General features: G+C 36.0%; 2 pseudogenes; one reads left to right on the top strand and one right to left on the bottom strand.

The window, feature by feature from the left end:
* The first annotated feature begins 19,135 nt into the window (after positions 1–19,135).
* On the top strand, positions 19,136–21,115 carry LOC148169330 (uncharacterized; annotated as a pseudogene).
* A 996-nt stretch (positions 21,116–22,111) lies between these two features.
* On the bottom strand, positions 22,112–22,981 carry LOC148169331 (uncharacterized; annotated as a pseudogene).
* Positions 22,982–72,089: the final 49,108 nt, after the last annotated feature.

The following is a 72,089-nucleotide window of genomic DNA, read 5'->3' on the forward strand; positions in this document are numbered from 1 at the left end:
ATTATGGTATTTTTTGCATCTCTTCGAAAGCATAATGCAAAAAAAAATTCAAATTACGTATTTTTAAATTAAAATTGTTAACATAACATAATCTGCAGAAATTGGTAAGCCATGCTGTACTTCTTTACCCTCATTTCAAAGATCATAAAAAAATCAATAAATTAAATTTGAAAAAAAAGTTTTATGAAGTCAGAAACGTATAATAGAAAAAAGAAATTAGAAGCTACAAAAACAAACTTAAAACTTAACTCAAAATTAATTAACAATTTTCACAAATTTTCTCTTCCTTTTTACCTTCTAAAAAATAAAGATTTTACTTCATCACTGCATTTTATAGGTAACGCAGATTCCATTAGTTGTTTTTTATAATTTTTTGTCAATTTTATTTGCTCTCCGTTCATTTTATTAAAAATTGTTTCCAGTGCTGCCATTTGATCAACGAGGTATTCCGGAGGATTCGTTAAACCTCCTTCAGATAATTCCATGGTCCAAGTGTGCCTTTTGTCCACATTTTTGCGCTCTGAAATTCCCATTTTCTTACAGATGTATCCCGTTAGATGTTCTAGTGCATCATAGTTGAGATCCTTTATATCATTTGAAGTAACGTCAGCCGGCAAAGTCTTATTCTCTACTTCGTTTTGTGCCAATGAAGAAAGACATTTCGCACTAAGAAGAATTTCGCCATTGTTGTTTAAGGGGCCGTCTGGAGTTGAATCTTCTTCAACGTTACCACCTTCGGAAAGAGCCCCTTCGTTTTTCCCTAGAAGGTAGTTTCGCAATCTATATTTAAATTCCAAACAATCAGGGTGATCATTAAGCCCTCCTTTTGACCTGATCACGCCAAAAAATTGTTCTAAAACATCTTGATTCAGTCTGTAGGTCAAAATGTATGGAAGTTCAAATTTATCTTTTAAATAATCATAAAGCTGCTCCAATGCATTGTTAGTCTGAATAATACCTTTCTGAAAAGGCATTAAAGAAGATTTGCCCTTTACTTTCATGCTCATCATCATGGCAGACATCTCTCTGAGAATTTTTTTCTGAATCTTCAACTCCAGTCCATAAGCTTTCAGTCTTTTTCGAGTGTCACTTTCCGGAACCCTTGTGTTTAAACAGTCAAACTAATCGTTTACCTATTAAAAACATGTTTATTATTACGTATAATATATACAGGGTGTCCCAGAACTCGCGCCCCAGAGAGCAAGGGAGGGTGCCGACAGCAGTGCAGATGGTAAATTTCGAAACAAAAATTGACTAAGATTAATAGTATTCGAGAACTGATAAAAAGTTATCAACCAATCCTAAAAGCTTATTCGAGAAGTGGAGTAAATGGCCATCCCAATTTCCTAGTCAATTTTTGTTTTGAAATTTACCATCTGTATTGAAAGTTTTGAACATATGTACATACATAATAATTATTATATTTTTTTAAAGTCGTTGATTTGTACCTTACCATTTTAAAAAAGTTGCTACATTCCTTCCAGTTTTCGGTGAAATAGTTGAATAAACCCATAGTCCCACATCTACTGATTGCCACCGAAACAGTGTGCGAAAAAAGTTTTGCTGCAAGTTTAACTTTTTGCCGTTGTGGTCCCTGTACTGTTAAATTATGTGCATTTATTTTATAAGTTATTCGAAGATCTGATGTACTTGTTAAACTGAGAAGTTTAAAAATTAACTCTTTGTTAATTTCTACATTTCCTTCTAAAATAAAACCGTAGTCCAAAAAATTGTTGCGTATCAGTTTCAAAAGATGAGGAACGTCCGCAAAAACAAAAATTTTATGATTCTTGTCAGGATTAAAAAACCAAGGTTTATCTCCAGTTATTTCCAACTCTTTGAATAGCCCCCTTTTGCCTCCTCCTAGGTCAGAAACGATCGCGCACACGTAAAATCCAGCGTCTTCAATGAATCGTATTACGTTGTTTAAAATGTCTTTTTCCATCTTTTGATCAAAATCAAAATATATGGGTTGTTTCCATGACCCAACTAGACCACGCATCATAATGACTTGGGCATATTTGTAAGGCTTTAAAGTCTCATCATTTACCTTATCATATGTATAAACTTCTTTTATTTTCATCTCATCAAAAGATAAAACACAAATTTTATTCTTAGATGAAAGTTCTTTTTTTTAATGATGTTTATGACTTGACTCAAAATACCCGGCATAATTTTTATTTTTTTGGTCCACGATCTGAGAGTCGAAATAGCTGGAAATGGAAATCCTTTTTTTAAAAGAAGTCGATAGGCTCGTGGACCTGCCGAATAAATGACAATCCCTTGCGATATCTCTTCCACAGTCCAGAAAGGTCTTTTTTGAGGGTTTTCAAGCTTGCCTATTTGCTTGGCTGTGAAAATTTGTCTTATAGCTTTGTCTTTTTTCTTAAGTTTTTCATTTTCGCTCTTAAGTAAATCTACTTTAGCTATCAACTCATTTTCGAAGTCTGTGTTCACGCTATCGAAACAAAAAGTAAAGTTTATTTGATTATTTGACAACATGCAAAAACATGCAAACCCAAAAATGATTTCTGAAAAAAACTGATTTTCCTTATTAGGTGAAAGTGTTAATTTACCCGATAGATTTTGAAGTTGAAGGCACATTGTCAACAAACGTTGCCGTCGTGTTATTGTCGATCTTAAGTTCCCTATAAAAATTTGATTAAAGTAAACATAGAAAACAATAAAAAATACAACCAAAAAAGAATTGTTTGATTAATTACTACTTTTCAACAAATAATAGCGTCATATTTTGCATAAATAAAAAAAAAATAAAGTAATTTAAAAAAATTATTAGCGATGAGTTACCAACTTACTCCGTTTCAATTATGTTTTTCACAAATTTCGCTTGATCTCTTTTGCACGCTCTTTCTTCCCGTGCTGTTGAAGGTTTGCGAGATTTTCCTTTGGGAAGAAATAAAGAAGGAACAGCTTCGTCTTTTAATTTTCTTCCCTTCTTTGGTAAATAACCTAACAGTTCGTATTTTAAGTTTCTTTCATAGTCTTCTGTACAGAAATGTTTTGAACATATTCTGGCATTTTCGACATTAAAAGAATCAGACCGACAACACGAAATCACCCACAATTGTCTCGTCACACTGTCTTTGGGAAATCTAAAAAAATTTATATTCTTTTCAGCATAGTTTCCCTGATTGTCACTATTGCAACCAAATATAGAACAACGCATTTTAGTCTTTATTATTATTATTTTATTAACGAAGTAACTTATAATAATGCAGAAAATTTGAAAATCGTTAAACACTGGATTCCAATAAGACAAACACGTGCCTTACATGTGAACGAACGACTCAGTCTACTCTCCGAGTGACGTCACTCCCCACTCCGTAGATGCGCAATATCATACCTTAGATTAGATTATACCATGCATTCTCATGTGTTTAGTGTCGAAAAATCACATGTTGACAACATGGCCGGTCAAGGTAAGGTTTTAATTTCATTAATTTAGCGGTGTTAGGTACAGACAAGATGAAGGGACTTTGTGTTTTCAAAATCTCGCAAATTCCGGCGTTTTCATCAATTTTAAATGTCTGAAACCTTGAAAAATTGGATGTTGCTGAAATGTTAACCGTTTTTAGGACAGATAATACAGCAGCCGGTAAATCAAATCTTAAATAAACATGCTTATGATGTAATAAAACGGAAAACGTAAACTGCAACTTTTCTTAATGATTGTCCCTTAAAAACGCACTAATTGAAAGGACGTGCTGCTGACAGCGATTATTTCGACGGCGAAGTTTGAATTCGAACGTACTGAGACTACGTTTGTTAAACGCCTAGTAGCAAGACGGGGCATGGAGTGCGGGCACTATACAACCTCCCACTCTGGAGGATCAACAAACCGTGCCGGTCCATATAAATACCATTGAAAGCGTTGTTTAGATGCAGTATTTAATTATTTTTGACTGTGTTTTTACTATGGCTGGGTAGAAACCTTTTTTATTGAGTACTGATTGTTTATTTCAGGACACTTTTGGCGTAATTATTGGTGCAAAAACGCCAACGAATGACGACTTTCCAAATTTGATATTTTATAAATCGCAAAAAAAAGTTACAGGCTTTTGTCGCTTGACGATCAAAATTAAAATAAAATTGAAATATCTTCAGATTAGACGAAAAAATAATACAGAGCATTGTACTTTAAATGAATAAGCTTTTATCTTCCTTGATTTTAGAAGAAAAAATTAGAAAATATTAGATTGTCTATGAGTTTTTAAATAAAGTGAACTCTTCCTCCGTGTTGACATCTTCGATTTTTAAGAAAAGTTTGTCAGAATACATTCCTTACAAAATTTCAACTTAAAATTCTTTTTCGATTTTTTTTTTAAATATTAAAATTTTTAAATTCGATCGTTAATTATTGGTAATGAAATATTATTATTTTGTTTATTTCTCCAAAATAAATGATTTTGTTTATTTTTTAGTTCGCATAAAATTATACTTAATGGGAACTCAAAATTTAAAGTTGAAAGTGGTTCAAAATTGTGTAAGAGAGCATGGACAACATGTACTAAAGAATTCATGGCTCATTTTGCTTCACCAATTCTTATTATACAATGTATCACTGCTTACAAGAACTGTATGTGATAAAATAAAAATTGGAAATTTTTCGTTTAAAAACTCCTCATTTGGTATAAACGAATTTAAAATTCTATTCTAAGCTACTTCTCTTAGAATAATACCTAACTTTTAGAGATATTCTTAACGCGAAGTAAATTACAAGAAAATAGCTTTATTCAAAAAATTCTAATAGATTGAATTTGCCATATCTGCTCTTTTTAGTATCGTCATGGATTTTGCAAAGTTGCAAGTTACATATAAGTATTCCTAAAGAAGAACTTTCCGATTTTATCAACCTTTAACTAATATGCCAAAAATTTATAGATACTAGCTTGTATGCTGGCTGAAATTAAACATTTACTATTCACTGATCAAAGTTATCATGAAGGCAATACATTTCAAGAAGTTGCAACCCATCTACAATACAAAAAATTATTCAATACTCCATCTAAACCTCTATTTCAATGGTATTTAAATGGACCGGCACAGTTTGTTGATCCTCCAGAGTGGGAGGTTGCATACTTTTTTTTTTGATGGCGAAATCTGAAGCCGGGTTTACACATTAGCAGAGAATAAATCGAGGGTTTAGTGTCAAACAGAGCTAATTTCAAAAATCGGCTTTTATAGAAATTGAGTCCAAAGATGTCCAGTTCGCAACTGTGTCTTCTCTTCAGTTAACAGTACAATAAACTAATGATTTCTTAAACATAAGAAAGGTTTCCTTAATACAATTTTTTCAAATTGCTTTAAAAAGGTTTGCCGTAAAAATCTAATTTACAAAATAATTTTTTTCGAATTGAATTTGTGCGGAGAGCTTACTAATCTCTTGTATTTCTGAATAAATTAAATTTTAAGTTAAAATTTGATAATACTTTTTTGTTCGATCGTAAATTTTTTTTTTCAGTCGTAAAATCGATTGACCTGTTTAGTTCAACAGCTTTAAACGATAGTAGTAGTAGTAAAACTATTTTATTCCTCAGATGTACAATCAGAGTTTACAATAAGACTAAGATGTTAATTACAATGTGATGAAAACGCCGCTCTAGGTTTCTCTTTTACCAAAAATATTTTTAAAAAAAATATCAAAATTGAAAAAAAATAAGCAATAAAAGTTAATAAAATCTATGTGGATGGTGTCAAATAAAAGAATGCCGTTATTGTAATGTCAAAAAGCAGCAATTAACTGAAAGGATTGGCATTTTTTTTTTAAATTATCAATAACAAAAGACAATAATAATTACAAATCGGAAAAAACAACTACCTAATTTAATTAAAATACTGTTGAAACGCCATCTCCTTTTTTTTATTGCACAATTGACAGCTACGAGAAATGCATTGTGCATTGTAAGGTGTAGCCCTATCTTGTTGAAAGAAAACTTGTTCTTTCTGTTATTTACTGCTTTTTGACATTACAATAACGATATTGTGTTATTTGACACCAAGCACCTAGAATTTATTAACTTTTATTGCCTAATTTTTTTCATTTTTGATATATTTTTTTTAAATATTTTTTATAAAAGTAGAACATATTACACATTTCTGAATCAAGAAAATTAATATCTTCTAAATTATGAAAAAAAATATGGGTGTCAATTTAAAATAAGAAAGTTGAGTATCGCCCAAAAGATACTAAGACATTTAGAAAAATTTTAAAATCATCAGTTTATAGGAAATAAAAAACCATTTAATTTGTTTTGTAAATTTTTGAAATCGGTTCATAAATAAAAATTCTACAACGCCTGCCGTTTTTTAAAAATCACCCTGTATAACCTCAATTTTTTGATGAAAATATGTAACATTACGAGGTGCAAATAAGAGAAAATGTATCGTGTGTCTCGTCAGAATCAAAAATGTATTGAAAACTAATTGAAATTAAATCAAATGACAGATGTCAAACTACTGTCAAATTTTTTCTCGACTTATGTATATTTTGTCAAAGCCTACCCTAAATAAAAATTTTGTGGATTACACTATTATTTAAGAAATAAAAAGCTTTATAATACCGAGTGTAATTTCTTTGGTATTTCGACTTTTTTTCTGGCAGCGTGACTTTTTTTGACAATGCAATTTTTTTTGATAAAGTCACTCTTTTAAGTAAAGTATGTTGGCTTCTCTGCGCATTTACATTAATTACCTAAAATTAAAAAATTTTATCCGCGACAGTTCGGCATATGTTTCGGTTGAGTCCGGTCGCATTATTTCAACCCGGCATGATTCCATTGCTCTCGCCAAAAATCGTCTAGCATAACGTCTGCAGGTCTGGTCGCGAGAGCATGGCGTCCTCATTGTAATCCCGCTCGTTTGTGATCAAGATGGCCTTTAGTGGTGTTTCTAGTCATTTTAAAACTTGAAATGTTGATTTAAATCTCCGTTTATTAATAACTTATTGTGTACAACATAATAAACAATAAAACGTGGCCGTTCGGGTGTGTTTAGTGTTGGAAAACCACGTGTTGAGAACATTGCAGGTTAAGGTAAGAAGTTTTCATTCATATTCATTAATTTGGCGGTGTCAGGTGCAGATGAAATAAAAGGATTGTGTTTTTGGTCAAATCCTGCAGATTCCGGCCTTTTGATCAATTTTTAATATCTGAAATCTGAGGTCACTGTAATGTTTTTAGGATAGCCGGCAAATAAAACCAGAATGCTCTGGGTACGATGTAGTAAATGAAAAACGGAAAGTGTTACTTTTTATAATGATTGTTTATTCAAAACGGACTAATTGAAAGAAGTCCTGTTGGTAATTATACACGGCGAAGTTTAATTCCAAGAAAATGAGATTATGTTTTTCAAATGGTTAGTAGCACGGCGGGGCAATGGAGTGCGGGCACTACCGCCTGTAATGTACGCAACCTCCCACTCTGGAGGATCGACAAACCGTGCCGATCCATTTAAATACCATTGAAAGAGTTGTTTAGATGCAGTATTTAATTATTTTTTGTATTATAGTTGGGTTGCAACTTCTTAAAATGTATTGCCTTAATGATAATTTTGATTAGTGAACGGTAAATGTTAAATTTCAGCCAGAATACAAGCTGGTATCTGTGTCAATTTTTGGCATATTAAGTTAAATTTCGATAAAATCGTAAAGTCCTTGTTTAGGGATATTTTTATGCAACTTGCAATTTTGCAAATTCCATGACGATACGAAATACAGCAGATATGGCAAATTCAATGTATGTATTAGGATTTTTTTCAATAAAGTTATTTTCTTGTAATTTACTTCACGATTGGAATATCTCTAAAAGTTAGGTATTATTCTAAGAGAAGTAGCTTAAAATCGAATTTTAAATGTATTTAAACCAAATGAGGAGTTTTTAAACGAAAAATTTCCAATTTTTATTTTATCACATACATAAGTTCTTTTAAGCAGTAATACATTGAATAATAGGAATTGCCAAACCAAAATCTTTAAATTTTGAGTTTCTATTATGTATAATTTTATGCGAACTAAAAAATAAACAAAACCATTTGTTTAGCAGAAATGAACAAAATAATAATATTTAATTATCAATAACACTATGTAACAACAAAAATTATTATGTTATTTTTTTCACATTTATTGTTAGAGAGTAACGAACTTTTTGACATGTTATCATTGGTTTTGTCGAAATGTCGTTATATTAAGAGAAAAAAAATATTTTCAAAAATTTTTGTTTTCGCTGTTTGCCTCATTGCGAATTTAAAAGTGACCACAAAAGATGACAATGTAAATTATTTGCAGATCTATTTATCTACATAGGGGGATGTTTTCTAAGAATTAAATAAGAAAAACTCAAAATAATTCCTGCGACGAAATTTTGGGAAGCGTATAAAGTCTATTTCGGCATTAAAATCTCCAAATTGACTATGTCAAGGGTTTAATTTTTTTTTTTGTAAAAATCGCTTCTCGAGTCTAAAGACATGGTATCCGAGAGTCTTTGAAGACAATACCTTTTACAAATCCCACTGTCTTTGGAACTTCAAGATCATTTCAGTAACTGCTATTTTGAGTTGTTGCTAATTTTCATTTGCTAACAAAAAGGAAAAGAACAAAGATTGTATTTTGAATTTTTAACATAAAACCGCATTTTATATCAATTGTTTATTGTATTTTAACGCTTTTGTATTATTTTATGAATATAATTGTTAATTTTTCAATGCGAGAAACAAATGAATTTATATTCTTTAAAAGAAAGCCAAATTGCAACTATATACATACGTTTTAAAAAAATCACGCTGTATATTAAACCAAACAAATATGACTTTTCTAAAATTTGGTTACACAATGTAATAAACGATCAAATTTAAAGATTAATATTAAAAAAATTTGTAAGGAATGTATTCTGAGCAACTTTTCTTAAAAATCGAAGATGTCCAACACAAAGGAAAAGTTTACTTTATTCAAAAACTCGTAAAAATCTATCATTTTCAAGTTCTTTCTTCTAAAATTAAGGAAGATAAAATCTTATTCATTTAAAGTACAATGCACTGTGTTATTTTTCGTCTAATCTGCAGATATTTCGATTTTATTTTAATTTTCATCGTCAAGCGACAAACGCCTGTAACATTTTTTTACGATTTTTAAAATATCAAATTTAGAAAGTGGGTATTCGTTGGCGTTTTTGGACCACTAATTAAGCCAAAAGTGTCCTAAAATAAACAAATACTACTCAATGGCAGTATAGATAATACATATTAAAAGGTTTCAACTCAACCATAGTAAAATTACAGTCAAAAATAATTAAATACTGCATTTAAACAACGCTTTCAGTGGTATTTAAACGGACCGACACGGTTTGTTCATCCTTCAGAGTGGGAGGTTGCATACTTTACAGGCGGTAGTAGCACGGCGGGGCAATGAAGTGCGGGCACTACCGCCTATAAAGTACGCAACCTCCCACTCTGGAGGATCAACAAACCGTGTCGGTCCATTTAATTACCATTGAAAGAGTTGTTTAGATGCAGAATTTAACCTTCCAGCAGTCTGCTGGGGTCTGACAGACCCAGAGGTTGAAAAAAAGCGTTGCACTATCTAAACTAATTGACTCAAAATGCCCAAATCTCTTATAGCTGCTTATTTTGAATCATTCTAACTACCGTGTTTTTTATTCCGGCATTGTCGGTGCAAAAATATAAAATATGTAGTAATATATATTGACCGGGCCTCTCAGACCCCACCAGACTGAAGACGCGATATTATTATATTGTTTTCTAACTCTAAATGTATTATTTTTTTGAGACACATGCGAATTTTTTACTAGTGGATTTTTTATAAATTGTAAGCATAAAAAAAATTAACTTTGAACATGAAAAATGTACTTTTTCGTTTTCGGAAAAAAGTGCCGTTTCAAAAATAGAATTTTTTTTTTAATGATGAAAGGAAAATTGATTATCTAAGTGATAATGACTTATACAGTGAATATATATTTGCATAGAATCCATAGAATCCATCATTTTGTGTGTTTGTTTACTTTTAAATTGATATTTATTGATTTGCACGTTTATTATATTTTTACGTTGTAATTAAATATGTTTTTAAATCTACTGAATACAATCTTCCAATTTACAATGTTTTACAACATTTTCAAGCAAATTGCAGTATTGAATTTTATTTTAGGTCTAAAAATTGAGTGGGGTCTAGCAGACTAATACCGTCCGGCTGAACTAGCAAACTACTGGAAGGTTAATTATTTTTTGTATTGTAGTTGGGTTGCAACTTCTTAAAATGTATTGCCTTCATGATAATTTTGATTGGTGAACGGTAAATGTTTAATTTCAGCCAGAATACAAGCTGGTATACTGTATTTCAGAATTATTGACATCTCAGTGTGCCTTGGAAATTCAAATTTATGTTGGCAGAATCTTCTAATATAAGCGTATTTAGTGTTTTTAGTTTTATATTTATCTCTATGTGTATGTAATGTGTGTCACGTCAACTTAGAATCTGATTCATCAGATTCTGAAGAGGAACTGAAATCTGAAGCAGAAGAAATCTGTGTTATGATGGTAGATTCAGAATCTGATTAAAATATCAATCCATTAAAAAACTAATTTACTTCATAACCTCAAAATGTTACATTGACAGTTTTAGAACCAAAATGTCGTTCACATTGTTAGAGGCGTTTTACACAGACATGGCCTACCGAGATGTCAATAGTTCTGAAATATATACTATATTTCTATTCATTTTTGGCATGTTAAGTTAAATTTTGATAAAATAGTAAAGTTCTTTTTAAGGGATATTTACATGCAATTTTGCAAAATCAATGACGATACTAAATAGAGCAGATATGGCAAATTCAATCTACTGGGATTCTTTTTAATAATGCCATTTTCTTGTAATTTACTTCGCGTTAGAAATAGCTGTAAAAGTTAGGTACCATTCTAAGAGAAGTTGCTTAGAATGAAATTTTAAATTCATTTTTACCAAATCACATTCAGTTCTTTTAAGCAGTAAAACATTCTTTGTCTCAAATTTGAGTTATTTTGATTTTGTTTGAAATTTTGTTTTTCATATTGATTACTTTAGTAATTATTGTATTGTCTTCCTCTTTTTTCCCCATTACTCTGGTAACTTTTAAAATTTTGATTGTAATAATTATTACCCCTATTATTTTTGTTGTTATTGCTAAAATATTTACGACTGATTGTTATGATGGTAATGTTCTTTGTTGGAAAATGCATTTCTAAAATATGTGTTTTTATTTGAATATGACGTTTTATATTTTTTCATGTGGAAAACATTTTGCCCTTCTTTTGCACCGACAATTGCTTCTGCTAAAGATTTATACTGACGTGATTTTATGATGGTTCTAAGTTCATTATTGCGAATACCTCTAGTGAAAACATCTATTGCAATTTTTTCATTCTTACCGCGAAAGACTTCTATATGGTTTGGGTTGTCTCTACACTGTGACAAAGTTAAATCTGACATTACTGCTTCTTATAAATCTCCCATATTCTTCAATCGTTTTATTACCTTGTTTTGAATTTTGCAATTTTGCTGCAATTGCCGCTGAAGAATGTTTTGCAAAAATTTCTTTTTTATATCTTTAATTAACAAATTTACATTGTCATATTTTGGGTTAAGGCGAATTTTTTGATGCCGCGATACACATGCTTTCAGTACATAATTGATTAAGGCCGGTTTTGCATCTGCATTTAAGGTCGGCTCATATAATTCTATACCTTCTATTAATTGATGCACGGAATCTTCATCTTCGGTTACTTTAGGTAGCAAGTTTGCTGCAACTTTAAAGTCAAATTTTTTACGTATATTTGTAAGCGCATTATGACCCAAATTATACTCTATTGTTTCTAATCTAATCTCAAAATAATAATATTTCATTATTAATAATTAACGATCAAATTTAAAGAATTTTAAACTTAAATTGTGTAAGGAATGTATTCTGAACAAATTTTCTTAAAGATTGAAGATGTCCAACACCAAGGAAAGGTTCACTTTATTCAAAAGCTCGTGAACAATCTTTTATTTTTAAATTCTTTCTTCTAAAATTAATAATGATAAAAGTTTATTCATTAAAAGTTCAAAGCACTGTATTATTTTTTCGTCTAATCTGCAGATATTTTAATTTTATTTTAACTTTCATCGTCAAGCGACAAACAAAGTCGTCATTCGTTGGCGTTTTTGCACCAATAATTACGCCAAAAGTGTCCTGAAATAAACAAACACTACTTAATGGCAGTCTAGATAACACTTATTAAAAGGTTTCATTATCTAAGACGTCTTGCTCCAAGATCTCTGAGGTGTTAAAAACAGATATGGATTTTCGTAATAGCAACGAAGTTAAAAAAAGATTAATATTAGTTTTATTTAGAGTTTTTGACTGGTTTTCCCGGACTATCAACTCCAATGTTAATTACATTTTCGCTTGGTATTGTTAGTTTTCCCCATTGCTTCATTGCTATTAACAACGATTTCGTTCCACCCTGATTACAACGCAACAAACTTTTACAAAATGTGCACGTGATCTTTGGTTTAATTTGTTTTACCACAAATCCAGCAAATATTCGATCACGTTTTCTTTGTATGCAGATAACATGTCTTTAGGAAAATAATTATAATCTTGGTCCACTACATCAATAGAAAGAAAATCTTCTATTAAGTTGTTTTTATCAGCAATTTTCCTCCCACTTCCAACAAATAAAATATTTGTGGCGTCAAATTCCACACAATTCCCATTTTTACTTGTCCTAATTTGATTATGAACAAGTAATCTCTTGTAGGCGCTTTGAAATTGAATCCACCACGTTGTCTAATTAAGCCGAATGTTATTTCTAAATGATTCTGGCTAAAATTATACATCAAAAGATTTCTTAAATAACCAGTTTCAATCAAATCTTTATAGAAACTTATTATATTGGTTAAATCAACAATCCATCTCAAAAAACTGTTTTTTTTTTGTTAGTATTTATAACCAAATTACCATGAGTATCCTTAGTGTTACTAATATATTCAATAAAAAAATTAATTTTTTCAGATATGTCTTTGAAGTTCGTGGATGGATTACAAAAAGAAAAAAGTTAATTTGAAGTAACAAATAAATTAATTCTCAAAAAATTAAAATTTAATTCGAGATTAAAAAATAGGAACAAGGGAGTAAAAATTGTGGAAGGTACATCCAGGGTGCGGTCACGGTCGACTTACAACATAATTCCCGTATTTGCGCTAGGACTTGGGGAAACTGAAAAATCCAAGTCGGAATCGTCTCGCGGATGTTGCGAAAGTGAGATTGTGTTGAGAAGAAGTGTCAGCTGTTTGACGAGTTTTGGGATGCCGCACAGTCGGAATAGCAAATCTAGCTGGACAAAATCCAAAACGATGTTAAACATCCTGAATTTTTTACTAACTTAAAGTTTTCGTATTTGCTGATAAACAATATCTTTTTTCATGAAAATTTACAATGGCCGACTAAAATGGCGAATATCATACAACGAAAATTCGCGTTTTGTAAATAAAAATTCTAATTTCTATTTTTTTTCAATTCACTTATTTAGAATGAGACAAAAACAACTTGCAAGTCCTGCATGGCTGAAGTTTCAATTGTTCATGAATTTACCGAGATTTTCGAGCAATAGAAATAATTACATTGACTTATTGTCCAATTGAGTAAATAATATAAAACATATCGATCTATTAATTATTTTAGAAATGTTATTATTAAGATAGGTAATTAACTCAAACTGGCAAACATTTATGGCTATAATAATTCCAAAAGAATTACATAAATACAGAAAAAAAAAATAACACTAAGACAAAAATATAGGTATCTCTAAAGATTTTAATACAAATATGCATAACAATTTTTAATCGCTTGACGAGTAACTGAGGTCATCATCATCTGATGTTTCCTCTTCCAAGCTCATAAGATCTGATTTTGGAATAGGTGAAATTATCAATAAATTTAGAACTTCTTGCGGTAATATTATGCTCTTTTTCTCTGGGGATTGTCTTTTTGCCGAAATTAGGGGATCTGAAGTGACCAAAAGCATATGTAAGAGATCCTCATTAGTGCTAATTCTAGAAAATTTTCGTGTGTGATGTTCCCTAAATCTTCTGCAATCTTTGTTGCGTGCTTCTTGGGCTTCTTCACTAAGCTGACCAATTGGCAAAAGAGCAGATTCAACAATTTGGGCTCCATGAATTAGTAATTTGTGAACACTGGCTGGCATGTAGTACCACCCGTATAAATTGACAAACAGTTTTGCTGTATCGATGGCATACTTGTCAAAAGCAGCTACATTAATTTTGCAGCCACTCGAAATTGTTTGTAAAATTACACTAAATCTTATAATCAGTCCTTCATCAAGGCCCGTAATATTGGCCACTAAAGATGGTTTGGCAAAAAATCTACGAGCTGTGTTGCCATCATTCGTGGTTCCCGTACCCTGTTTTACCACATCCACTAACAGTCCCATTTCCTTTCGAAATCTTGCCTGAATTTTCTTTTTTCTTTTTTCCACATTTACTCTAGCATCTGCTCGAATCGTTGGCACCTCTTTTGGAATGACTTTTTAGATCATTCATTTGTTTCGGAGTTGCTCCGCAAATGTAACATCGCTGTGATGACTGATTAGCAATCACACTGCATATCTTCCCGTCCACCATAGTCATCACCATTTGGTATACCAATGAAAAATATTTGCCTTCATGGTGAATTATTGTAGGAACTAAGTTTACAATCTGTTCCTCTACCTTTGCTACCTCAGTTCGTATTAGTTCCGCAGATTCTTTAGCGAAAAGAAATTTTATTGGCCTGCAAAATCTAGTTGACGAAGGAGTTAAGTTCTGCCACAAGATGGTTTCTCCACAGCTTAGTTGCAGTGGAACACAGGAGATCACAAACAAAGATGAATTATCATTAATTTCTTCTTGTTCTTCAATGAACCGTTGTTTGTAGTTGCTCTGTCCTGACGCTCCATCACAACTCCACTTCACAATTAGTTTTATTTCTTGGGATTTTGCTTTATTAGTTCTGTCTAGAATGTCGTGGTTGCTGCGAAATAGACGCTGAACAGTAAGGTTCAGGAGTGATTGAAAACCTATTACCGCCGATATTTCAGTTACTTTTATATTGTCGGGATAACATGATTTCTTTGCAGCCAAAACGTTGTCGTATGCTGGATAGATATTGGCGTTTAGTAACTTCGCTTTATTGCGAATTACAATATACTGGATGTTTTGTCAGCTTTGCATCCACATATAAAGCCAGAGTTTCTTCGCTAGTCATTTTAACCGGTAAATCTGGTCCTTCTGTTTTGAAAGCATTTTTTATTTTTGTAGCTCTTCTAGGAGATGCATTTATTTGCTTGACAATTGATGCTGCATCCCTTTTACCTTTCCCACGTAAACTCATTTGCGTTGCAAATATAAGTTCCTCTGGACTCGATTCTTTTATCACGCTGTTAATTCTTCGATTCTTTGTTGCCAGAAATGATTTTCGCGGACGACCTACGCTTGTTGTCGGTGTAGAAACGACGCCTGAAGAAGTTTCGGGTCTTCTTAACATAGCCGCCGATAAAACATTCCTTGGCAAACTTATTTTGCCATTCAGCCAATTAGAATTTTTGGCCAAAAAAGTCTTTATGCTGAAGTGACTCTGTTGCCACCTTTTTTTCACATGAATGCAGAAACTGTTAACTGCAGTTTTCACAGCAGCAATCACTTCCCCTTCACAATAGCTTAGGTTTAATTTTTTTAAAAGAAACTGGTAAACACTGTCACTTCTGCATCCCACACTTGTTTGTTCTCTCCAAAATTCGAACAACTGTCTTCGAGAGCACATTTCGTCTTATGTCAAAAAATCTTTGTAAACCGGCTAGATCCGGCAGTAATGTTTTGATCGCCAAATGAACAGCAATAATACTAAATTCTGACATAAATTTTACGACAGAGAATGACAGAGAATTTTATTAATCATTGCTCAATGATTTTACATTGACAACGAAAAAATATTGCTTAATTTGGGTTTGATATTGCAATAGTATGGTAACATTTACCAACCAAAAGCAAGACAAAGAAAAGTACGTACCTTTGGAAGAAATCTCTATTATTGAAAGTGTTAATTTTTGGGCGTAAAAACTCTGAACGCTTATGATAACTAAAGCGCACTCAAACGACTAATTTGTCCAAACCTAATCAACGTACTGAAAGGGTCGTTTTCTACCTGTTATGCAAATGAAAGAAAGGATTTAAAGAATACTGCATAGTTCTACGATGATTCATGTAAACAGAAACAATTCAGGCACCAATTTTATGTACTTTGTAATTTTGGGTTTTGTCTGGCTAGATTTGCAACACCGACCACTGTGTGGCGATGGTCGCGCTGTCCATTCTCCGCCGCTTCCTGTTGCCAACCTTGGACGTCGAGACGACCTGGGACGGCGGCCTTTGTCCTGCGCGGCGAGGCGGTCTCGTCTGAAACAGAAAAACAGCCGCCATAAATCGGAAACAAAATGTTCGGAGGTGTAAGCGATAGAATTAGAAGCTGGGAGAAAGACGAGAAAAGTTGTGTTTAATTGGAAAGGATTAGTGGGAGGAGCTTCAGGGTAATTCGATCGCCTTGATTGTTATAGTTCAGCCAAGTTAGTCTGCGCCACCATAAAATCATAAAAATTAGACGGCAACCGCCACCGGACAGTTTGCGGTATTTTGTCATTTATGACCAGATATCTGGCCTGTTTAGGGATGCTATTCTTATCGCAGGGTGCAAACTTAAGCAAATAAATCCTCATTATGTGCACTTGAGAATTTTTTGAAGCTGTCCCGTTGCGGTAGCCCGCAAATTTTTATGCTTTTATGGTAGCTCAGACCAACTTGGCTGAACTATACTGTTGCGGCCGGGCTAGAAAGGGAGAAATGACTTGCGTCGTGGAGCAGAGAGAGAAAGAGTCTTAGCGAGTTTTTTATCGTGTGTCCGGAGATGTTTACACACGATTGGAATGCGGTTGAAATGAGAGCGAGCTGAGATCAGCTGGGAGAGTTAGTTGCTCGAAGTGGTGGTGGTTGGAAATTCACCCCGGAAATTGGAGGAGGGCGCAGCAAAATTGGAAGGATGTAATTAAACCGGGAGAAGTTTCGAAAAAAAGCGAGTGGGCCTGGATTAGGGCTCTAGGAAGGTGGATTTTTTTTCTGCCTCGGTTTCTCTGGAAATCTTCTCTTGTTGCGACCTATTGGAGCAAATGGAGTGAGCCAATGTTCGAAGATGGTGTTTTTCGCCAATGCGCTCCCGCTCTGAAGCGAACGGTGCACATATGACGCCTGAAGTTTGACGATACGTTCCAAGATCGGTTCTGTCTTGGTGACCTCGGGCAACTGTGATGAGGGGAACCTAGGACTAAGACGGAAAATTTTTCGAAAAATTTTTCTCTCGCACGACGCGATGGATTCCAGGCTGGATCTGTCAAGAGAGGCTAAAAGGGCAGATTTGAACTCGAGAAGAAGGGTTGGAGATGAACACCCCCTGAGTCCACCCCTTAACCTGGAAATTAAGCCTACTCTTTTCCGAACCTTGGAAATTGTGGTTTTGAGGTCGGAAGAAAGGGAACCGTACCTGTGGAATTCCACACCCAAATATCGAACACTGTCCTTTATGTTGTGTGCCGTTGTGTTTCTCTGTCGTGCTTACGGGGATTAACTAGTGAAAAAGCGAGATTCCTTAAATTGTGGTTTATTGCTAATATTTACATTCCGGGTTGGAGTCCGGATCAGTACCTCTTAAGAACTAAATCTAAAATCTAAGAAAAATGCGTGGTCGGAATAGTCGCACCCCCACTCCGTCTTAAGGGAGAGTTATGAGATGTGACTAATTGAACATATGTGAATGAGGGTGGCTGGAATTAATTACAACATTTAGCGGAATTTCTTTATTCCAGAGTTTGAGGCGAGCGTGTCATGGAAAGAACTTCTTCGCGCGTGTCAGCTTTCCATTTCTGAAAAGGACAGTTGTTGATTTTTCTGGGTTTGAAGAAATTCGCCACTTTGAGGCTCATTCCTGGATGTTGTCAAGGATGTTCTGGGCGTCATTTGCCGCTCTCAAAGAGGTGGTGTTTCCGGCCCAAAGTGCTGTGTCATCCGCGAATTGAAACGTTCTTATTGTTTCGTTGTTTACTGCCGGGAAATCGTGGCAGTAAATTAAGTAAAGGAGTGGCGAGATGACTGAACCTTGGGGAACTCCCGCTTCGATTTCGATCGGTTCTGAGAGTTCTTTTCCGACTTTGATTTTGACGGTCCTGTTCGTCAGAAATGAGTCGATGAGGCCTGTGAATCTGTCTGAGAACTTGAGACTCTTGAGTTTCTGAATCATTCCGGCGTGCCAAACTCGGTCAAATGCCTTCTCAATGTCTAAAAAGACACCAACAACGCACTGTCCCGAGTTCAGGTACCTGGTGATGTCAGTCTACAAAGCTACGAGAGGATCGGTGATTTGTCCTTGTCGGAAATGATGATGTCATTTCCGATTTTCAGGTGGCTGCGTGTTCTTGTTTTCTGTCCGGTCAAGACTTTGAATTTGTGCCAGAAACTGGCGCCGTTGCGGAAGTCGAGTTCTGAGCATGCTTGAATCCATTGGTTCTCACGATGTTTGTTGATTTTGATTCTTATCTTAGCGTTTAATCGATTCCATTCTGTTTTGATGTCCGGATTCTCTGTAGACTCGGCGCTTTTGTCGGATCAATGAAACGATATCAGGCGGGAGGGGCTTTCGATTAGGATTTATTATTTTCTCGGGAGTCGAGTCAAGGACGCTAGGTTGGATGAGTTGGGTAAGGTCAGCGACTTGTTTGTCGATGACGTCAGGCGATCGAGTTGCGAGAATTCTCGGCAGCCGCTCGATGCAGGTGGCTGAAAACTGGTTCCAATTTGTTTGCTTAAAATCTCGGATTTTAACCAACGTTGGAATTGGGCATGAAAACGAAATGTAGATGGCGCTGTAAAATTCCAATATGAATGACGGTTGCGAGATAAATGTTTGTTTACAACCGGCGTGTTAACATAATCTTATAGTTTTCATTGTTTTAAGTGCTTTAAGCAGTGCATTATTAATCAAAATAATGAATGCAAATAAAAAACGCTCTAAAAAGCAATATGTACTGTTGTGTGCCGCAGTGTAAAACATACTATTCAGATAATGTATCGTTTCACAAATTTCCAAATCCCGATAATAAAATACTACGATTGAAGTGGATTCATGCGTTGAAAATGGGAAAAGCAGTATCACCATACATGCGAGTATGCAGCAAACATTTTCAAGATCAAGATTTTTTCTTTAATCGACGTAAGTTGGTTTAAATTAATCTAACCTAACTTTAACCCATAAATAATAATGATTACAGGCCATGTAAATAAAAATTACCGACTAAAAGCAAATGTTGTGCCTTCACAAAATCTTCCAAAGGGTTTGCATGACAAAGAAGTAAACGAAGAAAAGTCTTTGCAAAGACAACAAAGAATTGCAAATCGACACAAATCAATGTAAGCATAGGTTTTAGGTGAAACTGCTTTATTATTATTTTTTCAATGCAGAGATGCGAGTAGGAATGTCGTGCAAATCGTAGAGGATACACCACTTGTTGAGAGGTAGTTAAAAAGTAAAGTCAAATAGTTTTGTTTCTAACCTATATTTTCATTTTAGTGTTAACACTACTGAATTGGACGCTGCAGAGGCGTTAATTTTTTTGGGACATTCAAATCCCATCAGTTTTTCAAACACAGAAGCTAAACAATTTGAAGACAAATGTATTCAAGTAAATACATGTGAAGAGTTGAAAGACTTTGATCTGTCTGACATTATAAATACGGATTATAAACTACGAATTTTGACGGGAGTTCAAAATTTTGCTTTGTTAAATGTTTTTGTGAATGCGTTAATGCCAACATTGCATATGAAGTCAAAATTATGTATGAAAAAAATTGTGTTACTCTCTTTAATGCGCCTCATGTTAGATATACCACTTACATGTTTAAGTATTTTGTTTGGTGTCAGCCACACAACAGCTCAAAGCTATTTTCAGCATGTTATAAAAAATTTAGCATTTTTATTGAAAAGTTTCATCCGGTTTCCTACTATAGAAGAAATTCAATGTAATATGCCACTTTGTTTTAAAAACTTCCCAAATACAAGAATTGTTCTTGATTGTACGGAAATTGTTGAAAAATGTAAGTGCCTAAAATGTAGGATTAGAATGTATTCATTTTACAAAAGTAAACATACTGTAAAATTTTTAATAGGTGTAGCCCCGTCTGGAACTGTAACGTTTTTAAGCAAACCATATGGTGGTAGGGCTTCGGACAAAGCCATATTCAATAAGGAAAATATAATGTCAGCAATTAATAAGAATTGCTGCGACTAAGAGGATAACTACCTTTGTACGTTGCATCGGGTTTTCGCAAGTGGCTTAGCTAGCACTTCAAAACGGAGGACTAGCAAAGTCAGCTTGCGGAAACGAGGTGACATGGGCAACGTACAAGGGGTAGTTAGCCAGTAGTAGTAGAGTTAGCCAGTGGTAGAAGTGGTAGTGACTACAGAGCTGGTAGTTGGTGGTCGTTGTGATTATTAAGTGGATTGTGGTCGCGTGGGACAATGTCTACCCCTATATTGTAAGTACGTAGTTTTAAGTTTATTAGATTAGTATCAATGTAGTTAGTAGGAATTAGAAATAAACAATAAATACTCCCATAACCGTGTCGTCATTGAAAGACCCCGTCACAGACGTGACAAAATTTTCTGCAGGTGATGCTATAATGGTCGACAAAGGATTCTTAATCGACAATGAATGTGCTAAAAAAGGCATTGAACTTATTCGTCCGCCTTTTTTAAAGAAAGAAAAACAATTAACAAAGGCGCAAGCCCAAAACACCGCAGAAATAGCTAGAGCCCGAGTACACGTAGAACGCGCCATACAAAGAATAAAAACGTTTAAAGTCTGTCGAAATATACTGCCATTTAAATTATTGAAGAATATTAATGATATTGTTATTATTATTGTTGCTTTAACAAACTTGTCAAGTCCAATTTTATCTACGGATAAATTTTAATCTTATAATACTCCCTCTGTTCAGAAAGGGGGAGTAAATCATGCTCAAATTTAAACTAAATCCATGTTGTATATGTAATCAATGCCATGACCTCATGAGGCTGTAAACGATAAATTGTACTGTTTTGAGAATTTAATAAAAAACTTAAAGTTGTGATATTTATTTATTTCATTGTAGGTTTACATAATACATGTAACATTTTCTCAAAAAATATTGAATTTAGTTTCTTCACTAGATTTTGACAAAACATTTCATCTCGATCTACATTCAGAAGATGAAATGTTTTGTCAAAACTACTATATATAACAAAATCACAACCTTCTAGATTTAACACTACCATAGAAAGTTGCACTTGGGCCATATAACTGTGCTTTCTGTTTAGTTGCCAACCTTCTCCTTTCAATTCCAAACAATCCATGGTGGGAAGACACTCTAAAATCGTTTTCGTCGAACCTAACAAAATAATTTTAACAAAGAAGGCTTGTACAGTACGTTGACTTACCGATAACCAGGCACTTTATTTCTAATAATCGAATTGGTTGTCCATGTACGAGTACAGGAGTATCAGGAGAAACAGCCAACCAAGGATTATGTTTGGAGACTACCAACCCACACTCAATGACCACCTCATTGCTTGGGAGGCAAGTCTTGTAAGCTTCACGGGCAAATTTTTCTTGCTCATTGCCGTATCGTGTAGCAAAGTTTCCTGTAAACGACTTTGGATAAAAATACTTCCTAGATTTCATGTCCCATTCTTCTTTGGCGTACGTAAATAAATTGTAACACCTTGAGCCTACAACCCCATATTCTTATTTACAAACAAAAACATAAGTAAATATTTAGCTACAAACCAGTTATTCTAAATTGGCGTTCTTTGTGCCAAATTGCTTTGCTCAGGCAAGTTTGTTTACAAACTTCGAAGGTGTCACAGGGATACAATTTGTTGAACGTATCAAAACAACATTCTTTCAAATTTAAATTAGACTGGGACACCCATTCGGTTAATTTGCTTCGCTCGGCATTATGGCAAATAGATCTGATCAAGTCATCCCTGCAAAAAAAAAACACAGCAGCAAAAACTTTTAAATAAAAAAGTGTTTATATCATAATCAATTGCTAAGGCGTGATGATGCCGTTTATAAAAATTATTTGATACAACCTGGCTTGGTGTTTAGCAATGTCAACTGTCCCCTTGGCAAGCAATGCAGCTCCTGAATGTGGAACAGCTTTAACAAAATATAATTATTGATTTTAATTTTTAAGATCTACATATATACCTTCAAAACACTTTTGTTGAAACTCGTCCAGAGACGATTCTGTCATTTCACATTGAGCGGTAGCTTTTGGGACATGACAGAATTCGTCTAGTGGAACGAGTTCAACGAGCTCTTCCCTCTTTCTTTTGCCCCAAACCTGGGGCAGGTCAGTACAACTTAAGGTGTCAAGATTCACAGCACTGAAAAAATAATGCAATAGTTGATAATTTTAAAATAAATCAACTTACTTTTAAACATATAGCAAAGTGGCAACAATATGTTTACACTTTGCCCCAGCTCCTGCCTTGCAGCTGCAGTAGCACGTCCACTGTTTGTAATCTGGTAGAACATATTATGTATTTGTTATAAATGTAGTTTTTGCGATTTTTTATTCACCTGAGTAATCGCCAAATCGAATTTCAATTTTATGGGGCACAGCACTGATTTTTGAGGTTAAACATCGCGCATGAACGTTTTGCCCCACAAAATTGCAGTTCCCAATGAAACCGGCTAAATAAAGTTTTTCGCCTTCTTCTAGGGGTCGTGTTTTGGTAACACCAACTTGTCCATCACTCACGTAACTACAAATATTACTAATCGAAATCAACATACTTATACCTAGTTATTTACAAAAAACAAACGAAATAGTCACAAATACACAACAACTAAACACTACAATAATCCTATTCTACAGTTCAACACAAAAATAGCCATAAACAGTCACTACATACACTTTATAACCACGTTCAAACTATCCACCACTATCCACTTATTTCTCAAATGTAGTTTAGAAAATTTTCCGCAACGCGGCGCCACTATATCTCGTTCTGCCGAATTGCGGTTGAAGTTGTATCTAAATTAATTTCGGTGATTATTGGGACGTGATCAGAGATGACCGTGGTGCCGATGATCGCTTCCTCGCTGCATCTGTAAGAAATTGAGTCATGCACCAGAATGTGATCGATGATGGAAGCCCCATTGTTGCTGAGAAAAGTCGGCTGACTGTTCCGAATGCGACAGTTGGGGAGACTCTGTGTTGCGTTGAGGAGGATGCGACCAAAGCGCCCCATTCACTAAGCGTTTTGTATGAGCGACATGTTTGTACATACGTGTATGTCATACAAGTTTTGATCCTACACCCTAGGATTTAATAACATACATGTATGTCGCAAACATGTTGATTCATACATAACGTTGAGTGTGTGATCGATACATGTTTTTCCATTTCACAGACAAGTCTGCACATACAGGATCTCAACAAGACAAAAAATATAGTCCCTACACGATACAAACATGTGTGACGATCTGGATGTCAAGAGTACTTGTGCCGCTATTGTAATTGTCAAATTATTATGTGGAAAAAAGCACAAACATTTTTCTAAAGATTATAAACACTATTTGAAGATGTCAAGAAACAATTTTACAGTGCTATATAAACAAAAAGTTTGACTATATATTAAAAAAAGAAAAAAATGTCAAAATTATCTGAGAATATTTACTGCAAAACGCCTATCAATAACCATAATAAGATCTTTCTTCAAAATCATACAAATTTCACGACTTTTTTTTTAGTTTTTCTTTACGCATACCGCAAAATATCAAACACGTTTAGCGCCCCATTCACTAAGCGTTTTGTATGAGCGACATGCATGTACATACATGTATGTCATACAAGTTTTGATCCTACACTCTAGGATTTGATAGCATACAAGTATTTCTCAAACATGTTGCTACATACATAACGTTGAATGTGTGATCGATACATGTTTTTCCATTTCACAGACAAGTTTGCACATACAGAATTTCAACAAGATAAAAAATATAGTCCCTACACGATACAAACATGTGTGACGATCTGGATGTCGAAAGTACTTGTGCCGCTATTGTAATTGTCAAATTATTATATGGAAAAAAGCACAAAAATTTTTCTAAAGATTATAAACACTATTTGATAATGTCAAGAAACAATTGTACAGTGCTATATAAACAAAAAGTTTGACTATATATTAAAAAAAGAAAAAAATATCAAAATTATCTGAGAATATTTACTGCAAAACGCTTATAAATAACCATAGTAAGATCTTTCTTCAAAATCATACAAATTTCACGACTTTTTTTTAAGTTTTTCTTTACGCATACCGCAAAATATCAAACACGTTTGACATACTCACATTTGTATGCGCATACAGTGTTCACAGACAAAACTTGCTCACACACAGTCATTTTACTAAGTTTTGTATGCGCAAACAGTGTGCCATCATACAAAAGTTGATCTGTGTGTGACCAATTCTTGTATGTCATACTTGTTTCCGGAAGTAGAAATGACGAACATGTTTGGACCGTGTGTGGCCTTCTCGAACTTCTATGACATACATGCATGTACAAACATGTCGCTCATACAAAACGCATGGTGAGTGGGGCGCTTTTGACATACTCACATTTGTATGCGCATACAGTGATCACAGACAAAACTTGCTCACACACAGTCATTTTACTAAGTTTTGCATGCGCAAACAGTGTGCCATCATACAAAAGTTGATCTGTGTGTGACCAATTCTTGTATGTCATACTTGTTTCCGGAAGTAGAAATGACAAACATGTTTGGACCGTGTGTGGCTCTCTCGAACTTCTATGACATACATGTATGTACAAACATGTCGCTCATACAAAACGCATCGTGAGCGGGGCGCTTTAGAGTTGGTGTATGAGTCACTGAAATCTTCGTGACGCGCATTGAAGTCACCTAAAATGATTGCGTTTGGAAAAGAAGCGACAAAAGTTAAAAAGTTGAGACTTAAGGTGATATCAAACAAATTTCAGTATAGGACAAATCCAATGTATTTTTCCAAACACGATTACTCGAAAACTATTTGAGTAAATTGCTTTCTGTTTTTTGCATATGAATCTGTTCAACGTGCACTATGTTGAATGCTATATATAATTTTTGTAAAATGATTCTTTAATGACTTTTTGATTAATTAAATACGAAAACTTGGCTGAAAGCAAAATAATTTTTAGCATTTCACATGCGTAGTCTAATTTTACGTAATTTCGATCCAACAGATTTTTTTTTAAAGTTAATAGTTTTTGAGAAATCGTGTTTGGAAAATTTCATATTCGAAGCATGTTATCCTTGTCTAGCAGTGACATCTCTTTTCTCTGTACCAGAGAGGTCTGTCTGGTAGGTAGAAATGCGGGTGCCATAAATCAATTTTGTAGCCGAAGGGATAGTTTACAACTGAAACTTTTCCATAAACACACAAAATCTTAAATTTGCCTGAAACAAGATTTTTCTTTTATATTCAAACTGAACGTAGCTTTGAGAATAATCATTTCAAAAATTTTGAACTTTATATCTGATGAATTAAGATTTTAAATTGTTTTAGAATAGTTTAGGTGATAAATATTTGCCTTCATCTTTATTTTTTAAGGAGATCTCGAACAAATTTCAATATAAGGCAAATTCAATGTATTTTTCCAAACACGATTACTCGAAAACTACTTGAGTAAATTGGTTTCTGTTTTTTGTATATGAATCTGTTCAACGTGCACTATGTTAAATGCTGTATACAATTTTTGTAAAGTGAATATTTAATGACTTTTTGATTAATTAAATACGAAAACTTGACTGAAAGCGAAATAATTTTTAGCATTTCACATGCGTAGACTTTTCAAAATTCACACATACGTATTTTGAGAACAACCAGACAGTAGTATAACGTCTTGTTGTCAAAATTATGACTTTGGGGTGGTGAATAGACTGAAAAATTTCTCGTAATTTAAAGGTTTTAAAAGATAGATCAATCACTAAAACAACAGAAGGTAATTATTATTTATAATTTAATTATTTATAATTATGTTCACTATTTTTTGTTACATTTGCAAAAATCTTGGACAAAATTCGAAGATCTTAGTACATCTATTAATTATTCAATTTTTGCAATTACACAAATCCCAACTTTTCGGGAAAAATTTAATTTATGAAGATAAACATTAATTAATAATAATGAGATATTATAATTATTAAGTTTCATAAGTGTAATTTGTAAAGTGTCGGACTCTACTATCAAAGTATTTAAGATTTACTGGCCATGGGCAATAATGATTTGGCCATCAGTGCAGTCAAAACCATTAGCTATTGTCCTGACCACAAGATGATGGTAATAATAATCTAAACCACTCTGGCTGGGATTTTAAGAAGTAGTTTTTATTTATGGTTTTATTACCGTAGTAAGCAGACTGACCATGGGTAACTCACTAAAAGAGTGCCGTCTACAAATAATGAGGGTTGAAGGGAGATGCTACATTTGACGTTTGGATGTTTAAAATGTTTCATATAATTTTTCCTTTACGCAGAATTTTGAAGCAGAATTTACCGTTACAGTTTGTTAGATATCCCCTTAAGCGAGAACCTGGAGGAACATAGATGGAAAAAACGGAAACGACAAAATCGTCGATATTGATCTGGGCTGCTACGCATTCGAGATTCTGAAAATTAAGCGGAAAAGCGATTTGTTTGAGACCGTTGATGTTCTTGACGAGAAGTGCCACGCCACGGTGGTTGGGACCTGCAGGTGATTCTGAAGGTCTGTGAAGGGCGTTGAAGCCTCGGAAATTGGGAAAAATGGGAGATTTTGTTTCTGTCAGAGACAGAATGGAAATTTTGTCGGTGGCGATCAAATTATTTCATAACTTCCTTTCTAAACTTACTTGCTAACTTAATTGCTAACCTACTTGCAAACTTAGCTAACTCTATACTAGGTATACAAGATATACAAAATTTGGTATTGATGATCTCATTCTCATTTTGTACATATTTGAAACAAACATAAACTAATCAAAATAACCAAGCAGTCATTATAGTCAAGTAGTTCATTATAGGTTTAATTTAGTCTGTATGACTTGTAAAAGATGCTGTTAAAGTTTGGCCAAGCATTTCAGAAACACACGGTAGATACAAACATAGAGTGAAATTGTTTTACTTACAGCAGGCGATTTCGTCTTTTATATGTCGACTTGACAATTTTATATAAAGAATATTGTCGATTTTGCAAAAGTTCTTCACTGTTCCCCGCGTATGCAAGAGGTGGAAGGTTCATTGATCATTCGGAAAAAATAATGTTTCAATTTTAGTGGTAGTTGAATACAATCAAAATTCTCTTTTAACATTTTGATAGTATTTTTCAAGGCCCATTTTTTTTATAAACCTATTTCTAACGTTTGATTACGTATTTAATCAAAATTTAAGATTTAAGTTAGTTTCTGTAAGCTGGCCCTATAAGTGCCAAATATCAGTGAACTAAAGTTGAAATCATATAAAATTAATTTACTATAATACTGCAATGATTCTTCGACATAAAACCTATGCTGGTCATAATGGAGTCACTCCTCAAAGTCGTGGAGTGAAACCGCCACTACTTTTTACTACTAGTACGTATTTCTTGAAGCCTTAAACAGTTTTCCATAAGATTTTAACTTTCGTAATGTGAAAAAGGTTTCGTTCTTTTTGTGTAATTGAAACAATTAATACATATTACATCATCAGCAAATGAGCTTGAACAAATCTATTATGTCGCCATCAGTTTAGAATTATTTGATCAAGTATTGCAATTAGTGGATAATCTTTGGAATTAGGATTTTGAAAGTAAGGCTTTAAATTTTCTATAATAAAGTTGGCACTTCATGTTGGTTAACGTTCAATATTACCAGTAAGTAATTTTTTTGATCGACTGTTCTCGTTTATTAAAAATTAAATAAAACAATAAATTATTCTAGAATCATTTATTTATAAATAAGTTGAAATTTGATCAGTAACATGGGCATATTTTTAGTTTGAAAGGTTTAACGGGCGTCCCGATACTTTGACGTCCATCTTTCTACATTTGAGGTTGACCGCACAAATAATTCAAAAAGAGTATAAGTATTTAAGAACGATTTTTTAACTAGTACAAATTTAATTGTTTTATCGGCGCAACTGATATTTAAAAAAAATCTATGACCAAATAAATACATAATTTACAACAGCATTTGTTAATTTTAACACTTCGCCTTTGACGTTCTGAATGACAGCTAACCTGGCTTGTTCGGACCAACATTGCTGGTTTGGTTTTATTTTATTTTATAATTTTGAAACATTTAAATTACTTCAATATCAAAGGTGAAAGTAGAAAAAAGTTTGCTTTTTCCCACCTCATCGTTTTCCACTTTGCCCCTCTTTTAAAATTGGAAGAAAGAAAAGTGACATTTGAAAGAAAGAAAAGTGACATTTTCTTTCAAAAAGAAATAGTCTGAATTTTTTTGTTCACTAATTAACAATGATTCTTTTTTTCCATTGGTGATTAAACTTAATAGGAAACTTACAGATTAACTCTTTAAACAACTGTTTTCTAGATGAAAAAAATCGCAAATTAACTGTCAAAAACGTCTTTTCTTCGATTGTATATTAAACACGAATCATTTCCACATGAAATTTGTATGTAGAATTGATTAGCATATGTTCTCGGTTTTTCCATTCATTTTGAACATTTGCTAATTTATTATATAAAAATTCCACTTTGCCTCTACGTTTTACTTTGCCCCAACTTCCCCTACTCTGAAAGAAATGATAAATGAAAAATACATTTTATTCTATTAAAATACTTGTGATCCGACTATGAAATTAATGTTGTTCTCAGGTCTTTACAACCACAAAGTTGTGAGAAAGGAAGAGTCCAGGGTTTTTTCAAATACCAGAACCGTATCTTCTGACCAGCTTACCATATTCGTTACAAATCACCTACAATTCAATCATCAGGATTATAAGACATCGTACTGTGCTGGTTTTAAAAATCTTCAACCTTTCAAAAGATTAGATTTTTTACATGTAGAGATCCGATTTGTATTTATAGTGGCTTCCGAATTTCCTTCTATTTTCTGGGCTTTCGGTCGCTCTCAGCATTTCTTTGAGGTGGAAATCTGTTCTCCTGTAGACGTGGTGCACTTCGACCGTGTTTTGTTTCTGTTTTATCATGAATACTGCTGTACTGTCGTAAAAAAATAAGAAATAGTGGAGTGGACTGTTATGTATGCGACTAACCAGTAGAATTGTTATTATTTTCCATGGTACATATTGCCTAACTATAAAATGTTGTTCTTTCTAATTATTATAATTCTTGATTGCGTAAAAGGTGGAAATACATTTAACCCTTACCGTTTCTAAAAAGTCCCAGCTTTCAAGCTAGCTGCGTGATTCTGTTGGCGCGCAGTTGCAAGGACAAAGAGAAACAAAAATTCCACACAATTTACAACCTTAAGAACTTGCCCTGGTTAGTTTTATTAATGGGTCTCAACTGACTCAAATATTGAAACAAAAAATGTTATAAGAATGATACAGTTTTTAGGATCTGATTGTTGTTTCTGAAAATTATGTCTAATTTTTTTCTCGATTTTTGATTCTGAATTTGCTGCTCAAACACGTCGCAGATTCAAAAAATTATTTTACACTTGGTGTCGTTGTGCAAATAGCTTTCTTTTATCATTCCTGTTGCCTTTATTTATCGTTGGAAAGACATTTGATGAAGGGATAAAAAGTCAATTTAGTTTACCAACAAAATCTTGTTTGTTCAAGATGCAATTTTATTCATTAAACATTTAATTTTGAATAGATCATCTCACTTATTTTTCCTGAAAATTGCTGCTTCAGTGAAATATCTCTTGAAGCCTTCAACAGTTTTCCATAAGATTTTAGCTTGCGCAATGTGAAAAATGTTTCGGTCTTTGTTTGAAATTAAAACATTCAAAATAATTGTAACTTACGTACTTTATTACATCATCAGCAAATGAACTTGAAACATCTATTTTGTGTATTCGTAATCCATAACACTATCTATTATGTCATCATCAGTTTAGAATTACTTGATCAAGTCTTGCAATTACTGGATAATCTTTAGAAGCTGGATTTTCAAAGTAAGACTTCAAATTTTCTATATTAAAGTTGGCACTTAATTGGTCAACGTCCAATATTATCAATAAGTAATTTTTTGATGGACTGTTCTGATTTATTTATTATAATTGTGTTTATTAAAAATTAAATCAAACATTCATGATTGTAGAATTATTTATTTATACATAAGTTGCAATTTGATCAAGAACTTTAGCACATTTTTTGACAGTTTAGGTTGTCGGCTTCTTTGCACGATTTCTGTGGATTCTCTTGCAGAAATGACAGAAACTTCTTTTCTTTTTCATTTAGCAGATGCAGTGCTAGTGTAAACGATCTCTAGGTGATTCGCTTTTCTAGCACCAGTCTTTTTTGACTACATTCATCAAAGTATTTGTAAATGTGGATAAGGAAAAAACAATGGGAAAGGACTCGGTATTTTATCTCAATTCGGCAGCTGTTTCTCTAATTTATACTTTATGACCATATAAGGTAAGCAATTTAAAAGAATCCTCGTACCTCTCACATATTGAGTAAATTGAGTGCTAGGTTGGCACAAGTCATTTTAAGCCACAATTTTGCAATGCTATTAAAGTATTCTGTGGCAATTCTTTTTTTGTTTCATGAATGTTAAGGCATTTATGACATATCGGCAAATGCTTGCGAGTTTTTTTGTCTATTGTACATGCGACATAAGCAGTCGCAATGTCTAAGACTTTTGCTTAATCCGCTATAGAAGCATGGGGACTCCTGAAAATTTACTTCGACAAACTTTTTTAACGTGTCTAAGAAGCCAACTGTTTCAATTCAATTCAATTTTTACTCTTCTGTTTCTCCTTGTCTGTTTTTCGTTTCATGGAAACTAGCGTTTTGTTGAGACGCTGGCCAACATGGTGGATGCGGGTTCTTGTGCGGAGCACCGTTTTCGAAGCAGACTCAATGAGTTTTGCGACCTTGGGGTGTTGATGAGGGAAGAGGTCGTAAAGCATTTTTGTGACGGTGGTGATCGTCTGCCCCACGGAAATGCATTGAGGTTCGGGGTCGCCGAATTCGGTGGGCGACGACAAGATGAGTGTTGGCGTAATCGCTCGCAGTGATGAATTCTAGAATTTTACAGCTTTACGCTTTTACGCTTTTATCGCTTGGAATTTTTGCGTAATGAATGTTTTTGTGAATGAGAATATTGGTTTCTTCTATAAACCCAACAACCCTAGGAAGGTTGAACAACTGCATGAGTCTACAAAATGAAAAAACATAATGAAATCTCCTTAACAACTGTACCGATACGTACCTATTTAAGTGCCATCTGTTGAATACAATTTTAAAATTTTTATAATACAAACCCACAAATGCATAAAAACCAAACTAATTTCTTATTTTTTGCTAAGGCTTTTTTTGTTTTTTGTATTTTAAATGTCGCCTTACAGCTTGGTGTTTTAATTTATCAGTAATATTTTTGTTTGTTTTCCTGCCAATATATTATTAATATTATTAATATAAATGTATATGAAAGGCTTAGAAAAACTTTTGAAGATTAATCCAAAATGTCATATTTTTCACAAGCTGGAAATGTTATGCTTATTTTGGTGTGCAACAGTGGTAATAACTTTGCTTGTATATTCTCCTGTGTCACTATATTATATAATAGTGTGACACCTGAATAAACATAGATTCGGGAAGCGAGTAGGTGAAGTACTCCACCTTCTCTTGTTCCAGGAGTCGTGTGAGACTCCTGAATTCATCCGACGAAGCCGTCTGGATCCTCATGCCGCCGTCAGCGGTGGCGGCAGCCTTGGGGATCGCGATGCCGGCGGTCCTGGCTTTCCCAGAGGACCTCCAGAGACGTGGAGGAATTTGGTCGAGTCCAGCATGGTGATGGGCGGGACCCGGGATTTCTTTGGTGGCGCTTCGGCGTCGTCACCGTCGCATTAATGTTGCGTCCTGGTGGAAGATCTTCTTTCTTCCTCGATCTTGGCGCCCTCTTCGCCGACGCCTTCCATGGCGTCGTTGACGAGCTGGTTCACAGTGGTGGCGATGCTCGTCAGAGAGGAGGTGGTTCCTCGTGAAGTGGTGGGGACGATGGCGGAGTCGGGGGCGGCTGCAGGGGTCGGCCTGCTTACCGCAACGTCCCGGAACGAAGGGGCAGTCGTCGTCTTTTTTGTCGACTTGGACTTGGAGTCCTTGGTGGACTTCTTGGAGTCGTTGGTGGTCTTCACGGACTTCTTCTTCGCCTCCTTGGCGATGGTCTTCTTCGTCTTCTCTGCCTGTTCCGGCATGGAGAGGCCGAGCGGTGCCAATTTTTGGCTGCTGGAGGCGCTTGGGCGCAGGTTGAGGACTTCGTTCGTGGGGGAGGCGTTTCTCGGTGTCGTGAGGCAGCTGCTCTTTTGACTTGACGAAGGACGGATCCGCAGGCAGGGATTTGGGTTTTTCTCCCGACGTTGTCTGAAAGGGGAAGATATTAAAACCGGGATCCGGCGATTTCTTCTTGGAAAAGGATTGGCCGTCCTCGTCCTCGAGGTCGGCCAGGGCTGCAAACTTGTTGCTAGTGGCGAGAAGCGGGGCGTCCCCTGTTGAGGACCTGGGGAAGGACCTCTTCGAGGAGAACCGGCCATTTGAAGCTCGAGTCCTCCGAGCCTGGTCGAGAAATTCTCGGTGAACGCCTCGAGCTGCTGCTAGAGGGCCGCCGAGAGGGACTGCTGGAGTCCAGCGATGAGTTCCGCCATGCTGGTGGAATTCATGGTGTCGGGGGTCGAATCGCACTTCACTGAGTGTCCATAAGGGGAAAAAGGCTCAGAAAACGTCTTTTGTCGTTGCCCTGCACCGCTCACTTCGTAGCTCACGGGCACTGCTTTCTGGGGAAGATGTTGGAGCGCAGCAGCGCTGCCTCCCGTCCGGCGTTGAATGAGTGACCGCTACTTGTTACAGCAACGGTGTCCGCTGTCCAACAATGAATGGGTGGGCACTGGATCGGCACTCTTTGTCTGATTGCAAAGAAATCGCAAGGAAAATTTGCTGTCGGGAACGATGCACTTGAAGACACGTCTTCTCACTTCGAACGCTCGACTCGGAATAAATCGCTTAGTAGGGACTAGTTTGTGGTGAAGAATCAATTGTCGTAAACATGTCTAAATTTTAAGAATTATTTAATATCTTGGTTTGCAATTTCAAATTGTACATATTTTACATATTTGTACAAAACTTACTAGATCATCCATCTTTTTTAAATTCGTTTACATTCTCTATTTGGAGTTTATCTTTATTTGCTTTAGATAAAGTTCCTCGAAATCTTTGAGTATTTGTATCTTAATTTTTCTAATAATTTTTGTATATTTAATTTTTTTAACTTGCTGTTATTTTTGGTTTCTTTATACATTCTCTATTACATTTTTTGGATAAGTTTATATCAGAAAACACAAAAATCGCAAAAAATTAAAAATTTCTCATGCAAATCATAATTTTTTAGCTGCCAATTTTGACGAAAAATTATAGAGCTTTTTTGAACTTGCCACTTGTCTGAAGCACTTTGCAAACATTTTTGAAGTGAAATATGTCAATCATAACAGGTAAACACGCATACAATTCCCACTTTTACCAGGAATAACTCACTATCCCATCGCCGGTCGACCGAATAAGAAATACCCATTCTACGAACTAACCATTGATTGTAAAACCCATTTCCAGGGTTTATCTAAGGAATAATGCTATTTATTCTCAATTTATGCCTGCTTTGTAAAAGCGGCTCCTAAATAAGTTATTTTTTGAGTTAAAAAATTTTAGTTTCAAAATTGTTGCCTCCATAAGCCCTTTCTCTCTGGGGCGCGAGTTCTGGGACACCCTGTATATTCTATTACATTTTATAGGTTTTAACGCAATCAAATAAGCTCTGAGTAAAATAAATTGACATACTAAGCAGCAAAAGATAATAAAAACATATTCAATTACCCTTATAATTTTGATTTTAACAACGCCACCGTCACTTTTATTTCCTTGAAACCACAAAATGCACTCTTTCAAGAATTTAAAATCCCCCAGGCACTTACGATTTTTTTTGTACACGATTTAAAGCTTTATCATAACGACAAAATTCGCTGTTCAGATAGAGAAAATTGGGGTGACATTAAACATTTTAATTGTAATATACAGGAGTAGAGACTAATTTTCAAAATGCATGAATTTAATACTGTTTTATGAAGAACAAAAGGAAAATCAAGATGAACCAACACGCACATACAAAAATTCCCCCAACGATCTAGTGCGGTTATGGCCATAATTGCACTAGATTGTTGCGTTAACTGTTGAGAGTTTTTTATACATTGGCCATAAGAATTTCGATGATAAGTTTTCTACCCCATATTAACTTTTATTCGGATATAGTATGTAAGATTGAAACTTGAAATGTGTACACATTTTTTTACCTTTATTGGTAGGTGCAATTGCGGACTGTATGGTGTTTGAAATAAAGCGTTACTCGAAGGACCAGAAATTATAAAAATTTCAAATGTTTGATTAGACGTTTATTCGTTGGCAGCTAATACAGGACTGACTTAATTTAGAAGAAAAGCCACCTGCACCGACACCCTCACAGGGCGTGGTGGAAGTGAAGGATGACTAATGTGGGACCACACAAAAAAGAGGTTGGCACATGTGGTTTACTTGGTACTCCAGTAAACATTTATCCTGGCAGATGCACGGGAGTATTAGGCACGCGCACATTATAATTTTTTTACTTTTATATGAAATTTTAAAAGTAGAAAACATTGTGATAAAATTTTCAATGCCCACTGAAAATATAGCAACAAAAATCTGTAAACAATTTTACTTTTTTAGCGTTCTATTTTATTTTAAATATGTGCTTTTGGTATACTGGAAAAGACACTTATGGCCACTGTTAAAAATATACTCTTAGATCGACCAAGTTGGTCTTATCTATCATAAAATCATAAAAATTTGCTAGCTACCGCAACAAGAAAGATTGAAAAGTGAAGAGTATTTATTAACGCAAATTTACGCTAAGAACACCATTCCAAAACAGGCTAGATTGACTCGTTACAAATTTCAAAATACTACAAGCTGTCTGGTTGCGGTAGCACTCAATTTTTTATGATTTTATGGTAGCTCAAACCAACTTGGTCGAACTATACTTGATTCATAGTTGACTTAATTTTCAGGACTCTGAAAATGTTGCTGCTTTCTGAAAAAGTTATGATTTTAACAACATCATTGATAGGCAATTACAGCTGTTTAGTGACGCAAAATAGAACCACTTACAACATAACTTACTTATATAATATCGTCGATTGTGTTAACTCAATTTTGTGGTTTAGTTCTAACAACACGACAACACTTGATGTATATAAATAATACCATTTTAAGATTTGCACCATGAGTCAAAAAATTAACCAAGCGTTTGCAGGACAACTGTACTTCTTATCATTGTGAGAACTTGAGTTTTTCAATTCAGTACGTTAAAGAAATCGCTAAAGAAAATTAGCTGTTTGCATGCGAACTATAGAAACGGTAACATTTGGGGGTTTTTTACGGTACATTGAGGCCAAGGAAAACGTGTGCAAAATTTCAACATTATGGGAAATTTTTTCTACCCTTAGACCCAAGAGCTTATTATAATTCAGTTAGAAAAAGAGTAAACTTACACAGATGGCATCCATCCTTTGCTCAACGGCGGCCAAGTATTCAGAGACATCAGATCTACAAACAAACACATTATTAGAATAGTTTGCATTGAAGCAGTTCAAGTGTTAAAACACGATCAACCAATTTACAAAACTTCGATTCTGGATAAATATCAAAAAGCATCACCGCTGCCAACATGGTGTGCCATTTTGAACAAAAAAGGCAAATATATCTAAACTCATTAATTAGTTAGGCGCATGTCAAGTTTAAAAGTTGTCACCAACATGGTATAGCAGATATCACTAGCTTGGTAGGTAGAGTGGGGCAAACTTTTGAAATTATTTATTAAATAATAATAATATTGGACTTATTCATTGAATAAATTACTCATTTATAGTAATAGGTTGAATTCCATGCAGAATTAAGACAACATTAAGAGATTTTTTCAACTTTCTACATATGCCAGCATAGACAACCAACAATACTATTTTGTTTGAAGTTAGCAACGGAATTCAAAGACCAGTTCAGGGATTCTGTACTGGCCGTCGCGTGTCGTGTCGAGCGACAACTATCACCGACGGTCAACTCGACATACTTCGAAAAAGGATTCTGCAGCGGGATTCTGTATGCTCGACGCGTGTCGAGTACGCCATTTGTTCTCGAAAATGGAATTCTGTCTACAATAGAAAACAACCCAGAGTTGTAAACCATCTGGTTGTACCGCAGCGCTTACTTTGGTCACTTCGACCAGTCCCGGCTTAATAATATTTAAAAATTATGGAAACATGTGAATGAATTACATCAAACTTGGACAAAGAGATTATTATTAATTGTAGATTACCCACATTTCTATTGCATTTCTTAAAGAATATAATAAATGGTAAATTAAGCACCGCAGATAAATCCTAATTTTAATGATTACTAAAATATTTTAAGCCGGTTCTGGTTAGTTCAGGCAAACCATGATTTATTGTTGGGACACGCGCTTGCCGATAAGGGTACAAAAGAGATGATAATTGACGGTCAAAATTTTTATTAGTGCAATATAGCTTTATACCTTCTGGGTTACTTTATATAAGGTCCTAGAAAAATAATATTTAGAATAGATAAGAAATGAACTATTGGTTAAAACTAATGGTTTCTTCCTGATTATGGCAGGTCGTAGGGAAAATAGTGTAAATAAATTGTCTTTCCTGCACTCGTGCCTTGACAAAAGTTTATTCATACTCGTGCGAAATTGGTCACTTTTCGCTCTTGTTATGTAAATATGTACTTTCGTTTATCTGTGGAGAAGTAATGACTATATTCGTCCGTTAAAGTTTATTTTTATATTTTACAAATTATGGATGTTATGTTGCGGGTTATTAGTCTTGACAGACCCGTATGGTTCTGAAGACCTATTTCTAATTCACCTTGCACAATATTTCTTTATTTTCTGATAATACACAAAACCTGATGAAGAAATGTAGACAAAATTGTAGCTGTGACTTTACTAGCAACTGTAAGCAATTGATTGATTACGTCCACACAGGAACTAAACAAATATTCGCACTGTTTGCAATTTCAAGTGTTTAATCAGTTGAAAAATAATTGCTTTATAATCTCGTTAAATAACTATAATTTCAACTAGGTAATAAATTACGCAAGCCTATTTTCTGGGAATTCAAAAAAGGTTGCATTTTTACAAATAATGATTGTAAGAGTGCTTACAGAAATTAATTACTAAAGAGACCGAAATGTATTACTGATTTTTCAATGTTTTTTTTCAAAGGGAACAAAACAAATTGTACAAATCAACGAGATTTTACTATAGTACGACCTACGACCCCATATGAAAGTGGCACTTTCCACACGGTTGTGAAAAGTAGACGAAATTGAAGATTTGACTTTACTGGCAACTGTAAGCAACGGATTGATTATGTTTACACGTGAACCGAACAGTTTGCAATTTCAAGTGTTAAATCAGTTGGGAAATAATAGGTAGGTAATAAAATAGGCAACTCTATTTTGTGGAAATTTAAAAAGGGTTGCATGCAATACGGTTGGTTGTTTATCCCACTCTTATTCACCAATGATCACCCCAGCGCACCCCACTTCTACCTGAACCCATAAAAATGGTTACATTTTAAATTTTATAATTATTCTGTTTTGAACTCTTCGAAGTAATATATCGTGCGCGATCACCGAGTTTTTAACAAAACTTACAAAGTGTTAATGTTTTAATTTTGCTTTAGTCATCTACGTAGGTTTTACAGTTTGTAGTGTTTTGTGACCAAACTACGTCTGCGTTTTTGGGTAAGTAAGCCATTTTTTCACGTTGAGTATATTTGCGTTTATTAGACAAGAGATTTTTATAATTATTTATTCGTTTTTTATTACAAAATGTCTTGTAAATTTTAAAGGAATTATGAAAAAATTTGAAGGGTCGTCTGCCAGAATAATGTTAGCTTGAAAATCTTTATTATAGACTGTTCTGTTCTTTACAATTCGAATCGAGTATATGTAAAATTAATTATAATATAATATATAATTAATTGTATATATTAAATAATTGTAAAAAGTAAATTTAAAGTTGATGTCAAAGGTCGCGCTGCAACTTGTTCATTAAAATCCGAATCAAATCACGTAAAATTGGAAAATTCTAAGAAGGAAATTGAAACTAAAGTTGATACTTGCGTAGAAAGTCCATTTGATATGACACAAAATTTATTTCTAAGTCTATTTCGTAGAATGTTGCAATGAAAAAATATAGATACAAATGAATATCGTGTGTTGTGTTCAAAAGATTACACGAAAATGTAAACATACATTTTTGATTTGTCAATTTCAGGCTTTAATCGATGAACCTTATGATGTAGAAGAATTTTCGTGTCTAAAGAATTCTTGTAAAAAAAATATCGATCGTAAATGTCGTTACAAAAGTTGACCAAACTTAGATATCTTGGTTTTGTTTTGGTTTTAACGAGATGACTTTATTTTTCTATTTGCATGTAACCTCTGATTTTAGTCAAATAACTTAAATTAGAAAATGTTGTTCTCATTACATAAAAATGATTTCGCGACAACTTTTTAAATTAAAGATTCGTAAAAATCATTTTGAACATCGTCACGTTATCATAAGTTAAAAATGAATATTTTCAAGCGGCCGATTAAAAACTGCTTCGGTTAAGGAAACAGAATACGCAAGTACCCGTTGTTACGGTATTGACTTATTTTATTCTTTTTCCGTTTATTAACTATTTATTGCGTCAATGCATGCCGTTCACGCCTCACGAATAACATAGTACCAGTAAAGCGCGAATGTAGAATGGTGGTTTAAAATAGTAAAACAGCAACTGCTTTAAGAGTAGGTAGATTTATTTATAGATTTGTGTTGAGTCACCAAATTGATCGTGGTATGGGTGGTCTTCAGCTATTTGCTCCCAGATGGCAACATTTTGAAAAAAAAGTCGTAGAATTAAATATTGCAAAAGTACCGGGAAAGAAACAAAGATATCTCAAAATTGCTGAAATACACGAAGAATCAAGAAATTTTGAAACTCCTTATATAAGGGTTTCATAATCTAATTTAACTAAAATAAATTTAAAATTTCAATTGCAAAGCTGCACTGGGAGAAAAATGCTTCTTTGTCGGCTTGCCTATTGGCTATTGTAAATTATTACAAATAATTATATTATTACCTATTACTATTGTAAATTGCCAGTTTTCTGTTTGAACTAGACCATTTATTTAGGCATTCTTTATGTGCCCTGGCGATATTTTGTACATCCGGATGATTCTTTCGTTTGCGGCCTCTTTGTTGGGTTGAACTTTCCTAACATTTAAATAAACAAATAAAAAACATTAATTTATAGTAACTTACCATTTTAGTGTTCTCCACAAAAGAATCGTCCCACGTTGGTTCTTCTTCATTGTTGGCGGTTTCAACAATTGGCTAGAAATTGATCACATTCATATTTTTTCACGTCAACTGAAAATTTTTGCACCAGCTCCGCCAAAATTTGATGCCCAACTTCTGGGATCTCCGGAATGCCTGCTATGATTACCGGCGATAATAATGCCAGTAATCTCTCTTCCAATACAGTTCTAAGCATGTCTACATTTACGGCCCGCGCTTTTTTGGACATTCGCCTTTAAATCATGTAAGGTCTAGAAATTTTATTATTATTAACATAATTATTAAAAAATAAATACTTTATTTAAATTGTTATTACTTACTTACTTTCGGGCCCTTTCTAGTTGGTTTAATTATTGGGCCAACTCTTCTCATTTGTTTTTAAATCTCTCCAATTCAACAGCATTTCTGGCCCTGCCCTCAATTAGAAAAGGACAATGCTCCAAATATGCAATTAAACCTTCTTAATGTTTTCTGTAATTCGTAGAGTTCTATAACTTACTTTCTTGTAATAAAATAAAAAAGAAAATCAGCACGTTTTGATTAACAGATAACAGACGTACCTTAAAATTCTCCTGTATCGGGGCTGTTAAATTCAGAGGGTACGTTTTAGTGATCTTCAGTATATAAATAACACAAAAAAAGTTTAGTGGAAATTTATATTTTTATAATTGATTATTACTATAGTTCTGGTGTTTCCCGCACCAGAAGCGACGGTAGCGGCGGCAGCGGCGGCATTCTTCTTCCTCTGTCTCCATAATTTTTTTCTGAAAATTTTGAAACCAATTAATTCATTGCTAAATTTTAGACAGTCCACTCACTTTAGTGCATTACGGGAAACTTCTCGATATTCCTCCCCACCACATTCCGAACCTTCTCCACCGTTCTTCTTTCCTTTCCAGCCTCTTCCACGTCCACCACCATCACCTCCTCCTCTTCCACGTCCACCACCATCACCTCCTCCTCTTCCACGTCCACCACCATCACCTCCTCCTCTTTCACGTTCACCACCATCACCTCCTCCTCTTCCACGTCCACCACCATCACCTCCTCCTCTTCCACGTCCACCACGTTCACCACCATCACCTCTTCCTCTTCCACGTCCACCACGTTCACCACCATCACCTCCTCCTCTTCCACGTCCACCACCATCACCTCCTCCTCTTCCACGTCCACCACCATCACCTCCTCCTCTTCCACGTCTACCACCATCACCTCCTCCTCTCCTACCGTTTCCACCGTCCGTTCCTCTTCGATCGTCGTTTCCTCTCCCGCCTCTTCTTCCATGTCTACTACCAAAATCACCTCTTTCACCACTATCACGCTCTTCATCATCACGTTCTTCACCATTACGTTCGCCTCCATTACGTTCGCCACCCTCACGTTCTCCACCCTCACGTTCTCCATCCTCACGTTCTCTACCCTCACGTTTTCTACCCTCACGTTCTCCACCTCCGCCAGAGTAACCATCATAATCTTTATCTTTAACTCTCATAAATTTAAGAAAGCCTTTCGTGAGTAGAGAAATCTCTGGCGGCGGTGATGGGGTCTCTTCCATTAATATTTCGTCCTCGAAGTCCTTTGGATCACTGAATACATGAATTTCAGGTTTGTCCTTACAATTAAAATTATGCCACAAAAAATACTTACAGTTCTAAGTGTTCGCCCGATTGACTCTAAACATTTTATAAATTATTATTACAAACATTAAATAAAAAACAAAAAAATGCTTAACATAACTCACCATTTTGTTTCCCACCGTGGACAAACTACGCAATTAAATAAAATGCTGCGCAGTTTAAGTTTTCTTAAGCTTGAAAGCGCCCTGTCTTATCGACCCCATTAATATGGCAAATTCAAAATATTTAAAAAAGTTTCAGTTTTTACGTTGCTCTACGTGTATTACACCTATATAGCGATTACGACGTATGCGCTGCTTTTTTTAATAGAGAATAATCAAAAAGAAATTTAAAATGTCACTGATGTGCATGTTTCATTCAAAAATATGCAATTCCATTGATTCTATTTTCTTATTTTCCTTTCTCATATTTTGTCCCGCTTTTCATGGAGACGGTTGTTGGCATAACTGAATTTTAACACGCGCTTCGTCGGCAAAGTAGATTTCTACCATTGCAATTGAATGACATGACACAAAAAACACAAAATTTTCACCTCATTAGAGGGTATTTTACAATTACAAAGTGTTGTGATTGCGACATTTTCCCTAAACATCTTGGATTTAGGTACATCTTCATCACCCAATTCAATACTGTCTGTGTGAAATTAACGTATTGTCGCTAAAACAACAGGGCTGCCACTGTGAAGTCATCGTATTTTCGCCAAAACATCAGGGATTCAGGTAAACTTTGATCAGTACCAAAAACAATGCTGTCAGTCTAAAACCAACCATTCCTCTCATCAGGTTACACTTCAGAAGGCGTTTTTCCAACAAAACTTTTGAAAAGTAACAACTTTAAACCCATGCTTAAGCTAGCTGCGTAGTTTTTCTGCGCAGTTACGAGGGTTCTGTTTGTTTTCATGAACAATGTCACTATCAAACAAAAAATCACTTGTTTAAACTCTTGTTTAAGTTTGTATTTTATGGTGTTTTTTATAGCTTATCTGACGTTTCTCGAGGTGGACGATAAAGTTTTGCACTGCTTCTGTGGGTTTTGTTTTATTTTTTCTGAGTATGACAAATTTTCATTTTTTCTTAATCTAATCGCACTTACTACAGCTAATAAAGTATATTTAATTTGTATGTCTCCGAGGCTGTAGTGAGAGTGCTACGTGGATGTAGAAAGGAAGATATATTTGTCCGCAAACAGATTAGATTAGATTTGCGCAATTTTGTAAAACAATTTTTTTAAACATGGTTTCTACACTCAATTTTTTCAATAAAATATGTTGGCCCATGTTGCATGTTGGTCTTGCTGCTTGAATTTTCTTAAACGCACTACTATTTCCATCACCGATATTTTTTTTAAATCTTGAATCTTTCATCTGAACAGAAGTGCTTTGAGAGAAAAGTAGGATTAGTGTTTTGGGAAGAATAATTACGAATACAAGAAAAGAAATTATATAATATTTCCCATGCCTTATTGCTGCAACTCTTTCAAAATTTTTGCTGGAGTATAAGAAACCAACTTTCCCAAGCCTGTGTTCTTTCTGCGTTTACAAATTGTGGCAAAATTGGACGCCGTTATTAATTTTCTTCTTCCCTCTATCCAAATGACACTATCTGCTTGTAGTACCGTGAATCGTTCCAATTGTTTAAGTTGTTCATCAGAGCGATTTAGACTTTTAGCGTTTCTATATCCGGTTTTTGGCAACGCACGCCATAATCTTTATCTTGGATGTTAGTTTTTTGTCCTACTTATGTAACTTTTGCCCTCTGGTTATTTTTTAAAACCCTTTAATGTCGTCTGCTTTCAAATTTATGACTTAATTTATTCGGTTTATAAATATTTCTTCGCAAATATGTGTGAGTTTGGCTTGTGTTGAATTTTGTTACAATTGAATTGCATCTTTCTACGGCATTATTATCGACGTCGTAAAGCAAACTTTCGGAATGGTTTGCAATTAGTCTGTTTATGAATTTTTGTTGATTTAAAAAACCTGGTAGATCCTTATCCAAATTGGGTTTATTCTTCTTGGTACAAAAGTAGGTTTGGCAATTCGCATGTCTTTAGAAAACAATCGAGGTATTAAATAGATTAAGAGTTCAATGAAAATATTCAGTTTATATTACAGTTACATGTTGAAAAAAATTAGGTAATTGAAAATACAAAGAGTTCAGAAAAAAAAAGAGAAGACGTCCAGAAGACGTGTTTTGTCTTTGGTCTTTGTGTCACAGCACACAGAAGTTTTTTATCAGGAGGATGATTTAATGATGACCCATTGACACTATCGAACAATTTATCAGAAAACAAATAAAATAATTGGACTGTTTTCTGCAGATTCTTCAATACATACTTTTCCAAGTTGAGACTCGTTATTATGGCCCTGCAATAACGATTACCGCAAACATTAGCAGTGGTTTCGACGTTGTAAAAGAACCCTCTCATAAATTAGTTCTTAGGTAGTCCGAGAGGTCTCAAACCAAGACCGGGCCGCAATTTTTTTTGCTTTTCTTCTTTCATTTTAAAATTTAGTAAATAAAATAAATCCCTGATTGGTATAATTTGAATATTAAAACAAAAAAAAAACAAACAATTGAAACAATTAATCGGAATCATAATCACTTACAGACTCATCGCTATCTTCTTCTAAATTAATAACAAAAGGTCTAAAATTTGGCGACACAAAAGTATTCTCTACATCAACAACATGCCTGATACAATTTTTCTAAGTTTCCGATGTTATATCTGCAGCTTCTTGGTTAAATCTACAATTTTTGAGCTTAGCGCCGGGAAAGTATTTTTTCTTCTAATTGATGTTTTTAATGTGCTCCAAATCAACTCGATTGGGTTGAGAACATAGTAATATGGCGGAAGACGAAGAACGATGTGGCTCTGTTCTTTTGCATATTCATCTATCCTAAATTTTTTAGGAATATTTAAATTTTTTAATTTTTTTAGTAAAATGGGTTTTGTCTGTTGTCCTGACGGTAGAGCTATTTGATGATCCTCCATGTATTTGAAAATATCAGCTTTTCTGCTCGCCATTGTTGGGACCTTGTTTGCTCAAGACTACCTGATTAACCCTTAAAACCTGCCCTTATTAGGATTTACCAACGGGTTGAGGGTATTATGGAATTATCTCTAAATTTTCCAACAAGACGAGAGGAGAAAGTTTTTCTAAGACTATTTGAATAGAGTTCAAGTAAACAAAAGTACCTGGCAGACGTCATTAAATTATAGTTTGTACAAAATTGTTTTCCCAAATTTTTCACCAAATGTTGCCCTTGTGCTTGGCTACAGAAATTGAGATAAACTAACTCTTGTGATAGGATAGTTTCAGATTCAGAAAATTGTTGGATCAAATCTTGGTGTTGACAAAAAATTTTTTATCAAAAATACAATTTACATATTTCCAAACACCAAATTTCGTCAAAAAATGTTGACGCGTGTTTTGATCCTACCATTATCAGAGCGATGATTAAACAGTTTAATCTAATTTAAAACTAATTTTATCTTTATCCATTGTACAGCATCATTACGCTAATTAGCAAACTTTTGTCAAATTATCATTGGACTCGTCAAGAGCATTTAAATATTGACAAAAAAGGTTTTGATTGAATTGGCTTATGATAGGTATGTATGGTTTACTATTAAGCACTGTTGTGTCCGGTGCGGTCCTGGTCGAACCCTAGTGATGAGTTGCAACCACAATTTATGGTCTGCATTGTAGAGCCATTTAACTTTTACACAAAGACGTGCCCTCATAAAAACGAGTCTCAACTTGGAAAAGTACTTTTCCAAGTTGAGACTCGTTATTATGGCCCTGCAATAACGATTACCGCTAACATTAGCAGTGGTTTCGAGGTTGTAAAGAACCCTGTCGTAAATTAGTTCTTAGGTAGTCCGAGAGGTCTCAAACCAGGACCGAGCCGCATTTTTTTTTTTGCTTTTCTCCTTTCATTTTAAAATTTAGTAAATAAAATAAATCCCTGATCGGTATAATTTGTATTATAAAACAAAAAAAACAAACAAATGAAACAATTGATCGGAATCATAATCACTTACAGACTCATCGCTATCTTCTTCTAAATTAATAACAAAAGGTCTAAAATTTGACTAGAATGGTATGGGGCGTTGTCCATTACAACGGAGTTTGGCGGAAGTTTTGGGATTAGAATTTCAGAAAACCATTTTTCAAAAAGTTCTGCGTCCATATTCTGATGATAATCCGCTGAACAGTTCATTATATTTTTGGCGTATAACATTTTTTTTAACTTACCCCTATTATAGCCTGCATACTGTAAAGCGGACACTTGTATTAAGAAATACAAAATTCAACATGAACTTCACTTTTGACCATTCTAGTCCGTCGAGTCCGCACTATATGGCAAATTGGCCAAATTTCTTTCACAGTGAGATCCTGCAACTTTATTAGAGAACAGAAAAGTAGTATGTTGGCTTCCAATGGGAATATCACGCATTGGAAAGCTCAACACAGGTACTCCGCCAGTCCGTTGACCCTGACGCTGCAGGAACACAACGACGCCAAATTTTTCACTAAAATGTTAATATTTACGAGATTCATCTTACCGGAAAGCCACCGCAATCCCCCGGTCCATTCGTAGGTCTTCCGCCACACAATGGGAAAATAATCAGGCATGCTAAAGATATCCTCTTTAGGTTCCTGTATATTATGGTACGATTCCTGAATTCCAAATAAAAGAAATTCTTTTTCTAATTTAGCAAAAATTGCTTGATTCTAAAAAAAATCTCATATAGGTAAAGAATTCCCAGTGAAATAAGGTTATATGGTCTCCATAAACCTATTTAACTTTGTTTAAGAGGTAGCCACCCACCATAATTTGTACTATTGTTAAAATGATGGGGACGCTTGTAAATCAAAGGCCTGCTGTAATCCGGGGAAACGGCCAGTGTACAGGTCCGAACTTAATAAATGTTACGACTGTTTGAAAGCACATTTTAATTTGAAATAACTGAGAAAGCTTTTTATTTTGTGCATTCGGATTATTGTACATATTATGTATTGTAGTACATACGTCAATGTTAATACTCAAACAATTGTACTGATTATGGTTTATTAGGACATACGGACAAATTTTTTGTCTAGACAATTTTGTAGCGATTTTTAATTAGTTTTATTCATGACACATGGATAATACAAAAATAATAATAACAATTTTCAATACTTGCAAGTAACAATTATTCCTCTTCACTACCGTCGTCTAGTACTTCTTCATCACTCTCGTCATTTAAATTAATTATCAAATCGTTAACCATTGGAATTGACGAAAGATATGAAAGTAGTAATACGGGCCCATTAGTGATTAATCAATGGTCAATTAAAGGCCAATTAAATTAATTAGGTCAATTAAATTAATTAGTCAATTAATTTGACTAATGAATTTTTAATTGCTTTTTAATTGGTAATTAATTAGATATCAAAAGTGAAAGTTGAATTAATTAGATCAATTAATTTGATTACGTAATTAGGTCAAGGTCAATTAAAATAATTGAGTAATCAAATTGATAATGACTCATAATTAAATAGATATAAAAGAGAAAGTTTTAATTGACCTTGACCAATTCAATACATGTGGTTGCATAACCTGGTGAAAGTTTTTAAGTGACCTTGATCACATAAGCAGCGGGAAATTTGAAAAAGGGTGACAAAATTTGAATTTGTTGAAGTAAAAGTTGCGGGAAATTTAAATTATAAAATGGCGGGGAATTCAAAAACCAGAAATTGTGGAAAATAAAAGTCACTTATACATGTGGTAGCATAACCTGGTGAAAGTTAAACAGCGGGAAATTTGAATTTTGAAAAAAGGTGGTAAAATTTGAATTTGTTAATTCACATCAATTGCGGGAAATTTGAAATTAAATTTGAGGGGATTGAATGTTGTTGAGAAATTAAAAAAAAATGTGAAATGGTGGGAAATAAAAATCACTTTATAATGACATTTTATTGATTTTCATCTGTACTATTCCCGCTATCATCTGAATCGTCCTCATCATGATCTTCTTCTTCGGTTTCCATTCTGACCTCGTCAATAAATTCATCTTCGAAGCATATCTCCGTCGCTTCCTCCTCATCCACGAGATTAGTGTTGCACCTATAGCACCGGAGCTCCATTTTTTTTATCCCAGTGTTGATGAATCTTTTCAACATAAAGTAGCGCTTTTCTTTTTTTTATGCACCACAAGCATATGGGATTACTCACCGAATCCATATTGTTACGAGAAGATTCTGGAAGCTTCGAGCGCCAGCGCTGGAATGTTCCGTGCGTTTCGAGAATCGCCGTTTCTAGAAGGTCGCTGAGTCATAGGCGGAACTCCCGAATATTCTCGCAGCGCTCCAGCATTAGGCTAGTAGTAGGGGAATATCTGTATATAGGGGAGTAGCGATAGGATTGTAGATAGTCTAGTATTTGGAAGTCCTGTAAAGTGAATAATTGTGAAGTACGAGAGTGTTCATAGTGCACAATAAAATTGTTATTGTTACAAGCGAGACTTTTGATTTTTCGGCCAACGTGACAACTGGTGTCAGAAGTGGGATCCCGTCCAGCATTGTGATCGAGAAAATTCTGGAATTTTCGATCGGAAAATTCGTGACATTACCGGACTGTGACACTGTTACCTGATTGTGGACCATTTTTATGCCTGTTCAAACCAGACAGCAAGCCGCAGAAATGGAGGGGGTACAAGAATTGATGACCATTATGATGGCAAAATTGGAGACAAATTTAGAAGAAAGAAGACAAAGAGAGAAACTAGAAGAAGAAGAAAGAAGACAAAAAGAAAAACTAGAAGAAGAAGAAAGAAGACAAAAAGAAAAACTAGAAGAAGAAGAAAGAAGACAAAAAGAAAAACTAGAAGAAGAAGAAAGAAGACAAAAAGAAAAACTAGAAGAAGAAGAAAGAAGACAAAGAGAAAAACTGGAAGAAGAAGAAAGAAGACAAACAGAGAATGCAGCAATCCTGAACCAGCTTAAAGACATGGAACAAAACATGAACGTAGCCATTATGGTTAAGGTCGATGAAATTCAAAAAGAGGTAGAAGAGTGCATAGGAGGCGTTAAGGAGGAACTACTAGGCGTCAGAGAAGAAGTAGAAGAGTGTATAGGAGGCGTCAAGGAGGAACTACGAGGCGTCAAAGAAGAAGTAGCAGAGCGTCTTGAAGGCGTTGAGGGAGAACTACAAGGCGTCAAAGAAGAAGTTAAAGATCTGGAGCGATTTAAACAGCACATGGAAAATGAGTTACTTCGCTTAAGGCGTCAAGTTCCAAATAGGACCGGTCTGACCACAACGAAAGAAATGAAACCTCCGACTTACGATGGGTCGACCTCACTGGACAATTACAAGCTGCAATTTGAAGTGGCGGCCAAACAAAATGGATGGTCGGAAGAAGAAAAATCCTCATTTCTGATAGTTTCCTTGAGAGGGGCGGCTCTGGACCTGCTAGAGACAGTTCCAGGTCGAGACAAAGAGCGGTACGACCAGCTGATGGCAGCGTTAGAGGCCAGATTTGGAAACCAACACCTGCAGCAAGTATACGTCTCAGAGCTCAAGACGCGGCGGCAGAGAACTGGAGAGTCTCTGCAGGAATTTGAGGCAAGTGTCAAGCGCCTTGTTTTGCTCGCCTACCCTTCGGCTCCGGCGAATTTTGTGGAACAACTAGCTGTGGATACGTTCCTGCAAGGGATTCGAGATCCAGAAATACAAAGAACGGTCCGACTGGGCAGCTATCACTCCGCAAAAGAAGCTCTGGTGCGCGCTCTTGAGGTGGAAGCCGTTTTCAAGAGCTCTGTGAACGTCCCCGACTACCGACGAATTCGGGGTGTGGGTATTGACGAAGAAGAGGCAACACCTACCGCTTTCGTTACGAAAGCCGAGCTAAACGACATCCTCAAGGAAAACAGGGAGCTACGGATGGCAATGAAGCAGCGAACTAGCCAGACCTGCTATCGTTGCGGAAAACCAGGCCATTTTAAACGTGACTGTAGGGTTGTTCTTAGGAACGACCAGAACGGTCCCCAGTCACGTCCTCAGCAGTCGGAAAACTAAAGCCCAGCAGTGTCAAGGGGCACACACTGGCTGGGGAGAGCACAAGCCCCAAAGTTATTTCCGTTATGCGTTTGAAGAGAAATTTTGAGAGTTTGATAATTGAAGGAAGTGTGAATGGGAGAAAAGTGAAGATGACGGTCGACACCGGAGCCATGGTTTCCCTTGTGAGAAAGGACATGTTGGACAACAGGACATCTCTGGAAACAACGAGTGCTATTTTAAAAACTGTCACGGGAGATGTCGCCACAGTAAGTGCCGAGGCAGAGGTCACGGTCCAGTTGGGAGGTATGAAGTTTCGGCATCGGGTGCTGGTGGCAGGAATTGAGGATGAGATGATCCTGGGAATGGATGTTATTGGACGACATGGGATTTCCTTTAATCACAACGAGAAGATCCTCAAGATTGGAACCGAAAGCTTTGTGTTATCGACCCCAGAAGTAAAAGAAGATGGAGTGAAAGCGTTCGCCTGTGAAAATACTTGTGTGGATGGGAACAGCGAGAAAGTGATAAGTGTGCGTTTAGGAAGTAACTTTGGGAGCTGCGTTGGAATGATTGAACCGACTAGAGACATGACAAAACCAATTCTTGTTGGAAAGACACTAGTAAAAGTGACGAAAGAAATACCTGTGCGGGTGGCGAATATCAACCCTACTCCAGTCACGATCAAGAAGGGCGATCTAGTTGCTGTGTGTGTTCCGATTTCCAGAATAAGTGACGCACAGCCATCAAAGAAAAACGTGAAGACCGTGAAAAAGTTAAAGCTGGAGGTAGACACGAGTGACCTTTCTGAAGAAGAGGCTCTTAAAGCGCAGGCTTTCATCAAGAAGAATAAGGACGTGTTCGCCGTTGAGAATGAACCATTAGGAAGAACGAACATCGTTCAACACAGAATCAATACGGGCGACCATCAACCCATCAGACAGGCACCGAGAAGGTTACCGTGGGCGAAGCAAGAGCAGGCCGAACAGTTGGTAAAATCCATGCAAGAAGAAGGGATTATTGAAGAATCCAACAGTCCTTGGTCTTCGCCGGTTGTGCTTGTAACCAAGAAAGACGGTAGTACAAGATTCTGTGTGGATTACCGAAAACTCAACGATGTTACCAAGAAAGACAGTTTTCCATTACCCCGGATTGACGACACTCTCACAACTCTGTCGGGGTCGACGTGGTTCTCAACCTTAGACCTGAAGAGTGGATATTGGCAAGTGGGACTTCATCCCGAAGACAAGGAGAAGACAGCGTTTTCCACGGGAAGTGGCTTGTACCACTTTACGGTTATGCCTTTTGGGCTTTGCAATGCACCCGCTACATTCGAAAGACTAATGGAATGTGTGTTGCGTGGATTGACGTGGAAAACTTGTCTGGTTTATTTAGACGACGTTATGGTCATGGGTAAAAACTTCGATGAACACCTGAAGAACCTTCAAGAAGTGGTAGACCGGTTTAGGGGTGCCAATTTGAAACTTAATCCGAAAAAGTGCCATCTATTTCGTAAGAAAGTGGAGTTTCTGGGGCATACGGTGTCATCTGAAGGAATCAAGACCTGCGAAGATAAGATTCAGGCGATTAAGGAATGGCCCAGACCCGAGGACAAGCACGATGTGAGAAGTTTTATTGGACTTTGCACGTATTATCGGCGGTTTGTAGAAGGTTTCGCCAACATTGCTGCACCTCTGCACAAACTAACGGAAGCAAAGGCATCATTCAACTGGACATCAAACTGCGAAAGCAGTTTCAAGCGACTGAAGTTAGCTTTGTGCACTAGCCCGATTTTGTGCTACCCCAGGACTCATGGGAAGTTCGTCTTGGACACAGATGCCAGTAACATCGGCATTGGAGCAGTGTTATCGCAGGTGCAGGATGGAGAAGAGAGAGTGATCGAGTACTACAGCAAAGTGTTGAGCAAGCAAGAGAGAAATTACTGCGCTACAAGAAAGGAATTGCTGGCCGTTGTAAAATCTGTAGAGCATTTCCACAAATACTTGTTTGGCCACGAGTTCTTGATAAGGACTGATCATGCTGCCCTTACGTGGTTACTACAGATGAAAGACGCCGAAGGACAAGTGGCTAGGTGGATTGAGCGGCTACAGCAATACCACTTCAAAATCAAACATCGACCAGGAAAGCAACACAATAACGCTGACGCTCTCTCTAGAAGACCTTGCAAGGATTGCAAGCAGTGCGCGAAGATTGAAGGGCCATTGCCGGTAAACAGGATGGTTATCGGTTGTGATGATGACTGGACTACGGAGAATCTTCGGAAGGATCAACAGGCAGACCAGGAAATTGGGCCACTGCTGGAGTGGAAGGAAGCGGATGATGGAAGGCCGCGTTGGGAAGATGTCTCGGAAAAGAGTCCAGGGTTGAAGGCGATGTGGGCGCAGTGGGACTCACTGCTAGTAGAAAATGGGGTACTGAAAAGGGCTTGGGAAAGCGCAGACGGGAAGAAAGTAACCTCCCAGTTACTAGTGCCCAAGAATAGAGTCCCCCAAGTACTCAAGGAGGTCCATGACGGGACATCAGGCGCTCACTTCGGAGTGAACAAAACCTTAAGTAAGATTAGGCAGCGGTATTACTGGGTTGGCTGCCGGGAAGATGTCGAACGATGGTGTAGGAGATGTTCAGTTTGTGGGGCGAGCAAGGGACCTCGAACGCGAACTAAAGGAGGCATGAAACAATACAACGTGGGAGCCCCGTTCGAGAGAATCGCTCTAGATGTGGCCGGGCCATTTCCAAAAACTGATGACGGCAACAAGTACATCTTGGTTGTGCAAGATTATTTCAGTAAATGGCCGGAAGCGTATGCCCTTCCCAACCAAGAAGCCACAACAGTAGCTCGAGTCCTAGTGGATAATTTCTTCAGCAGGTTTGGAGTTCCACTCGAAATGCATTCCGATCAAGGAAGGAATTTTGAGTCTGGCGTTTTTCAAGAGATGTGTAAGCTGCTGGGAATTAGGAAGACTCGAACCACACCCTTGCACCCGCAATCCGACGGCATGGTCGAGAGATTCAACCAGACGATGGAGGAACATCTGTCCAAGGTAGTGGAAGAGCACCAGAGGGATTGGGATCGTCGACTGCCCTTGTTTATGATGGCCTACAGAGCTGCCATTCATGAAACCACGGGAGAAACACCAGCGAAGATTGTGTTTGGAAGAGAGCTGCGTCTCCCTTGTGATCTTCTGCTTGGTTCGCCTGGGGCGGAACGAAAGGAAGTACCGGAATTCGTCGACAACCTGAGAGAGACCCTACTGGATACACACCACCTTGTGAGGCAGAGGATCAAAATGGCTAGTGACAGAATGCGGTCCAGATATAATGTGACGGCTAATCATGAAGGATTCAACGAAGGAGACTTGGTGTGGTTATTCAACCCTCGGCGAAAGAAGGGCCTATCTCCGAAGTTGACACCTACATGGGAGGGACCGTATAAGGTGATCAAGAGGATCAACGACGTGGTGTATCGGATCCAACGCAGCGCCCGTTCAAAGATGAAAGTGGTTCATCTAAATAGACTTTGTAAATATCACGGAGAATCAGGTGTTTGGTCTGATCGGGACGATCAGAACTAAGAGGGGGGCAGTGTTACGAGAAGATTCTGGAAGCTTCGAGCGCCAGCGCTGGAATGTTCCGTGCGTTTCGAGAATCGCCGTTTCTAGAAGGTCGCTGAGTCATAGGCGGAACTCCCGAATATTCTCGCAGCGCTCCAGCATTAGGCTAGTAGTAGGGGAATATCTGTATATAGGGGAGTAGCGATAGGATTGTAGATAGTCTAGTATTTGGAAGTCCTGTAAAGTGAATAATTGTGAAGTACGAGAGTGTTCATAGTGCACAATAAAATTGTTATTGTTACAAGCGAGACTTTTGATTTTTCGGCCAACGTGACAATATAATATTTGTAACAATATTCTGGAACGAGGTTGCATTAGGTAAAGATAATAGACTTGTTTGACTTACCTTGATGTTCAGCCATTTCAGCAGAAACACTTAAAACTTTAAATTTAAAATCAAAAAAAATTAAACAAATGGAAAACTGTACCCTTCAGCTCACAGACGTGGCTCAAAACTAAATACTGTCTAACCGATTCTCACCCCTCCACAACCAAAAGATATCATTAGGCATGTTGCAATTACCTTGTATTCTAATGAATAGAAAGTTGCTTAAGCCTTACGGATGATTTGTTCCTTCCCTTAAAATACGAAAGATTAGAAATTTAATACGAATAATTTGTAACTTTAATCAATGATGCACTAACAAGAAATAAATTTGGAAATCAAATTAGATAGCTTCTGTAGTTCATCGCTTAGAAACTTAAGCTTACTTAAATTAACGAGAAATAGACAGTCGTAATTAATTAAATTAGAAAGTCTGTTAATTAGCAATTAATGTGAAATTAAAGAGAAACTTTTTGGATTTTGTATAAATTGCGACCGTTTGATGGGGCCCATTCAGTATTACTTTGTGGTAAGACAAGATATTTTCGGTGACGAAATAAGAGAAACCAGATTTTAGGCTCGTTACTTTTCGCATTTCGGGAAACATTAAATTCTACCGTGTGAAGGGGTGTAATCGACCGTTCAGAAATATTTGACTAATTGTGAAAGTTGGGAAAAATTTTAAGCCCCGGTGATGCGTAAAAACGTCGTCAAAGTCTTATACGTCATAGGGGTTTTCTTTATGTTTTGTTCAAAAGTACTCATATTAAGTGCGCACCACCGCAATCATTTGTTCCTTACCAACTTTCATCTGTATATAAAACAGCATCCCCCCAATGTTGCGGTCTTAGTCGAGAAAAAAATTCTGCCGTGTTCGACAGTATTATTTCTGAGTATTCGTGAGTGTACGTGTTGGTGATTTTTACGAAACATGGAGCCAATCAAACATTTCCTTCAAACCCAATCTCTGCACAACATTTTATTAATGTTCAAGTGCGGTCTGTTTGCAACTAGTGATATGCTTCGAACAGCTCTGCATATTGTCGACCAAAAATTATTGCAAAAGAATAGACCACAAAGGGTGATTGACATTAATTTGTATCATCAGCTTCGTTATGCTGTTGGATCTTCAAATGGTATGTCTATTTTTTAATTTGAATCATAAGGTAATAACAAAATTTGGTAAATACTAGAGTTGAAGAAGCAGCCCGAAAAATCAACAGAGGTTGTCGATTTAACTCGTGACACCGACGACGATATTTCGATGGAATCAAAATTAAATAATGGTTAGTAAATTCAATCATATTCCACTTTTTCTGTGTACATGTATCGCATGATCCATAACAAAATTTCGTTGTGTAAATTATTTTTATTGTAGCTGGGGAAGACAAGAATGCCACTGTCGTAACTATCGTAGACAGCGATAGTGACGATGATGCTAAAGATGTACAAACTGGTGGCGAAGTAGAAGAAAAACAGCTGAAAACTAAAAGTAAGCTCTCTTACTCATATCAGAGTAGTTGAAATTTCATTTGTATACTTTTCAGGACCTATTAATATCATTTCACAATACGTGTTCAACCCTTACGAAAACCCTCAACCATCTACATCGCGGGGAGATGACTTAGGTAAATTAATATTACATGACCTTTAGTTTTTTCGTAAAATCCTAATACACAAATTTTATCAAACAGGACCATGGAAACGAATTCAGGTTGAAGAAGAAAAAGAAGAGAAGAAAGGAGAAACTCTAAAGTATTTAGAGAATATTGGTGAAAGTGAGACGTACATAAAAAAAATTTCGATCACGGGGCGTCGCATGAAGTTTCAACTTCGAAAAGAAGCCTGTGATGGTGATCCTCTTGTGTGGATGTGGGTAAGAAGAAGTAAATAAATTTTCTTTACACTTTACATAACAAATGTTTTTTTCAGAACGTTATTGGAGAGTTAATGAGATACATATGCCGTGGATTCATTCATTCGGATATTGTCGGGATAGTCATTGAGAACAGCGATCATCCTGATAAACCAATTTACGTATCGTTTAGGAAGCTATCTGAATATACAACCGACGTTATAATGGAAATTATCAGTAAGATACTTCAAAGTAATGCGACCTTTTTTATCAATGGTATTTTAAACATACGAGTTGATTGTGTTCGCCCACCTGTGGGTAAAGGCTTTCCATCTGCCACCGACGGTCTAGCTGTTAATTTTAACGAATTTTCCCTCTCCAAAAATTGCATTTACGTTGTTGAGAATAATCCAGACAATCGGTGTTTAGCACGGGCAATAGTTGCCGCGAAAACTTTTTGTGATTCGGGTTACAACAAAGCAAGTTTAAAAATATTTCATGGTCGTGAAGGGAGTGCAATTTTAACGAGAATGGCACTACAATTATGTCGCAATGCTCGTATCGATCTAAGCAATGGTGGGGATTATAGAGACATTGAGGCTCTTGAAGAATTTTTATCAGAATACACCATCGTAGTTTACAATTCGCGTACCGGAAAAAGCGTTTATTACGAGGGTAATCGCGACACTGGACGACCGTGTCTAAATTTGCTGATGGAAAATGGTCATTACAATGTCATTCTTAGTTTAACCGGAGCATTTGCCACTAGCTACTTTTGTGAAAGATGTCGGGTACGTACCAGAGATAGTAGAGATCACAAAAACTGCCCTTTTATATGTCCATGCTGCCATAGCAATTCACCATGTGAACAGAGCCAAAATCCTCAAGTGCTTTGTCCAAAATGTAATCGAATCTTTCGCGGTAATAGATGTTTAGCAAACCATGTGAAAGCAAAATTGTGTGAAAAGTTAAAGAAATGTCAAAGCTGTTATCAAAACATCTGGCTATCCCGTAAACAAAAACATGTATGTGGTCTTACGTACTGTCGTGTATGTCGGGAACTAAAACCAACACGACATATGTGTTATATTCGTGTAAATACGCTAATATCCAAAATTTTGGAAGAAAATTCCTGTTTTTTGTTTATCTTTTTCGATCTAGAAACGACACAGAACACAAAAGTTAATGAGAATACCAGCCTTCATGTACCTAATTTATGTGTAGCGCAGCAAGTTTGTCACGTTTGCATAAATCGAACGAACCATGAGATTTCAGCGGATTGTACATTTTGTGGCGTTCGTCAACACATTTTTAGTGATAATCCCGTGGAGAAATTCTTAATGTATGTAGCCGCTATGTCCAAAAAAGTAAAAGTGACAGCTATTGCCCACAATTTAAAAGGTTTCGACGGGTGTTTCATTTTGAGAGCCATCTTCAATGATTTTAATAAATGGCAACCCTCGGTTATTAGAACTGGAGCAAAACTCATGTCAATCAAATGTGGAAGTTCAATAAGATTTATAGACAGTTTGAACTTCATACAGCTACCGCTATGCAAATTTTCTAATGCTTTTAAAATCGAGGGTACTAAAGGCTACTTTCCACACCTATTTAATACGGCTGAAAACTCAAATTATGTAGGACCGTTACCCGAAACGCGGTATTACGGATGTGATGCAATGAAGCCGAATGATCGTGATGCATTCCTGAAATGGTATCACATGGAAGTCGAAAAGAATAATGTTTTTAATATGCAAAATGAAATTGTCAAGTACTGCATCTCCGACGTTAATATTTTGCGAAAAAGTTGCGTCAAGTTGAGACATGATTTTTTAGAGGCTAACCGTGTGGACCCGTTTCTGGAATGCATCACTATTGCATCTGCCTGTAATCTTGTGTTCAGACGGAATTTCCTCAAAAGTGAAACGATAGCCGTTATTCCACGTAATGGCTATCGTAAGTGCGATAGGCAGTCAAATGTGGCTATTGAATGGCTCACTTGGATGGCGCACTCATTAGGTGCTGATATTATTCATGCCGGTAACAATCGCGAGGTTCGATTACAAGAGGGGGTTTTGGTTGACGGATATTGTGAGAACTCTAAAACGGTTTTCGAATTCCATGGTTGCTGGTGGCATGGATGTGAAAAATGTTTTCACAATCAAACGGCGAAATTAACAGCAAAAGACGATTCCTTGTTCTCGCGGCGCGAGAATACGATCTACAAAGAGGAAAGAATTAAACGGGCTGGGTACAACCTCGTGACCATTTGGGAGTGCGAGTTTAAAAAATTAAGAAATGAAGACCCCACCATAAATGAATTCTTAACGTCACACTCCGTAACCAGCAAGATACCGTTAAATCCTCGTGATGCTTTCTATGGCGGGCGTACTAATGCTTGTAAGCTCTATTACAAGTGTCAACCAGGGGAAAAAATTATGTATTTTGACGTTTGTAGTCTCTACCCCTATGTCAATAAATATGGAAAATATCCCATAGGACACCCCAAAAATATTCACATAGGGGTATAGAACTGTCAACATATCGACATACATACTATAGAAGGCATCATAAAGTGCTTCGTACTACCGCCGAAAAATCTATACCATCCGGTACTCCCGTTTCGCTGTAATGGCAAATTAACTTTCCCCTTGTGTCGTTCATGTGTGGAAACCAGTAATCAGGGACGGTGCGAGCATTCAAACTCAGAACGTCAATTTACTGGTACGTTCGTAGCCGACGAGTTACGGAAAGCTGTGGAACTGGGTTATCATATAGTCGAATATATAGAGGTTTGGGAGTACAACATAACGAAATACGATCCGGATTCAAAACTTGGCGGGCTGTTTACGGGTTACGTAAACAATTTTCTTAAAATTAAACAGGAATGTTCAGATTGGCCCTCATGGTGTCAATCCGATACTGACAAGGACCGTTATATAGCTGAATATTTTGAGCGCGAAGGTGTTCAACTAGATCGAACGAAAATTTCAAAAAACCCGGGTATGCGGTATCTCTCGAAATTGATGCTAAATTCATTTTGGGGCAAGTTTGGTCAGAGGGAGAATCTTCAGCAATCGGAGATAATTAACGAGCCGTCTGTGTTATTTGGTTTGCTGACAAATCCGTCAACGATAATGCACGATATTACAGTTATAAACCCCGACGTTGTAATGACTACATGGGATAGATGTGAAGAAGAAGTAAATCCTTCGAATACTGTGAACGTTTCGATAGCCGCGTACACTACAGCAAGCGCACGACTGGAGTTGTACAAATATCTCGAGAAATTACAACGTCGGGTGTTGTATTACGACACTGACAGTATTATCTTTGTTCATAAAGATGGTGAATGGCTGCCACCCATAGGTGATTTTTTCGGCGAATTAACCGACGAAATGTCCGAGTACGGAGTCGGCAGTTATATAGCAGAATTCGTAAGTGGCGGTCCTAAAAATTATGCTTACAAGTTTTGGAAAGCCAATAACAACGAGTACGATCATGTTTGTAAAATAAAAGGGATTACATTGCATTATCAAAATTTACAGAGCATAAACTTCGAAAAAATGAAAGAGATGGTACGCGGTAATTCAGGTGAAGAAGTTGTTTTAGAAGATCGGGTAATAATTCGCAATAAGTTGTACGAGGTAATGAGCAAAGATAGCTCAAAACGGTATAGAGTACATTATACCAAGCGTCGCCGATTAAATGATGAATCATTTGATACACTGCCATACGGTTTTGTATAATGGACTCTTCTTTTTTCTGTATATTGTGTATTTTATATCTTTTTTATTGTTATTATTATTATGTTTTTTATAATCATGTCCAATCACTTTTTTTTCTTTCTGTAAACTACTAAATAAAATATTTTATCTGACCTACATTGTTTCTTTACTTTTACAAAATACGGATCCCAAACATCGCATCTTATGAACCGGTAGTGTCCCGGTGCGCATTTTCGGCCGCGTTCCCGGCGCGCGCGATCCCGGCCGCGTTCCCGTCCGCGCTCCCGCCCCGCGTTCCCGTCCGCGCTTTCGCCCCCGCGTTCCCGTCCGCGCTCCCGCCCCGCGTTCCCGTCCGCGCTCCCGCCCCGCGTTCCCGCCCGCCGCCATCCGCCCAAGCCCGCCACCCCCTCAACGCTATATTCAGAGTGAAAAAAGGGAAATAAAAAACACTGATAGATCTTGCAAGACTTTGTTTTATTTATGAGAAATGCATATTAAAGAGAATATTCCAAATTTTATCGTTGTTTTTAAAATCCTTGTCATACATGTTCAGAAATGCCTCTATCGAATTCCCCATGACGTAGTTGAAAAGAAACAAAACACAGTATTGTCCACAAGCAATTGATGTTACGTCTTGAATTTGTGTAATGTTATACGACCACATCAAGCAATTCCTTTTGAGAAAACTTGAAATCTTTCTCGGCGGAGGTCTCCCAAAACTGTCAAAGAAATATGCGAATCCAAATCTATCGATATAAACGGCCATCCAGTGAGTACCAGGCATGTAATCAAGGTCACTATTGACAATTACCAAGGAGGGTCTGCTGACCATTACTGGCAATGTGTTATACGCAGAAACAAGAACATGATATCTCTTCTTCTTCTTCATAGCTATTTTCTCCAGACAGTTTTCCAGTTGTAAGGTATTCATTATACCAGCTTTTCAAATTCTGTACGTTTTGCAGCGCACACGAAGCTTTTCTAAATAAATGATTTTTACAGCAATCCGTGTTATAATGTTTGATTAGTTTTCGAAATGAGCAACATCCTATACTTTCAATATTTACGACGTTACTTTTCGGTAATCGCCTAGAGAGAAAACGTTTCTTTTCCGTGCCTTTGACGTAGATGCAGCTTAAATTTTTACCTGATTCACGCAATATATCATCCAGTTTTTCATATGGCACATCACCCGAGGACCAACAAAGACCATGGAAATTGTTGGTTAACCAATCGGCTTGCTTTTGATAGTTATGCGGTAGTGTCGGAAGATCTGCCGGTGGTTTAAATAGAAAATGTTGTAATGTACTTTCACTAGATAAATTCAAAATGGACAATTCTTTTATAATTACATTCTCATTAGAACTACCGCAACTGAAACACTGATAATCGATAAAGACAACCATCTCGGAGGACGCTTGCAATAAAACTGACAATTTTTTTGTATTTCACTTTTATTTATTCACTCCTGAATACAATTAAAAATAAACAATCAACTGCTATAATCAACAATTACATTACGTTTTTTATCAATTTCAATGACACTATCAAATTCACCATAAACCAAGCAGTTGACAGTTTCCTCGAGAGCCGTGTTGAATGCAACTTCTATTCGTAAACTTCCGTTCTTTACCAAATTCCACGAAAGATTGTTATGAGCTGACAAATCAGGTGTCAAGTCAAAAACAGCTATTGAAAATCCTGAGGCGTAATCATCCCTCGAGATATTATTTCCGGTATTCAAAAAGTGTATACCACTACCCGAAAACAGAGTGTGGTACATTGACACAAAATTTTTATTTGCACCCTGAAAGATTGGTTGCAGCGGCTTGCTGGGGATTTGATTTCCATCGACATAGAGTGACAAATAGTTTAAACCGAAATTTTCAAAATTGAAAGGGTTTAATGTATAGTCACCGTTAAATGCTTTATTTGTCACAAAACATACAGCGCATCGTTTTGGTAGCTGTCCTAAATAGACGTTGTCCAAAGATTTTCCCTGCACACCTTGTGGTATCGTTAGAACTTTTAACTCAGTTCGAGTTATAGGATACTTTGCAGACGATATTTCCAAAGCTTTTGTGTGGGCAAGTAGAACTGTTGGATTTATTTTATTTCTTCTAATCATCATCGTTGCATCTTTAATATGTAATTTTCCAACCACACCATCAGCCATTAACACAAAACTATCTCGAGCTCGTACAAACTTTAATCGCAATTCAACACCGTTGATTAAAAATTTATCCTGTTTAAATATGTCACAGTTCAAGTGTCCGACGAGATCGATTTCTTTACTTGCAGATATTAATTTACGTCTTTTAGCGTAGCCTGTGTTTGTATCACCAATTGTATTCATTTTTCCAGCTGTGTCCTGATACCATAAACCACAGGTGAGATGCGAATTCTTAGCGCCGGCATCGTAATTTAGGAGTGTCTCCAAATAACTTTTATAAGCGTAGGTGTTATTGGGGGGTGAGATGAGTTTCTGATTTAAATACACATCAATTTGGCTAAACATTGAGTGCAAAAGGTTATTAATCGGTGCTATTTTATCCGCCTCCACGAACTTTGTCCCGTCTTCTTTGACGATGTTTACAGTAACCGCAAGTAAAGTTTGCGAAAGGTCTATGTAATCCTCACATCCGGTAGCAACAAATTCAAGGGGGCTTGTTTCAGAAATGCTGGATACCGTTTTATAGTGAACCCACTGACCGGCCTCGATACTCGTTTGTGTTGGTGGTAATGCGAATAGATCGAGCTCACTCTTGGCACACTCACAGCTGCTCGAATGTAGGAAAGACATTTTTTTTTTTTTTAATCGTTCTCTTATGTGAAAATATCCTGATATTTTGATGTGGTACGCTTAGGCTTCTTTACGCGACTAGATGTAGACTGCTTCTGAACTTTATTTCCCGAACGTTTTCTTTTTATACAACCTGAGCCCACTAAATTGTTGACCTTATCTTCAGCCTTACGTTTCAAACTTTCAACAGACTCAGTCAAACGAGTTTTAAACGCTTCTTTTGCAGGTACATTGTTTACAACGTCATTAAGAAAATTTGATCCACTGAGCAGTGTCTCTTTTCCGATTGTCTTTATCCCACTTTTAAAAAACGGTAGAACCGTACGAAAAAGTCCTTTTAAAAAACTTCCGAATCCGTAACCTCTTTGATAACTTGCACCTTTATAAATTGGACCGATACCGGAGCCGGCTTGTTTATATTCTTTCTATATTATAATCGTGATAGTGACAGGCGTTCATTATGAAATTTTCTTGAAATGAAGTTTCACGCACACGGTCCCAAACTGGAATGGTACTTTTTCACCCGTTACACTTCTTATATCAATTTCAATATTTTCAAACTCTCTCTTTAGTACACGTATATAATGAGGGTGAGAAAATTCTTGAGTGGTATGAGTACCATAAATGTAACGTTGATTGTCGACAACTACGACACGTAGTACTTTTGCAAGAGTATCGCCAATCAGCTGCGGTTCAACAATATCACTATAGATGAAAAGATGTGATGGCATACCCAGCATAATATTTGCAGGGTGTGAAGATTTTTTTATTTAAGACGTTTGTTTCTGGCTCAAACCCCAACTGCAAACTAAGTTTTGGAGAAAACACTAGCGAAACTAACTCTAGAACACCACATGTGACATGAATTTTCTTCGAAATGGCATCAAATTCGAAATGAACCTTTTCTGACTTTAAAACCTCGTTTGAATTGAGAGCATAGAGAATATCTTCCACTGAATCATAGTTTCCAGTTTCTATTCTAAATTTATAATCACCAATAATTTCATCCTCTTCCATTATCTGCTCATGATCATTTTTCACAGCTTTCCGTACATCTTCAAAAGATTTATATTTACCTCTTAAAATTACATCGGATGACCATGTATCACAACGTTCGTTACATTGCATATCAATAATAGAATTACCATCGGGTGCATTCATTGCTTTCATCTTAAATTTATAAGTACAATATATCATATTTTCTCCCTTGTTGACACTCATAAACGAACACGGATATTGAATTTCTGTTAAACCAAGGCACCATTCGCCATCTAAATGAATAGTTTTTGGTAGCTGAGTGTAAAAATTTGCAGTTGTGTTAGTTGGAAAGTATCCGGTCGAACTGTTTGACACCAGTGATAAATAAAAATCTTGATTCTGATTAATATCCTTGTTAATCTGTTGCACGGAATCCAGGAATTAAACTTTGGTGGGTAATCCTTCCACTGAACAAGTGCTTCACAGTTACCTTTTCTGTACCTCCTTTTTAAAACTTTCGCAATTTGAAATGTATTCTCAGGATCGTACGTTACGCGTTGAAGTTCCGGCTGATAAAAGACTCCGTCTACAGGTTCGTCCATCAAGTCGCAAATCTTATACACAACTGGCTCCCGTCTAATCACGTCGGTAATTTTAAATATTTCACCACTCCAATTGTTCACATAGCCTTTTTCAAATACGTGCTTATACCTACTTATTCTTACATAATCACCAACTTTGTATAAAATTTTTTTCTGTTGGTATCATTCTTTCCTTTTAGACGACCGTTCATTATATTATTATACACGGTTAAAATATTATCATTATTTACTTCGACTGGAGCCATTTTGATTGTCGAATGGTAGGCGTTGTTATAGGCTTTTACAAGATCTTGTAAGACGTTAATGTACTCAAAACTGTTAGAGTAAGTAAAGTACTTATACATTTTTGTTTTCAGCGTTTTATTAAATCTTTCTACTACTGCAGCCTTTACATCGGGGTTATTTGCTGTATAATAGTTTACACCATGTTGTTTAAACAATGTTTGCACATTTTTCGCAAGGAACTCAGTGCCTTTGTCGGTTTGTATACTAATAGGTACACGTTCACGAAAAATGTCACCAAAGGCACCCGCCACTTCTTTTCCCGTTTTCGTCCGTAACGGTTCAACCCATGCATATTTTGAAAATACATCGATCACACTTAGAAGATAGTTTATACCGTTGTTAAATTTCGCAATGTTACGCATATCAATCAAGTCTGCTTGAAAAAGATCATCAATATTGGTTACATGATATCTGTTTCTGGGAAACTTTCTATGAACTTGTTTGTGTAACGTGTACGAATCTTCACCTTCCAACCAATTTTGAATTTCCTCTTTGGGGAAGCCGGATTCTTTGACTAAGCCGCTTATACCAGAAAAACCCAATGGATGCGATGGCGTAAAGTAGTATTCTTTTATAATGTCCATTTAAGGATTATCTACCCTTTTAATACCGTAACCAGGATCGTTGCTTATTTGTAGGGGAAACCCAATCAGATGGATCCGAATCAGGTGTTTGTTTGTTTCTTCTTCTTCTTCTCTTTGCTTGCGAATTACTTAACGTTTCATTAAGTTCTCTTATTGGCGATGACGTGATCGGGCTCTGTGTCTCTGAAACTTTCTCGCTTTCTAATTCACCGTTAATATGTTTTAAACGATGAGGATTTAGGATAAATGAGCGTGGTACATTTATTTTCTTCAACAAGTTTGCAAAATCAACCCATCCGCCTGGTGCAACGGATGATTTGCTACTACTACCTGACTTCATTATGTCTTCGATTAAATCAACTATATTGGAATTTTGGATAGCGTTACCCTTGTGAGAAACAATTCCCCTATCATCCCAGGTAACTTCATTGTTTATTAAAACATCGAGTAAAGATTTGGCCTTCTTTTGTGATCTTTTTGGAATCGTTTCTAAAATGTTCGAAAACGCATTAGCTTCATTTTCATCGTTTACTTTATTCCCCTCAGCTTCCTCTTCCTTCACTTTAGATACTTCTTGCTTTTCAATTATAGGTAATGCAATTGGTTGACGTGTGTGAGTCATGACGTTTAAATATTTTTGCAGTTGCTGATTATATAGTGTCCATTTTTCACCATCATCAATATTCTTCATGTCCAGAATTTTTTTCATTTCACGATCGACATTGTTGACAACGCTTTGTTGCTGATTGTTGGCGTTGTTCTGAACCCTATCCAAAACACTCGGATCAACTAGAATCATCTTCTTAGCGTGCTCCATTGTCTACTTATTATTATTAAACAAACTCCCCAAAACACCTGATATTATAGGTCCTAGCAGCAGCGGAAGAAAAGCCCCTCCTTTTTGACTAAGAATTTTTTTCTTCTTATGTACAGGTATCTGCCGATTAACCAGATCACGAAGTAATTGTTTATGTCTTTGTAATTTAGTTTTTTGTACTCGATTCAATGGAACTTTCCCGGATAGCGTATTGTAGGCGCACTCACATATACAATGGATCAAATTTTTGTCAGCGCAATTTAAAATCGATTTTCGGTATTCTGGTTTTGATTTATGCAGAAATTTTAAAAGCGCAGCGTTTTGCTCGATCCTCCGCGACATCGCTTTGATAACTGACAAGTTTTTAATGTTTTTTTCTATTTATACTTTTCTTTTAGGAATATAAGCAAAAGGTGGCTGCTCATCTGGGAAAATGTTTGGGCGAATGCGTACAGTTTCGGGTGTGCTCTGTTTTAAATTGAATAGCAGGTAACCGTGAGGTTTTGAGGTTGCATCACTGTAAGCAGCCTGAATATATTTAACATTTTCGGGATATGTTTGTCGCGCGAGGAAGTTGATTTGAGCCTTATCTCTAGGATTTTTAAAATACACTATGTAATTGGCATTCAACGATATATCTCTCTGACCTTTGCCTTGATGAAATAGATTTTGTGTTATATAGAAAACACTTAGGTTTCTGTATATTTCCATTGGTTTCTCTCATTAGATCATCGATAATAAGCAATCTTGGTTTTACATCCTCAAAAGCATTCAAGTTAGGAATTCCCTGGTGGTACTTTATCGGTTTGTTTTCAACTCCAGGATCTTCTTCTTCATACAGGGGTTGCCACTCATCGTAACACCATATAATTTCATCAAACTCTGTATCACACATCGACTTGCAATACTTTAGGAAACGTTTTATAAAATAAGATTTTCCACAGGCAGTTGGCCCTGCAACGATCGCCGTAAAAGGGGCTTTAAACCGTAAATCCATTCTTTCGGAACACGTATATCACAGTGTGACATTCAACAGATGACAATAACTTATCCAGGAACAACACGTGTTTTTATTATTATTATTATTATTACAGGTTTGGGTTGTCATGAAAAGATTTTTTTGTTTTGAAAATGTTTATCTATTTATTTATCATGTTACATTTTTAAACAATTCTATTACAGCTATCAAAATATTCTATCTTGCGATTTACATCGCGAGCTAGAGTACATGGCAATTTTAAATATACCTGATAAAGAATATGATTACACTCATATTCATTTTTAATATTTGACATTACGGCATTTTTAAACGACAAAAGACCGTTCTCATGGATCGAACTGGCTACGCGTAGAACAAACATATTATAGTCGGGGTAGAAGTTACTTCTCACATTCAACTGATGAATTAAACTGTATATATAGTCCTCCAATTTTGTAATAAAATTGATCGTATCTGCCTTCATGTACAATGAGTGGTACACATCCGTGTTGATTGCCTTGAATTGCATCACCTTGTTGGGAAGTAAATATACATCGTAGTTCATCAGGTTGAAGAGAAGCGTTGACTTAAGAACATCCGGAACGTTTTCGCATTTTTCTTTACTCTTCAAAACGAATTCTCCAAAATCCTTGATGGTGAAGCACGCTGCGGCAGTAAGGTTGAAATTATGTATTCTTACACAAACCTCGAAGTCCTTTAGTGGCAAAACGCCCACAGTAAGAAACTTCGATCCAGATTTGGTTATAGGTAACGAAGTATCATCCAGCAATCGATATTTTTTATTTAATAATTTTCTTTCTTCTTGGGCTTGATACCTGGACTCCACTTCAACAGCTGCTGCTACCATAGCTTCCTCTTCCTCCGGAGCACATTCACCAAGATCCGCCATAACTAGCTGAGGTGCAGGTGATGTTGGTGTTGTGATTTGTTTTCTTACTTGATCTTCTGAAGAAGAATCGGGTTCCTGATGAAGCTTGGCCTTCTTCAGGGGTTGATCATCGAAGGAGGTCATTAGATCACGTCTTACAGATATTCTGGGCATGGCCATTTTGTCGTTCTTCTTCTAACAGACGTTTTAAACACAAAGGCACTAAGACACTTGGGAAACTTCTTCGTAGCACTGATGAACTCAGAGAATGAAGGGCTCTGTCTTACAGCTGCTATTTATGAGAGATCCAAAAAAAATTTCTTTATTCCCTACTAATTTCTCATTATTTCGTCCTTAATTTATCGTTAAAACACTTTCCAGTATAATTAATTAATTATGACTTTCTAATTTGCTATCAAATTAATTTCTCCTTAATACATCATTATTTGATCGTTAACTGTAGTCGTAATGGGCATGACTAAATTTCTAATCGAAATGAATAAAAACTTCTTTCCCTTTTTTAAATAGGCAATTATTATGATCATCAAATGCTGCAATTACTCCATTTTTATTCGTATAACTTCATTTTGGCAAATAATTTAGTTATCTTGTAGATTTTTATATCGTGTTTCAAGATTTTCATTTTTCTAATATAATTATTTTTTCTAATCATGTACTCTCTTTCCAAACTAGTGTACGACGGCTTCATTCTGAAACGTTTACAAGTAAAGTCATTGTAACAAACTGAAAAAAAAAAAAAAAACTTACTTGGTGCTGACGAACCTGTGCTGGTAAACTAAATTAAATTTCGCCCAAATCAAAATATTTTAAGGGAAAGACAAAATCATCACTACCATTTACAACTTTCTATTCAATAGAATGCCAGGTAATTACAACCTACCTAATGACATCTTTTGGGTGTAGAGGGGTGAGATTCGGTTAGACAGTATTTAGTTTTGAGCCACCTCTGTGAGCTTGAGGGTACAGATCTTCAATTTGTTTTTTTTTAATTTAAAGTTTCAAGTGTTTCTGCTGAAATGGCTGAACATCAAGGTAAGTCAATCAAGTCTATTATCTTTACCTAATACAACCTCGTTCCAGAATATTGTTACAAATATTATATGGATTCGGTGAGTAATCCCATATGCTTGTGGTGCATAAAAAAGAAAAGCGCTACTTTATGTTGAAAAGATTAATCAACACTGGGATAAAAAAATGGAGCTCCGGTGCTATAGGTGCAACACTAATCTCGTGGATGAGGAGGAAGCGACGGAGATATGCTTCGAAGATGAATTTATTGACGAGGTCAGAATGGAAACCGAAGAAGAAGATGATGATGAGGACGATTCAGATGATAGCGGGAATAGTACAGATAAAAATCAATAAAATTTCATTATAAAGTGATTTTTATTTCCCACCATTTCACATTTTTTTTTAATTTCTCAACAACATTCAATCCCCTCAAATTTAATTTCAAATTTCCCGCAATTGATGTGAATTAACAAATTCAAATTTTGCCACCGTTTTTCAAAATTCAAATTTCCCGCTGTTTAACTTTCACCAGGTTATGCTACCACATGTATAAGTGACTTTTATTTTCCACAATTTCTGGTTTTTGAATTCCCCGCCATTTTATAATTTAAATTTCCCGCAACTTTTACTTCAACAAATTCAAATTTTGTCACCCTTATTCAAATTTCCCGCTGCTTATCTGATCAAGGTCACTTAAAAACTTTCACCAGGTTATGCAACCACATGTATTGAATTGGTCAAGGTCAATTAAAACTTTCTCTTTTATATCTATTTAATTATGAGTCATTATCAATTTGATTACTCAATTATTTTAATTGACCTTGACCTAATTACGTAATCAAATTAATTGATCTAATTAATTCAACGTTCACTTTTGATATCTAATCAATTACCAATTAAAAAGCAATTAAAAACTCATTAGACCAATTAATTGACTAATTAATTAATTTAATTGACCTAATTAATTTAATTGACCTTTAATTGACCTTTGAATAATCACTAATGGGCCCGTATTACTACTTATGAATTTTCGATGTCAATCACGTGTTTGACACAATTATTCCAAGTTTCGGCGCCAATATTATTAACTTAATTAGCTCTAATTGTGTCGACGACACTTCTACTCAAACTAGGTGAGCAGTTATTCCGGCGAACCTTTTTTTTAAGATCAGCCCATATCAGTTCTGTAGGATTCAGTATACAATAATATGGAGGCAATCTCAAAACATTATGACCGTTTTCCTCGGCTATCTTATGGATTTTATATTTAGGCGAAACATCTAAATCCTTAATTATGCGAAGTAATTGATCCTTTTTTGCTTTTTCTGGTCTTTCAATCTTATTCCGGTCCAGGTAATTAATTATATCTTGCTTCTTTGTGGCTTGGTTTGTTTTTTGTTAATTTGCTCGGAATGGTACTTTGCGTTATCCATAACAGTCACGGAGTTTGGTTGGATGTTTGGAAGTACAGTCTGTTTCACGAACTTATCCCGATCTCTCATAAAAGCGTTCAGAGCAAGAAATGAAGTACGTTTATGGTTTTATCTCTTTCTATCCGATAACTGAAGCTAAAGCAAACCAAGAACGTATAGCATTAAGATTGTGTTTCTCTCTGTTCTTTTCCAATTTAAGAAGTAAAGAGAGACAGAAGCTCTCAAATATGCCGAGTGTTAGATCAGCGCTTAGGGTGCAACTAGGAATGCGAATACCGACAACCATAGAACACAAAAATCACTAAAGAATTGCACAAAATTTACTCTAAGAAAACATAAAAAAATTTGCCTCCATGTAAGTTCACTTGAGTACCTGAGAGATTAGTACCCGTGACTCACTGAACCTGACTTGGAACAAAATAATGAGAATTTAAATTTTTAAAAAGAAAGTTATATTTGACAGCGTACTCTGTCAAATACAGACAGAGCGGGATGTCGGTACTTGAACCGTACTCTTAAATTTTTATGAGAGATCGGGATAAGTTGGTGAAATAGACTGTAATTGTTGTACGAACCAACAAAGAATAATTCAAGTCCTCGTGATAGTCAGCAGAGCAGTTCTTTATATTTCGTGCTGATAGCAGTAAACTATTTTGCACCCATCCATTGCTACCACCAGCATGTAAAATGACAACACCATCTCGTGATGGAGGAGTTTTTAAGCAACAGTCTACGGTTCCATCCGTGAGGTCTTTGCGAACAACATCATGCGTGTCGTACCATGTTTCATCCAAAAAAGTTATTTCACGGTCTTCGGAGCGATAGTTCCTGATTTGATTTATATACTCAGTCCAGAGTTTTTTCAAGCGTGAGGATTCCATAATTGCCATTCGCGTATCTAATGTTTTGAATCCCAACACTTCTTAAATATATTCTGAATGTTTCATCACTATAATCAACGTCGTATCCGCTATCTTTTAATCTTTGTTTGAGGGTTGTAGTTGTTGGCACGATGTTCTTGGTATACATCTTGTATATCATCTGTTTAATTTCGACAACTAAATTCTCACTGATTCTGACAAAACTTTTTTTGTCGCACCGTTTTCTCTCAAAGTCATTCTTTTGCAAAATTTTCTGCACCGTTGTAATAAGGAACTCTTGTTAGTGTGCATCTTGTTTTCACTGGATGAGGGCATTTTATTTTAATTAATTCCTCGTGGATATTTGCTACAATTTCTTGAGCATCCGGGTGAAGATGACGCCTTTTTTTGGGTTGCGGCTGATCAACGGCGTCCATATCTTCGTTAACGACATTTACATTGTCATTTACGATGTTCACATTTTCGTTTACCTCTTCGAATGCTGCGTTAAGGTTTTCTTCGTCACTGATAGTTTCGATATCCACGTCAGTATCAGTATTTTCGCAAGACCACGGTCGCCACATTTTACACGGTACTTGTATATATGTTATAGAAACTAATTTTCCGACGACCACTATAAAATATGCCACATTTCATACAGTTTTCTGGTAGTGAAAATTTCAAATTGCAAACAATTTCAGTGCGAAGACGACCGAAGCGCATACCCGTGTGCAATGAAAAACTGGAGATCTCTGATTGGCCGCCAACTGTGTGTTTTTGTATTGCACACAGGTCGACGCAGGTCGGGCATTATCGGTATCTAACTTTCGGCGCAACGGCATAATTATTTTGTCCGCGGCTAGGTGCTCTGCCGAATGATATTTTAAGTTTTAACTTGCCCAGAGATAACTTGCCCAGAGATAACTTGACGTGTTTTTGCACCGTTATTTGCAAGTGGAAGAGCGTAAAATATAAACTTTAATTAAAAAAATAAATATTAACTTTGCGATTTTTGTGATCGTCGGAAAAATATCGTGTACAACACGTGTTGAAAATTCGATTTCACACTCGTTTGCTTAAGCCACTCGCCTACGGCTCGTGGCTCAATTTTGCAAAACTTGTGTGAAATCTTCCATTTTCAACACTTGTTATACAATATACTATTTTTATTTTTGGTGAAACTTCCCTGTTGCCGAACCCTGTATAATAAATACCTAAAGGTGTTTAAAAGCATCAAAGGTGGCTATGAAATGGCAAAGAAATTTGCCGGCCATTACAAATGTGGGTTTCGATTTTTCCACTGACATTTGCAGTTAACCTCAGTCGTAGAACAAAGTTAATTTTGAAACAAAAACTGTTCTAGTTATAGTCTGAAACCTGCAAATCAAAGACTTGGGCACAAAGTCGTAACGGAAACGTCGTTTACGTGAGTGACATTTTAAGTGTAGTTAAACATAGTTATAATCACTATGAAAACAAAGCGGCAATAATAAATGGCAAAAATTTCAGAGCCACCTTTGATGCTAGAAACATTTATAAACACTTTGCATTAAGTTACTAACCAGATTTATGGTTAAGAACCAGCCGCCCGCTAAGTGTTTTATAATGGTCGAAATTTCAATGCTCATTAAGACAAGAGCCGTCTAAGTATGACCAGATTACCTGAAGTCGAATGGGGTTGAAAGCGTTTCAAGTAAATTCCAGCAGCTCTACTTGGAACGCTTTTAACCCTTTTCGAATCCTACTAAGTGACCAAATTTCGGTCATTAAAAACCACTTAGTTGGC

The sequence above is a fragment of the Gnatocerus cornutus genome, chromosome 8 (genome assembly GCF_029298725.1).
Source record: "Gnatocerus cornutus isolate USDA-ARS CGAHR chromosome 8, icGnaCorn1.1, whole genome shotgun sequence".
NCBI lineage: Eukaryota > Metazoa > Arthropoda > Insecta > Coleoptera > Tenebrionidae > Gnatocerus > Gnatocerus cornutus.